Below are 59,882 nucleotides of genomic sequence, written 5' to 3'. Positions count from 1 at the left end.
CCACAATCCTGCCCCTAACCCTAGCCCCATCCATGGTAAACCCCTAACCTTAACCTCAATAAAATAATCTAAGGGAATTAAAACTAAAGGCCACACAAGGGAAATATATAAACAAAAAGGAAAAACAAAAATGAAGGCCATATATGTAATTAGGAAAGGAGGGTGCATAAGCCAAGGGAAAGGAAGCAGGAATTAGGAGAAAAAAGGAAACACAAGGCAAAGGACGGGTAGGAGAGGAGAAATGGAAAGGAAAAGGATAGTGGTAAGCAAAAGAAAGCAGTGAGAGAAAAGGAAAAAGAAAGTCACGTATATTCGGTACTTTGGATGCTATGCAGTGGGGAGGAGCCAAAAGCTATGAAAGGAGGGGGCAGAGAGGAGTCTCCTTTATTTGAATTTGGCCACTGATGCATGAGCACAGCCTGAAGAAGGCACAACACCGCCGAAAGCTAGCGCAAGCCATGCATCACTAACAAAAATGTTTTGTTTGTTGTTTTAGTTTGTTATTTTAGTTTGTTATTTTTGGGGGAGGTTTATTTAAATTTTATTCATTTTCATGTTTATTTATGGCCTAAAAACTAATTTAAAACCTAAGATTGGGAATTCATAAAAACAACACGGAGACAAAAATCATTGGGAAAATAGAAAATTTATTACAAACACAGTTAAAATACACAATTAAAAACAGTTAAGAACAATTGAAAACCTGAAAGGAAAATTAAAATTAGAATAATTTGGTTAAAAAACAATTAAAATATGGTACTTACCTGAGAAGCCTAATTAAGGACGGTACTTACCTGAATTTGGACCTGGAGAGTGACGGACACGGAAGACGGAGTGGCGATAACGTGGTGGGCCGCGGGAAGGGTCACGGTATGGCCCGTGCACCACTCCTGCCCTCCTCGTGCAGGGAGGAGTTTCATTCCCCTTACCTAACCCTAACCCATTTTATTTCATCAACTATTGCCTATTACCCCCTAACCCTAACCACCTAACCCTAACCTAACCTGACCCACTAACCGTGCTATCTGTGCTGAAGGCCTGATGGAAAACATTTGCCTGAGGAAACGACTTTGAAACAGCGAAGTTAAACCTGCTCAGGCTGCAGGTAGGACTACACCTTCCACTTCAATTATTAATCCAACAGTCTGGAAACAATTAATGTTTGATCAGCTGGATCCAAACTCCTCCCTCTGCAGCTCCTTTGTCTTCCTCGGGGATGAGAGCGGGCTACAGACACAAAAGGCCAGACCCGTCTATGAAACTAGCTTCTGTTTCATTGGTATGTGAAAAAAAACCTGAAGAGGAGGCACAAAACTAATGAAAGCACCAGCAGGGCTTCTGTTTTCTGTGCTGTGACTCATCCCCTCTCCGTTATCCGTCGGGCTCTTCGTCTCAGAGGGAGAGGGCGAGGAGGAGAAAGGCAGGAATGAAGTCCAGCCGGATGGAAACACCACACAGAGAGAAAGATGGGCGGACCGACTGGACTCTTGCCATTGGTCTCAGTGTCAACAGGTTCCCTCAGAGCCGCTGAAGCTAGCAGCGAGAGCGCCACAGAGCAGCAGGGGACTCATCTCTGCAGCTGCTTTCACACCTGATTCTGCCGACCAACCCACATCAGCTCACTTCACAGTAAACGCGGTTAATTTCATCGTCCACCGCTGCCTTTCCTCCATGACTGCAGACTCCGGGGCTCGTGCTCCAGTTTAAGACTCAGGTTAAATGCCCGGATGATGCATTAGACTCTCAGTGTCCCAGTAAACGGCGCTGAGCTGTGGGGCCTGTGGATGCTCCTCCCGGGCTCGGCGGGTCTCGCGCTGCCGACAATCACCTCCGCGTGCCCTGACGGAGAGGAGACGCTAAAGTGAACGCCTTTTGTCCGCATGCAGTCTGTTTGTGCCGCATATGCTCAGAGCTCGAGCCGCTGCTGCTGAATCATCCACATACGCACGTGCACGCGGATAGCGCTTGCACGAGGCACAGCTGACTCTGACGTCACACGGACGCTGTGAACAAAACCCTTTCGCGACCGGTGTTCCAGATCAACTGGCAGTTGATCTGGATCAGTTTAGATAAACTGGCGTTGGTCGCACAGATGTGTGGCAGTCTTGCGTTTCAGGAGCTGCTACCAACAAACCAGCAAAAAACTGCCAAGTGTGTCACCTGTGACACTTGTGAGGTTATCTCAAACACACTCCATCAGTCTTGATGCTGTTGAACAACAAAATGTTTAAAAATGTCGCGAGTTTACCTGGTGATGTCCTCATGCGCGACGCGATCGCAAAAACAGCAAACAATTAACGCCACGCCGATGTTGTTCACGGGACAGCAAGAGTAAAGCGAGCAGTTTACTTTGTGTGGACTAACATGGACTCGAGTCAACCAGCGCCACCTCTGGCCAAGTGCCACGGCCTACAGCCAGATCAACCTGTGACACACATCTGCACCACGTTTGAATTAGTTTCATGCACAACACATTTGTACCTTTCAATTGTGTCTGTCTGTGCGTCATGCAAATAAACCTTTGAAATGAATGAAATGATATCATGAATTTTTTATTGGCCTACATTTGTACAAAATTCCAAATTATATACACAAAGTCATAGGAATCACCTGTTCATCATGATTTTAGTATTCTCTTTTTCCATAACAATGAAATACGCCTTGGACAAATATGACACAACCATATTTCATTAGTGTTGTCACATTACATGTTATTAGCGTAGTCTGCCTGTGTCTTTTATATATCTATCTCTATATCTCTATACAGTCTGTATAAGTGTGGTTCATCCAATAAACATTTGTAAGGAGATGGCAGTTACTGTGAATGTACAGCAGTTACACAGTGATTAGTAACAAACAGTCAGACAATGACCCCGACAATCTCATTCAGTCTTGCAGATTGAATGCACCTTCTGTGGAAAGTGGTACCACACAGTGTGTGTGGACTTCCCCTGTGCAGAAGGCAACTACAAATGTTGTGGGTGCTAAATAAACAGAAAAAAATGATCCCTGTTGTCTTTGCTTACTGATTGTTTTTAGTGTTGACAATCCACATTGCTGGCATTGCATCTTTCAACATGTTGGTGGGTAGATGTGGATGTACCAGGGGTAAGTGCAGCCACTCAGCCTCTACTGAATGTGATCATAGCAGCAGGTGCAGATGTGTCACAAGTTAATCTTGTGGTAGGCTATGGTACTTGGCCACAGGTGGCAGCAATGGACTGACCTCCAATGGAGACTGCTCCAACTGCTATGTGATGGTGGATCTGCTACAAATTGAAGATCATAAGCAAGTTTTGGAAATTAACCCTTGTATTATGTTGAAAAACAAAAAAGTGACATTGATTTTGTTGCTGGTCATTTAGATCCGTACTGTGTAAATCCACTCAGAATTGTCAAGAAACTGCAATAAAACAATAGCAACTGTGTTGATGTGTAGGTGTTCATGTAATGATAAGGTTTACCAGCAGGCGGCGCTGTATTTAAGAAAGCTCATGAATGCCTCCAGGGGAGCACATGAAAGAAGACTGGTCTGTGGTGTGACAGGATGAATGGTGTCAATAAAATGTTTGGAGCAGTACCTCGCAAGGTATAAGTGGATGCTGTGTTATTTTTAACAAGCGCTACAAAGACAACACAGCAACTTTATTTTCCATCAGATAAACATGTAGAACACAGACATGCAACAGTTCCATAACTATTTTTAGGAACAATTTGGAAAAGGTTTTTCGTTCTTACAAACACATTTCTGTTGAACTTGCCTGATGTTCTCAGTTTTTCAATGTTCAACATTTTCAGTTTTGTCCACATGATGGACAGAATGTAACTGTGTGCTTTCTGCAGATGTACTTCTTGCATTTCTCACAATAAGTGCTTGTTTTAAAACACGAATCTTCCTAACTTAGATTTAAAATGAAAGATTTCTACGTCTCCTCCAGAGTCAACAACAGATGACAAACCAAAACCACTTTCTTAAATCCACTCACTCTCACTCGCTGTTTATTTTCGGAGATGCCTGTTACCCACCAGCTGACCGGGTGGTCACTCGGGTTAAACATAATATAAAAGGCTGAACTGACAAAAAATCACCGACTACACCACCAGGTATTATAGGAAAAACCAGAAAGCTTTTGAACTAAAACACACGCTGCTGTGACAGTGATGTACACTGTTGTTGGTATATATCAGGGGTTGGCAACCTGCGGTTCCGGAGCCGCGGCTCTTTAGTCCTTATACTGCGGCTCCACGTGGTTTGGGACAATAAATTAGAAGTATTTAGCTGGAGTGTATTTTATTTATGTTATTTCTTTTTTAACTTGTAGTTCTAATTTGGAAGATTATTGTGATATTTAAATATAACAATAAAATTATATTTTATTATTTTTTCATCACTCAAAATAAGCGTCACACTCGCGGAAGCCGGTATGCTCGTCGAAACGCCGTGCATTTATCGAGACTTTCAACCCCAGGTAGGCCAATTATGGAGCTTCGGATCCACATTATGTCAGCAGCTGTTCTCCACCATGAACTATGTTAAAAACAAACACCACTCACGCCTCACAGATGACAGCTTACAGTCCTGCTTAAAGATGAAAGTGACTTTGTACAGCCCCGATTTGCAGACGCTGTGCGCAGAGGTTCAGGAGCAGAAGTCCCATTGTAAACATATCATGGCAGACCTGACAATGTTTCCATCAACAGGCTTTTCAGCATCTCTTTATTGACCAGTCAGGTCAAGGCTCGGCTAACAACAGTTTTTGTTTGCTACATGGATCATTTTAGTTCAGCTTTCCTTTTGTTATATTTCTTTAAGAGTTCAAAATGTGTTAATTACATAAATAAATTGTAATTTTCTCTGTAGCACTTCATGGATTTCATAAGCAACACACCTTAGTTGTTCACACAAAGCATAAAGGTAAAAGGCTGTGGTAAACACTGAGGCTGTGGACAGCTACAGGTACCTTGGTGTTCATCTGAACAACTGACTGGACTGTGTTGTCGTCGTAGCGCTTGTTAAAAAGACCACAGCATCCACTTATGCCTTGCGAGCTAAGGACTGGACTGGACTCATAACTCAGACGCCCTCTACAGGACAGGGCAGAGCAGGCTGTACCTGCTGTGGAGACTCAGGTCGTTTGGAGTGGAGGGCCCACTCCTGAAGACCTTCTATGACTCTGTGGTGGTCTCAGCCATCTTTTATGGTGTGGTCTGCTGGGGTGGCAGCATCTCTGCTGGGGACAGGAAGAGACTGAACAGGCTGATCCGAAGGGCCAGCTCTGTTTTAGGATGCCCTCTGGACCCAGTGGAGGTGGTGAGTGACAGGAGAATGGCGGCTAAGCTGTCATCCCTGTTGGACAACATCTCCCACCCCATGCAGGAGAATCTGAGCAGCTCCTTCAGTGGGAGACTGCGGCACCCACGGTGTAGGACGGAGAGATTTCACAGGTCTTTCCTCCCCACTGCTGTCACAGGGCTCGCAAAATCGCTAGCCCGACGTCCCGGGGCTAGCGATTTTTCCAGTCGGGCTACCAAAATCTATTTCTGCCCTGCCCGTCGGGCTATCATAGGAAGGAAAAATGTATGTCAATGCTTTTGCATTCTTTTGGAAATGTAGCTGGGTAATTATGTCATTGGCATCGGTGAGCCACTGTCAGTATGTGACATATTGAAATCGCGTTTGAATTTGCGCTTGTTTTTTGCTTTCACTTTGCAATCGCTGAACTGTGTATAGAGAGCGACGACAGCACTGATTGGTGAGTGACGATAATTTGCGCACCAATTCCTCTGACATCGTCTTATCAATCGTTAGCTTACTATGCAAACATGACAAGTGAAATCTCCCGCAGCTTAAACATGTGAGAGGTTGATCGCAGAGAATCGCTGAGCGTTATGTGAGTGCGTGTGTAAAAGCAGCAGGATATATATTTTAGTTCTGCTGAGCCAAATAAGACAGGTCAGCGTGAAGAAGTGACAGCCAAAGATAAGCTTACCACAAAACGGAAAAGTTATGACAAATCAGACTATAAGGCAAAAAGAAAGTGCAGCTTTATGGTTTCATGGACAAAAGAATTTCTGTGGCTGCAATATGACGAGCTAAATAACCAGGGGTGCACATAAGTGGTCCGCAGGTGCGCATTCGCTGTCAAAATACAAAACGCGCACAAGATGAGAAGTTGCAACGCGTGTTTGCGTACATAACATTTTCTGGAGGAGGACAGACATTTGTTTAGAACTCTTAAAGATGTTGAAGAAGCAAACTCCTTTAAACAATTACTTTGGTGTTCCTCCACCTCCAAAGAAATGTCAGAAGGAGTCCGAACCACAAAAGAAGCGCGTATTCTCGGAAAAGTGGTTGCAGGAGGTGAGCTGGCTTCAAACAAATGATGAACGCACAGAGATGTGGTGCGGAATGTGCCGTGAAAATCCCACTCTAGCGGACCAAAACAGTGCCTTTTATATGGACGCAAACGCGCGTTGCAACTTCTTATCTAGTGCGCGTCTTTTATTTTGACAGCGAATGCGCACATACGGACCACTTATGTGCACCCGTGTAAATAACATAATGTTCTGCCGGGTGTGTTGTTGGTTTTCTCTCGATTTCTGAGTCGACAAGCGCCTTTGTTACTGGGACCAGTAATTTTAAGAAAGGCCCCCGTTAGAACCCATGAGAAATGCAAGAAATGCATTATTGCTCAGTCTGCAATATCTTTCCTAGAACAAACACCAATTGCAAATAACATACTAAAAATAAACCTGAAAAATCTGCTTAGAACAGCGTACTATGTTGCAAAGAGTGAACTACCACTGGCACAATGTAGCAGTCTTTGCAAACTTCAAAAACCCGTGACTTCAGTGGAAAATTCAAATTCAGGATCTGACACAGACTGATTCATGTTCTACAGTTCTTACAAGTTCATAGAAATTTCTGTTTAATTAGAACCAAGTATTTGAGTTGATGATTGTAATTTTTATACAATGTTGTAATTTGTGTTTCAACAATTTTTTGATTAACATCAATCAAAAAAATTGTTCTCTTTTTTATTCGGGCTACTTAAATTTATTTTGGGCTACCAAAGACTGAAGAGTCCCTGCCCGAAGGGCTACCAGGGATTTTGAAATTTTGCGAGCCCTGTGTCAGACTCCACAACAAAGACTTTAACTGATCAAACATCCACAAATGTGCAATAATCTTTTCTGGCATCGTTGTATTTTTACTCAGTTGTATATAGCATTTGTATTCTATTTTTTCTTATTGTATATTTTATTCTATTTTATTCTACTGTATATAGTATTTTATTTTATTCTGTATAGTTGTGTACTGTATTTATTCTTATTGTATTCTAATTTTTGCTTCATAACTTTTGCACTGTCCACTTCCTGCTGTGACAAAACAAATTTCCCACGTGTGGGACTAATAAAGGTTATCTTATCTTATTAATTAATCATTGTCAATTGTTGATTTGTCCTTTTCTCATTGTACAACGAATTATGATTGAGGGAGGGTTCGCCCAGGGCGCCAAACAGGCTAGGACCGCCACTGCCCAGGACTCCCAGAAACCTGTGAAAACTCTGACAGCATCACAGGAAACAGGAAGCCAGGCTGTGATGGTGACGTGTGTCCACCAGAGGGCAGAGTTTCACTGCCTTTGAGGCACCTGAGCTTTGAAGGAAAGAAAGACACCTGACAGCTTCAGTGACTTCACCAAACTCTTAAAAACTGAACACGATCATGTTTCGAGCTTCTGTTTTCTTCCTAATATCTGGATAATTAATTGATAACTAATCTATGTGTTGCTGGTGGACCATCAGAGGTGTTCACATCTCCTATATTTCATATCGTTTTCTTTTATGACAGAGGTTAAAGTTCAGCTTAGGTCTCATCGCAGACTCAGTGTCCCACGTTTTATTATTATGGTGCTCATTATTAACAACAACCCAAAAATGGCAATAAAGGAAGAAAAAACATTCTTATTTAAGCTTATTTAAATGGCTTTTATATGTAAATGAAAAACAAATAAAAGAATGAACAACACGAGTTTATAACGTATCCTTTTAATTATCGCGCCCACAAAAATATATAACTGAAAGGAAACCTGTAAGTTAATTTTTCTTTGTCTGGTACGATAAACTTTTTTTCTATAATCCGCTGATGATGTTTTATTTTAAAACTATAGTTTTTTTTTAAAGAACTCTTATAAACGCCGGAGGTCACCGAGAGCAGCTGGAAAAGCAGTTTTATTTATAAGGTTCTGTGAGGCGAAGACTGAAGCTGTGCAGGACCGAGAGCGACACACAGCGAGGAGGTCTGAACAAACTGTTTCACGACCTGCAGGCAGAAAAGCTCAGTTCAGACTCACCTTCATTAAACGTGCGGCTCCGTGAGCGCGCTCGCTCTGCAGCAGCGAGGATCTGCACCTCCTCCTCCTCACTCCGAGGAGCTCTTCTCTGAAAGCAGCTGCTGTGGATCCGCATCAGACACACCTGAACTTGAAGAAAAACGGGAAACCTTCAGATTTCTGTCAAAGAAACCAACACAGAACTTAATTACTGCTCCAGCTGATCCCCGGGCGGAGGTCGCGGGTCCATTAAAAGTAACGCAGACGGACACCTGAGAGACCCTGACAGGCACAGACAGGTGTGCGCAGCAGCAGCAGGGGTTCCGCGCCTGGCTAGAGTGTCTGTGGCTCTCTGCAGGTACCCTCCCACAGTGCGACACACACGTCGGGTCGGCTGGTGCTTCTGTCTACCTGTTAGCCCTGCGACGGGTGGAGACATGTCCAGATGGTGCCTGGGTCTGCTCCGGAGAACCGGATCACTCGTTAATGAAACTGCTGTTTCCAAAGTTTGTTAAACAGTGGGTGGAAGTGTTTGTTTCTCCCGTGACCCGTTAACACGAGAGCAGACATCTTTGGCACATTAAAAACATAAAGAAACTGAAGCAAACGAACTCCGCGTGTACTTTCCACGCTTCGGTTCAGATATTTCACATCAGCCTGGAGGTGATTTTGTTTCGGGGTTGTTGTTTTTTTTTTGTTGTTCTTTTACAGACCGAAACATTTGAAGTGTGCGTTTCACGTGCGCTATATATAAGTGTTGAAGAGCTCTGAGCTCGCGTGGATTGAGTATACCTGAGGGAGGGAGGGAGGGAGGGACAGTCCGAGTGTCCATGGAGACTTTCTACAACCACACGCGGAACCAGCGGCAGGACCAGAGCCAGCACCCAGTGGTCACGGCGGCAGCGGACAGCCCCGCGCACGGGAGTGACCTCAGCCTCCGCGCGCTCACCGGATGCGTCCTGTGCGTCCTGATCGTGTCCACGCTGCTGGGGAACGCGCTGGTGTGCGCCGCCGTCATCAAGTTCCGCCACCTTCGCTCCAAAGTCACCAACGCCTTCGTCATCTCTCTGGCCGTGTCCGACCTGTTCGTGGCCGTGCTAGTGATGCCGTGGAGGGCCGTGTCCGAGGTGGCCGGCGTCTGGCTGTTCGGCCGCTTCTGCGACACGTGGGTGGCGTTCGACATCATGTGCTCCACGGCCTCTATCCTCCACCTGTGCATCATCAGCATGGACCGCTACTGGGCCATCTCCAGCCCGTTCCGCTACGAGCGCAGGATGACGCGCAGGTTCGCGTGCGTGATGATCGGTGTGGCGTGGACGCTGTCTGTGCTCATCTCCTTCATCCCCGTGCAGCTCAACTGGCACCGCGCGGGCGCGCAGAACGCCACGGACCCGGGGGACTGCAACGCGAGCCTGAATCGCACCTACGCCATCTCCTCTTCCCTCATCAGCTTCTACATCCCCGTGCTCATCATGGTGGGCACGTACACGCGCATCTTCCGCATCGCGCGCACGCAGATCCGGCGGATCTCGTCGCTAGAGAGGGGCTGCCGCGCTGTGCACCGGCGGCCCCGCGCCTCCGCGCACGAGGAGAGCTCTCTGAAGACTTCCTTCCGCCGCGAGACCAAAGTACTGAAGACGCTGTCGGTCATCATGGGCGTGTTCGTGTTCTGCTGGCTGCCGTTCTTCGTGCTCAACTGCATGGTTCCCTTCTGCCGCCTGGAGCGCCGGCGCGCGCCGCCCTGCGTCAGCGACACCACGTTCAGCGTGTTCGTGTGGTTCGGCTGGGCCAACTCGTCCCTGAACCCGGTCATCTACGCCTTTAACGCCGACTTCCGGAAGGCCTTCTCCACCATCCTGGGCTGCAGCCGCTACTGCGCCACCTCGGCGGTGGAGGCGGTGGACTTCAGTAACGAGCTGGCGTCCTACCACCACGACACCACCCTGCAGAAGGAGGTGTGCGCTGCGCCGGCGGAGCTCGAGCGCGACTTCGATAAAGTTTCGGCCACTTCCGGTGATTCCCGGAACCGCCGGAACTTGCTGCTGCCCGCCATCCTGCGGCACGAGTGCGAGGCCGAGATCTCTCTGGACATGATGCCCTTTGGACACGATGCACCGGCAGACTGTTACGCGATACCCGGTCAAGTCCAGGACCTGTGAGCAGACCGGGATTGACCTTTGACCTTCTGCTTGTGACTTTAAACGAGAGGAGAGGATTTTTCCTGTTGTCAGGTCGTTTCAGTGTGGACGATTTTTCCATCAAACATTTGAGAGGATGTAAAAAATGGATACTCATCATTATCATCATCATCCCGACTTCAGATGGAAGGCAGGAGGTCGTCCTGTGTTTGCCACGCTGAGCTCTGTTCTGCTCATTCCAAATATTCCAACGTCTGGACAAAAAAACAGATGACAGAGTTTGTCCGAGTCACTGGAACGCCTTACCATTTCCTGTTAACGCTCTTTATACATTAAACTCTTTACTTGAGACTGTTAGGAAATCAGTTTTACCCCTGTTCTTTTATTCGTCGAAACTTCCAGAGACGGCACCGGAACTCAGTAGTTATTTTCACAAAACTTTTATTTATCTTTATTCATCTTCATTTAAGCATGCACTTCTAGAAGGGAAGACGAGGCCGGTGTGTCCCTCTGCAAAATCTTTACCCCTTTGTTAGTTACAGCCAGCTTTATAGAGGTGTCCCCATCATAAAACCCCCCTATGGTGTGCTGCAAACTCTGTGTCTATGTGAGTGCTCGTGTGTGACTGTGTACGCATACCTGTATGTATGTGTGTGCACGTAAGTGAGTGTGCGTGACAGTTAAAACACTGTGGGTGTAGGTGACTCCCTAGAGGTCATAAAAAAGCCATTTCCCTTCCAGACCACAGTTATCCAGGTCAAATATTGAGACCCCCACCCAAACATTCTCTGGGGAATTTCCTCTCAGGATTAACTCCTCTCTGTTTTACTTTCACAGTTCAACTGGGGAGGGTCTCCTATACTCTGCTCCTAAATTCAGGACACCATCAGGCCTTTATTACATTGAGGGCAGTGTCAATGTCTCTACAATAATTCTAGATTCTATGTTAACACATTTCTAAACTCTAAATCAGCTAAACATTTCTACAAATCCCCCTTTTTATCTGCCCTATGGCAGATAAAACTACACTAAATCTTTCACCATAATGTTTTCATACTGTGACTCCCCATTTCCCAAAAGTGGCATCATGATGAGTCTTACGAACAAGGCTCTGATACAAGGCACACAACAACACCCACATGTCACTGATACTGCAATAAAAACAGACAAAGAAACAATAATTGACATAATGAAACCTTTTCATTGCCCAAAGACAGAGGTCATCCACGCTTCCAGCGGGTTATCCAATCCCGAATGCTCATACATTGTGGTGGACAACGTCTTTAGGCCTTCCAGAACTCGGGTCACAGAGCAGTCGGGGACTGTGTTATTTGAAATAAAAGTACAATACATATCCCCAAACATCGCGCAGACGCCCCCTTTTTCTCCCAACAACATATCTAACGCCATCCAATTTTGTACTGCCATTAAAGATGTTGGACCCAACTGTTCAGCAAGCCCTTACATTTAATGACAGCGCAAAGATCAAATGTATACGAGATTGTGGACCCTTTAACGTAGTCCAACTCTATACCGCCATAATAATCAAAACACTCATCTGATTGACCTGTTTCACTACTTTGGTTCGCTTCACCGTGGCCTGTGATGGTGGTATCCCCGGAGTGGACTCAGATCTGTCTCTGGGCAATTCACTTTTAAAAAATCACAGTTACAATTACAACAGTCACACCTGACACTACCGTTTCTCTCCAATTCCCCCTCAACCAGCCTAGAGAAGTTGACATGAATTAAATGTAGATGAAAGGCTCATCTGTTTACATCTCTCCCTCGCAGAAGGCTTCTCTGCAGAGCATCAAATCTGCATGGCAAAGTGACACACTTTAGGTGATCTTCATCCTTGGGAAAAGTGGTGTCAACTATTTCCCAGTCTCCTAGTATTTGTGCTTCACACAGAAACACAATTCCATCACTGGATTTCCTCTGCGCTGTCACTTTTGGAGCTTGGCACGCTCTCTCCATCCCTCAAGTTCTCACGTCCAACGCTGCTGAAGATTTAAGGCAGAGCACGTCGTACACCTTAGTTGTCTTCCTCAATGTCAACGATGAATCTCTCATTTTATTTAAAATCCTGCTGTGGGAAGTCTCCTCTTGATCTCCTGGAAGCTCAGTAGCACAGCTCTCTGTGTGATGTCTGCTGTGCTGAAGATGATCTCTGATCCTCCTGAAGCCTCTCTCCTGGCCTCAGCTCCCATCTTGTGGACGATCCTCTCAGCCACTCCTTCTCGTCATGGCACCTCACGACATCTACAGATTAAAAAATAACACTCCTCTCCCCACATGGCTTCCACCATGTGTCAACTCCCCAATGAGACATGTACAAGAATGTTGCACATTCTCTCTAAAACAATCTCCAGGGTTTCCCACTTGGAGCAGCCATACTCCAACCTGTAACCCTGTGTAAAAACATTAATCAGCAGTTACATGTTCAGCTTATTTAATTCCCAGCTCCGCCTGGAGCCTGTATCCTGGAAGACAAATCTGTTAAATCAAACTTCACATTTGCAACCAACTGTAGATCATAAGAGTGACAAAGTATTCAGCATAAAAGACAAGTATCATGTGCAGGTTTTCTCCAATCATTAAATCACTATTATTACCATAATTTGTCCCAAATCATGAATCATCCCAATTTATTCCACAATTTAATCTGTGACTTCGCTTAAGCAATGTCACTCCACCCATTTTATCACTATGAGCTCAGTAGTGGCTAGCTAATGAGCTCATATTCAACTATTCCATACACACTGCATCTTATTTGTTTCCTCATGTCACTTGTCTGTTTTCTGCTGAACCCTCTACATCCACTCTTAGAAAAAACAAACATTAGGAGTACACATAGACAATCCTGGTGGTCAGGCGCAGGTCGATAGATTCCAGAGGTGCCGTAAAAGGCCATAAAATTAAGCCTGCTGTAAAAGGAATGACACTGGTTTCAACACAGGAAATTTCTCACGTTATTCACATCGTCAAAGTAACCTTCAACATTTTCCCAACAACACAGTGTAACAGCATCATCAATCCTGTAGTAGAGAAACAAACATCAACCACTTGTCCTGTTATAAATCACATCATCAAATCACATGAAGAACTGTAATGCTGTAGAAAAGAGAATGCAAATGTTAGCGCTGCGCAGGTGTGTACACACTTTCTCACAATAACTTCTGTGAGCAACACAAGCCCATAAATAACACACCCCTGGTAAATTCACAAACACAGAAAGTGGCATTTAAAAGTTAAATCGGTACAGCCAAAGCTCACGCAACCTCAGATGTTGCTGTCATCTTTCTGCTCCTGTAAAAGGAAACACATAAATTCATCCACCCTTTTGTCCTGTCTAGGTGGAGGTTAACTTTGAGTCGTGGTCAAGTCTTGTCAGCTTTTACCAGTCAGTCAGTTTGTTTTTATTTCCATTCATTCATTCATTCCTCCATTCTTTCTTTCTTTGCTGATAGTGGAAACTATCGCCGCATTTGATTTCCACGCTCAGCAAAATGACGTCATTTCAAAAAGAAAAAAAAAAAAGAACTTTAGGTCGGATTACCTCGCTGAATCCTTTTTAGGCAGGGACTCTCATTTTCTAATTGTCCCAAATAAGTGGCTTTCTCCAGAGCCCATTTTAATGTGGAGAAACTCACTTGCAACAATTTTCTCGACGACGTGTAGCGCTTTTAATTCCCGACGTGCAGATCTGCTTAAAGAAAAGAAATTCACAAACAAAAATCAGTGCACTGTTCTAAAATAAAAATAAAATGAAAAATAACAGACAAAACTGAAAAACAAAAGTAAATAAAAAATACAGAAGCCCGGTCTTAGGACTTGTCACAGAATATTCTTTCTCTTATAGGTGAGAAAACACCAAATCTAAAACTTGGTGCCATGGTAAAACTTTCCCCATACTTCAGAAACAAAAACAAAACAAAACAAAAACAAAAAATCTGCTAGTTTCACTCTTTTAAACTCTGGCTGCAGGATTCTGTTCACCCCTGCTATCATGTTCCCCAAAATAATACTAATTCAGTCGTCTATGTATCACTTCTCAACCCACTCAATAAACCAGACAGGATGATAGTAACAGTATTACCTACTTAAAGTTGTTTTTGATCCTAATGAGCTTCATTACGTGTGTGTGTGTGTGTGTTAGTCGGGTTAATACATTTTCTATTTCTATGTATCCTTTTATGTACCTTCCCCCTTTTTTCTGAAACAAAACTCTGTTCACTCCAAATTTTGTTTCAGAAACATCTAAATGAAAAACTCTGACATAGTCAGGCACAGCTAAACCCCAAATGCTTGCAGGTTACCATCGGCAACCACGCTGTGTGTTGTTAACCCCTTCTAAAAATACCCTCTTTGGATGTGTGCGACTTTGTGTGTGATTTTGTGTTATCTCTAGTGCATATCATGTGCATGTGTGGTGTCACTTTCCATTTTTCTAACAGTACATTTGCATACCTCAGTGCTTGTCTTCCTCCCCCTTTTGTGGTGGTCTGGACACTGTGTCAATCCTCCACTTCCAGGCAGTCGTTTGTCCCCCCTGGATTCCTTAACCCAATTTGATTCCCCAAACTAAAACAGCAGCCTCAGTCCTCTTCTGCTCCTTTCTCTCCGTTCTTCTCTCCCACTTTTCTGTCCAATGGCAGTCAGTTCTTTTCAGCTTTGTCCCGTGTATCTCTTTGTCCCACTGTCTCTTTCATTGCCATCTCGCTCCAAACATGGCAAACGTCAAACTCAGACAGTCTTCTCAAAAGTCCTTCACACACAGTGAGGTTGCAGCTTGCTGGAAACGCATCTCCATCCATCCAATCTAGATGGTGGATCTTCTCTTTCTGATGTCGTTTGCCCATAGTGCTGCTGGACCTCTCTGCTCATAACTCTGGTATTGTCTCTTGGACTTCTGTCCATTGTTGATGTTCATGCTCGTGCTTTCTGGAACTGCACTCGGTGTCTTCAGGGAGAGATTAGCTTCCTTGGAGCTTGCTTGTTCAGGATGAGGACGGGAAGCTGCAAAACAATTCAGCCAAAAATTCTGGCTGGGTGTTTCTATTTTATTTTATTTTTCTAATGATTTTAACCTATAATTTTCTTCCGACTGCTGCCCGTGGAGAATTGATCCAGGTCCATTCCCCACCTGTAATCGACAGACTGAGAGACTTTCATTATTCACTGTGACTGCATATGTTTTCATCACTCCTAAAGCAACACATGTCTACTTATTTTGTTTTAAACTCTGACTTTAAACCCCAAAAATGAAATTTTTATTTGGTCTTAACCGCAAACACAAAAATCTTCTTGATGTAGTTGTTAATTATTTTCATCCACAACACTCCAAATTATGTTTTCTTTTGTGTCCAGCAGGGGAAGAAGGTGACCTGTAGCATCACTGCTTCCCCCAGTTGGAGACAATTTCCCACTCACACTTCCACACTTTTTACTTTCTTTGTTTTCATCATTTTCTGTCTCTTTTTTTATTTTTTTTAATTTTTTTACCTCATTGTTTTACACCCACACATTAACCTGTTAACTCACTCCAACCTCATTTTCCTTTCACCCCAACAGCTCTCATACAGTCAGCAATCAAATTCTCCATTCATCCTTGAATACTTGGTTAGCTTTAAATGTCACTGTTAATTTTATCAATTTATTTATCATTACTTTAACGCTAATCCACTTTTAATTTGCTTTATTTACTTTAGTTCAGTTTCTCCTATTTGATCACTATAATTTGACTATTATTATTTCACAGAAAATCAACTAATCTACTTTGTCTCCCTATTTGTCATCAAGGAATTTACACACACTCACAGGCTGGTCACTCGCCCCCACCTTTCTTTCTCTCTCACACACACGCACATTTTACTCTTCGTTCGTTCCACCTTTGAACCCGCCCCTCGAGGCTGGCTCACACACTTCATTCAAACTTTCTGCGAGACACTTCTGCTGATTCAGGACAACGCCCTAATCAGAACAAAGAGCGGGTGCCGTCCACTCTTATACACCTCACCCTAACTAGGACAATTAGGCTCACGATCTTCAGATCGCGCCACATTTGCCTCACGAATTATTCAAACTGCGCCACGGACTGGATACCGCAGTTTCTCTTCCCCATAAAAAATAAAACCAAATTAAACCCCCCAATTGACTTCACAGTTTGCAACAATTCGCGACACGGCCTCCTGCCGCAATTTCTGCACACCACAAACACACACTTTTAGACACAAATTATTTTTGTTACTTTAATTGACTCCCGTACTTCAGACGAGACGCCGACTCTAACGGCGCTTTCACACACACTACACCGTCCTCCTTCTGCATCAGGCACTGTTCAACTCAGCTCGGAATCTAACCGGCGAAAACAACCGATCCTGCTTTTATGCATACTTCAGACTGTGACAGGGACCTCTCCCCGACTTAGTTATTTAAGGAGCCACGAATCCCCAGGTCACCACCCTGGATCTCCTGCCCTCACAGGTCCTAGCCCCGCGTCCGAGACTAGGTGGGGTAACCAAACCCGTGACACACGCAGCCCTCAGCTGGCGACGAGGCCTTAAACCCCGCTTTCTAACTAATAGTAACACACGTTTCCTGCTTTAACGCACGGAGGACGGATCACACACCGCCACTTTTTTTCCTAATAACTAAGACGGATGAAACACCGATTCTACTAATCCGTAACAAACGTCTCCTGCTTTAACGCACTGAGATGTTCTTACGGGGCGCTAAACATCAACTTGGAGTTCTTAGAAAAGTCTCTTGCTTTAGTCGCTCACAGTACGCTAAACATCAACTTGGAGTTCTTACAAAAGTCTCTTGCTTTAACGCACTGAGACGGACGCTAGCCGCCTTTTTTTTCTACTGAGTGAATTTACACTGCGATACGTTCAACTTAGCGAACAGATAATTTAGGCTTTAAACAATATGCACGGTTCGAAAATAAACAGGTCGTGCTTACCTTTTAATCATGTGAGCTAGCTCTCTGTTCGCCTCGTTTCACGATCTCAGCTCTGCCAATTCATCCTCTCTGGGCCTCGAGCGAATCCCAGGGTTTCGGCACCAAAACTGTTAGGAAATCAGTTTTACCCCTGTTCTTTTATTCGTCGAAACTTCCAGAGACGGCACCGGAACTCAGTAGTTATTTTCACAAAACTTTTATTTATCTTTATTCATCTTCATTTAAGCATGCACTTCTAGAAGGGAAGACGAGGCCGGTGTGTCCCTCTGCAAAATCTTTACCCCTTTGTTAGTTACAGCCAGCTTTATAGAGGTGTCCCCATCATAAAACCCCCCTATGGTGTGCTGCAAACTCTGTGTCTATGTGAGTGCTCGTGTGTGACTGTGTACGCATACCTGTATGTATGTGTGTGCACGTAAGTGAGTGTGCGTGACAGTTAAAACACTGTGGGTGTAGGTGACTCCCTAGAGGTCATAAAAAAGCCATTTCCCTTCCAGACCACAGTTATCCAGGTCCAATATTGAGACCCCCACCCAAACATTCTCTGGGGAATTTCCTCTCAGGATTAACTCCTCTCTGTTTTACTTTCACAGTTCAACTGGGGAGGGTCTCCTATACTCTGCTCCTAAATTCAGGACACCATCAGGCCTTTATTACATTGAGGGCAGTGTCAATGTCTCTACAATAATTCTAGATTCTATGTTAACACATTTCTAAACTCTAAATCAGCTAAACATTTCTACAAGACTCACTTGGACTCTCTTTCATTTGGACCAAACCTCCACAGTTTTGGTTCCTCTGGTACTTTCCCCACCACCACGTGAAGTTAGAGAAGATCCGACTAAAAGCACAAATCCAAAATGATCCATTGAGTCAAACAGGCAGTTGTGTGTTTGATGTTCTCACCGCACATTTGTTGGAATTCTGCTCAAATCTGAATTTTAAAAACAAACCTCATCCTGCTTGATTATCACTGAGTTTATTTTCTAAATCCTGATTTCAGTGTTAAACTTCATGATTGATCGCACAGACTAACAACCAATCAGTTGTTGCTACCACGACATGATGACATATACTTTTACTGATATATTTGGTGTTCAGTATTCGGACACTGCATGGACCCCCTCGTGGCTCTGATGACGTGTTTGTGTGTTACAGCCCACGCAGGGAGTTCAGGGTTTTCTTTTCTAATGAAATAAGTGAAACAGACACAATTTACATGTTCGTGACTTTTTTTCTCTCTTCTTGTCATAGCAAAAAACCAAACAGTGATAAACAAGCTTTAAAATAATTCATCCTGTGTGAGTTTACATCAGCACTGTAAAAACAAGATTTTCTGTCGCTGAGTTTTCAGTTTATAGTAAAATGTAAAATTGTGTTTACAGCACCGTTCACAGGCTTTTCCTCTCACTGTGAAACCGAGAACTCTTTAAAGGTACTTCTTTCCTTTTTTCTTTGCTCAAGAATCCTTTATCTTTGTTTGAATCTGCAGCTGCTGAACAACAATACTGTGCTCTTAATAACAGACACAAATAAGGTTAAATATCCCAGGAACGTCAGGAGTGTCTGTCAGAGACTTTAAATGGCACCAAGCTAACAGGCTGAATGTCGGGAATGAGGGGAAAATCCGTCCTGATTGTTCTCTGCTCTCATTAGTGACACTGTCTGGATGACACACATCATCACACATAAACTAATAAAGTTGTGATGTAATAAAAATGACCTTAAATGCACGGATATCGATGGTGGTTTGAATTTAAACCTAAGCCCTGACTTGTACTTGATGCCCACAGATTGAAAGCTGTTTGATGTGAGTGTTCAGACCCACTGACTGAACCTCCCTTTGATATGGTAAAGATGAAGGACAGATCATTAATAACAATTACATCATTAATTTTGGCATCTAATTGGCCCTTCAGGTAATTGCAGGCTGTTGGAGTTTGTACATGCAAATTGAATGTGAAGCTGAACAAAAGCCAGATGAGCGTTTCCACGATGGAGTTTGCTGGAAAGCTTTGGTCTGCTGGTTGTCGGTGAGCTGAGGCGAAGCTCTGCAGACTCACAGAGACGGAAAACCTTCTTTTCTAACAGCTCGTTTCAGACAGAGCAGGAACTGAGATAAAGAAGGATTATTACAAACCGTGAACATGCAAAGCTCCTCTAGCACAGTCCAAGAATGAAATTGAGCACAATAATTGCACTTTTAAGTTACTGTCATGTTGCTGTTTGAAGCTTTGGGTCAGTTCAGGATTAATGTCAGTATTTCATGTAAATCTCCCTCACTGTGTTAAGGTGAGGGAGAGCCAGACTGTTGTTTTACTGCACAGGAACCCGACAAGTCAGCGACTTTAATGTTAAATGTAGGACAAAGGTGAAGGCAGCAGCATCACCACGCTTCCAAAATACTGAGATTGGAGGGGTAACGCAAATTTTCATCAACAGTCAAAAGAAAGAAAGAAAGAAATTCAACAACCAAACTCAAGTCTGGCTTCAATGTCACCTCCAAAAATGTCCCTGGGTGGAGATGTGGAACATGTGGAGCGCTGTGATGTTGAGTGGATTCAGATGGAGAGGTCAGAGCTGATTAGCATTCAGAGTCAAGGATGAAGGTCACAGAGAGACCTGAGAAAGGAAGTTTGGGTGATCCGAGGCAGCTTGCAGGTGTCCTCTGGAGTCTCTCTCACTGATCCTGAAAACATGAACTCAGAGGAGAAGAAATCGCTGCAGAGATTTCACCACGTTTGTTGTTCTGACTGTTACTGACAGACAGAGCAGCCAATCCCGGCACACCAGGGTCCAGCATGGCGCTGAAAGGAGCTCCATCTCTCAGAAACATGTACAACAGGAAAAGCTGAAAATCAAAAATCATATTAACCACAAACTTTTCAGGTTATTAACAGCAAACACATAGAAATCTGTTTGTGCCATTATGGAAATGTTTCACTCTTTTGTAAAACTGCCGCTCTTTCTACCTGATGAACATCAGTCAGCCCAGCCTAAAATGTTACATGTGTGAGGCAGACACGTAATAAACACAAGCAGAGAAACCATGTTGCACAGTCACATGATCATGATTATTGCAGCCTGTGTAATGCTCAACCACTGCATCAACAACTTGACTTTCAGCCCAGTGCATGCCCGCAAATCTCCCTTCTTCCCTGCAGTAATCAGCCATTTACAGGCTGTGAAGTTGGAATTTGCTCCAATCAGAAACTTCTGGAAATAAAGCATATGATGCATAGTGGGTGGGTCCAGCACTGGCAGAAATCAGAGAGAAATATCTTAATAGTAATATGTACAATTAACAAGCACCCTGAATTGGATAATTGAAGAAGTAAAACTTCTTCCAGGCGATGAAGTGCCAGAAATCCAAACTCCATTTCAATATGCAACAGATCTTCGAGATGTTGCATATTGGTGGCTGTAGCTCAGGTGACAGAGCAGGTCAGCCACTAACCAAAAGGTCGGTGGTTCGATCCCAGGCTGCCTCCTGGCTGCATGCCAAATATCCTTGGGCAAGATACTAACCCCATGTTTGCCTACTGGTGGTGTTCAGAGGGCCTGGTGGCGCCAGTGTCCGGCAGCCTCGCCTCTGTCAGTGCGCCCCAGGGTGGCTGTGGCTACAATGTAGCTGCCATCACCAGTGTGTGAATGACTGAATGTAGTGTAAAGCACTTTAGGGTCCTTAGGGACTGAGTAAAGCGCTATACAAATGCGGGCCATTTACCATGTTTGTGTTGCCTTCGGATTGCTCTAAACAGTTGTTAGTCTGCACTTTTCCTGTGCTTACTGAAAAAACTCAGTGAGTGAAAACATAACTGCGCCACTGTTCCCAATATCAATATAGAGTCTCCATCAGGTTCATGACTATGTGAAACCTCTTGTGTTTATAGCAGCAGAATCAAGGCAACTGAGCAAATCACAAATTTATCCAAGTTCAAGTTTGTGCTCATAAATCAGCAGGATGATATGATGAAACGCTGTCGTCTGCATATAACTTTACATCTGTAATATATTTTATTCTAAGAGGTATGATAACCAGAATCTGTTATCTAAGCTGAGTTTTTAAGTACAGTCATCTTCTACTTCCCTCCCCTATGGTGTGCCACAAGGTTCTTGTATGGAGGCCCTTATTATATACATAATGCTGATTCAACGTTTCAGTTATGGACGTGCTTCTGTACACATTACATTCAGAGCTCTGTGCACTCAAACACACATCTCTATGCTTATGTTTAACATAATGAAGATGTGACTACGACACCCCAGTCTATCTTGCACACCTCATTGGTCAGCTTAGTGCCTTCTTTGATGACATTTTGTTAAATAAACAGAAAAAGTGCTCAGTATTGCACTAGCTTCCCCTGTTTGAAGCTTTTGTTCCACATATAGAAATGTTGCTGCAGCCACAGCAGCAGCAGAGGTGAAAGGTTGCACAGAGAAACAGACAACCACACTTAAGAGCTCTTTGTGACACACACTCTTTCATCTCCAGGAGAAAGCGGCCAGGATTTTGCTCGTGCCTCCTTTCATTCGCTCTCTGAAGTCACTCAGTGCCAATACTGGCGTTTCAATGACAGCCAGGCGGATCGCCAGAGAAGATTAACAGTGTTCATCTTCTCCGAGGTATTCGAGTGTTTGCATAAAACGCATACAGCCACATGAGGGAAAACATGAGAAGAAAACAAATTCAACGATAGGGAGAAACTCCCATTTCAAAATGTGTTCAAAATCGGAGCGCTTCGAATTAGAATAAAATAGAGTAGATTTGATTCATTTCTTCTGCCTTCATGATATAACAAAAATTATGTAAAATCAGTAATTTTTTAGTAAAAAGGATACTGTACTCAAATATACAGATTTGTGTCTAATTACATCTTCCATTAACCTGACCCATATAATTAATCTAGAATAAATATCAGCGGGTTGGCAGTTTGTGGAAGCCACTATGTTCCCCCACTATATCTGAATACAGTGGAGGGAAAGGACATCTGCCTTGCAACTAATGGTGTTTTACGCATGTGGTGCTAGAGAGCGGAGATGCAATGTGCAAACCGAAGGAGAAAGAAGTCACAGGTGTTTGCGTGAAGGTACATTTAGATTCACTTCTGCACAGTCATACCCTACATTTTATCCCCTTCACCAAAAACACAAGGAAAGAAAAAGCCACTGGCATCTTATTAAAATGTTGTCTTCATCTAAGTCAGAGCTCTAACACAAAAACACGCTCGCAGGCCAGACATGTGACCCTCATCTCTGGAAAGCTGACAAGAGCTAAATAACAGTAGCCAGTTATAAGCTAACATTAGGCTCCAATGTCCTAAAAGTCACTTTCCCGCTGATAAATCGTTCAACTGCGTCTCACCTGGCATTGAAAGCTGCGGTAAACAGCGGACTGACTGCCTTCTACAGTTGAAATTTAAGGTTTTGTCTCTGACAGATGAAAATAAGTTATCCTAGCCACTGTAGCCAGGCTTACGCAAATAAGTTTCCGGAGGTAATTCAATAGAATTCTGCAAGCTGCTGACATCTGTTAAACTTTTACACACTGTAGCTTTAATTGTCAGTCCATGGTTTGATTTTGGGATCTGGAGTCTTGGTTGAGTATTTTCAGTACATTTGAGTTATTCTCACCATTTTAAGTCTTGAGTTGTAGTTGCTATAGTGTTTCCTTTCACTTAATTATGCTTTTCATCATCATTCACCCAATGTGACAGAATCACGTGACCTACAAGACAACCTTTGTGTTCATGCATATCAGCCAGTTTAAAGTTGTAACCCATCACCTCTGACTGTGATGGTGTCAGGTTCAGCCAGTTAAGGCAGAGTCTGGCTATGCTGAATGTGTAAACGTCAAAGTGTCTGACATTGTCCACAAAAACCTAAAGCTGACCTAATGACTGGTTGCCCAGTAAAATACTGGAGAACAGATTTAGTTGTTATAGTGCATTTAATGACCACATGATGCATGGAGGTCCAGGCTCAGCTCATCAAGTTGACCTGCAAGAACAAACAGTCACTACACACGTTTCTCCAAATTTAAGCTAGTTGGTTCGTAAATGACAAGCACCATGATTAAGCCTCAAAAGGGTCAGCTACAGCAGGTCAGTACCAACAAGCTGCCAGCTGCTTACAGATCAACTCAGTGTCCATTAACTAGCTGGCAGCAAATGCATGGCTTATATTGGTGCTCAACATCCTGGCAGCTCTCGTTAAATTCATTCACTTCACCTGGTGCCCATCACTCCCCAGTCAAAATAAAGAAGAAGAAGCCTGAGCTCCTACTTGTAATACTACAGGGTGGGCCATTTATATGGGTACACCGTAATAACATGGGAATGGTTGGTGATATTAAAGTCCTGTTTGTGGCACATTAGTATATGTAAGGGGGCAAACTCCTCAAGATGGGTGGTGACCATGGTGGCCATTTAGAAGTCGGCCATCTTGGGAAGCGGAAGAGGGCCATGGGACACATCAAACTTATTGGCAATGTCACAAGAAAAACAATGGTGTGCTTGGTTTCAACGTAACTTTATTCTTTCATGAGTTATTTACAAGTTTCTCTTTGTTCACAGCCATTGACATGTCGAAGAGGTTAACACTTGAGGAGCGGATCGAAATTGTGTTGATATCTGATGAACGCAGTAACTGGGTCATTGCAGCAGATTTCAACGCAAGACACCCTACGAGACCACCCATCTCCCATGCTACAGTCAGCAAACTGCTTGCTAAGTTTCATGAAACTGGTTCAGTGTTGGATTTGCCAAAATGTGGACGCAAGAAAACTGTCTCTAATGAAGAAACATCAGTGGCTGTCCTAGCTTCATTCAGCAAGAGCCCACAGCGTAGCACTCGCCGCATGTCAACATGCTCTTTTAATCAAGAGCTTTTCTGCATTTTTTTCCAAAATATTTATTTATTTATTTATTGATCTATTGGCTATGATATATTTTGCCCGCAACAGGCAGATGATTGTGGTTTTTGAGTGAACTTTGCTCAGTGGGGAAAATCGCTAGGATTTAGGACATGGATTCAGCTTAACACTTGTAATACGCACTAATACATCTAAAACTTCTGTCCAAAATTTTGGGATTTCTGGACATTCACATAGGCAATGCATCAGTGTACCTTTATCCCCACATTTAACACATATGTCCGGAACATTAGGGTCAAATTTGTTTAATAATGTTGGGGTGATATATGTTCTGATTTTCCATTTATACTGGATTAGTTTAAATTGTGTGTTTATAGATTGTGTTTGGGCTTTCAAGTAGGCTTTTTGACATTCCTCTGTGGTTATTCTACACTTTAAGTCTTGACACCATTCAAATCTTTTTTTTTCTGAGGACGTTTGAGAGCTGTCACTGAGGTTGTTATAAAGACAGGATATTAAACCCTTCTTCAGCTGATGGTTTATTGCTGTGTCCTTTAATGAGTTTAGAGTGGGCAGTGTTAGGGATTGTTGAGTTTTTGAAATGAAGCTTCTGATCCGTAGAAATTTGAAGAAATATTTGGAATGCCAAATTTCCATGTCAAGTCATTAAAGCACATTAGGGTGTCCTAGTCAAATAGGTCTGCAACTTTGCACAAACCTCTTGCAGCCCACATTTTAAAACCAGAATCTTTCCAACCAGGGTCAAAGGCCTTATTGCCCCAAATAGGTGAGAATTAGGATAGTGCTTGTGTTTCATTTTTAAACTTAGGTGCATCAAACCAGACACAAATGGTATTTTTAACAAACGGATTTAATGTATCTTTCAGATCTATATCTATCTATCTATCTATCTATCTATATATATATATATATATATATATATATATATATATATATATATATATATATTTATATTATTGTGGAGTACAGGTAAGAACTGAGCAGTAAGGGGGTAGTGCTTGGCCTTTCTAAATTTACCCAGGATAAAGTTGTCGTTGAAAACCAGCATGAAGCTGTAGAGAGCAGATGACATTTTAATGCTGTCCAAATTAAAGAGCTCAGTTCCCCAGCTACTCAAAACAATTTACCCTACAACATCTCTGGGTAGAAAATTAATGAATCCAAATCGGCCATCCTCTAAACATTCTCAGAGAATTAAACCACCCATTCAAAACAACCAGTCTAGTTCTAGGTAGTGTGTGTGTGTGTGTGTGTGTGTGTGTGTGTGTGTGTGTGTGTGTGTGTGTGTGTGTGTGTGTGTGTGTATAATAAAAAAAATAAATAAAAAAAAATCCACTCCAAAAATAGATGATATGGCACGTGCAAACCATGCTCCAACAATCAACTCTGTTGTGGAATCAATCAATTGATGGACTATGCCGCCAATCTCTCTGATTGGACGCGTAAACATTCCTCTTAGTCCTCTAGATGACTTCTTCACAAAGGCAAAAAATAATACTCACCAAATTCATTTGGAATAACAGACGAGCCAGACTATGCCTATCATTACTATATCTTCCATATGATAGGGGAAGTCTCTGTATTCCAAGCCTCATGCTTTCCTGCATTTTTAATGCAAGAAAAACAAAAAAAAAGAAAGAAAACAAAAACAAAACACGACACTATACACACTTTGCACATCAGCTTAAGTTTGACCTAAGAGTTAGTATAATTTGTAGAGTTCAAGATGGTGGAATTGCCAAGGGTACACAAGATCAGAAACTGCACTTGTTTAAATTTATAAAAATGAATGAGATTCCCCATACCAGATCGGTAAAGGCCTGGGTTAACGATCAGTTCTATTTTTAATACCACCAAATCACAGCTGCCCCAAAGTGCTTAATATTGAAAGTTGAAAACCCTACAACTTCAAGTCAATGCAAGAGTCAGATGATCAAGCACTTTCCAGTAGAATTTTGATGCCTACTTTCAACACTGTATAATAAAGGAGCAAGAAATTCCATTAACTTTTCTTTGCAACTGGAGCCAGAATCTAGCACTGTTGGAGCACACCAAGCAGCTCAGGCTGTAGCCTTTGGGATCAGTTACTTGATAGAAGTGAAACAAATCATTTAAAAATTGAATTACAATCAAATGCACAGAACACTCAGCTTTATTAAAGTCTTTATTCCATATCCAAAAGGCTTCTTGAAAGCAGATATATGCTCTTCAGTTTCACCTGCAAGATTAAGAAGAAATAACAGTCAATTAAAAGGTCTTTTAGTCATTAATACTTCACTGCATGCAAGTTACCTCATTAGACTTTTATCCCTTGCAATCCACTCGCACTTCTTGGGTACTGTGGCAGTACAGGACTCAGAGGATGGTGGCCCAAGACATTAATAGAATATTTGGAGTGAGAAAGTACTTCTCTTCCTCACTGGTAGCCAGTTCCAGTCTGGACAAGATGGGACGAAGGCAATGAAGGTACCTGAGGGGGCAGCGCAACCATACCTAGTGGCACCTCATAAGTAGACCAGGCATTGAAGTCAGGGAAGGGACGTGGTGGCATCCAGTTCCATGGGTGGTTAAGGAAAGAAGAACTTACTGCAGGATAATTTTGATAAGGAATGCCACCAAGGAATGAATAACCATTAGACCATGTTGGGCGAACCTCTCCAATGGGGCCAACAGGAGCAAAGGACCAGCCTCCTGGAGAGCTGCTAGGGCCAACCCATCCTCCACTGGAGCTCCCAGGGCCAAAGGACCAGCCTCCTGGGCCAACTGCTACCCCAGTGGAGCTCCCAGGGATAAAAGACCAATGTCCTGCAGAGCTGCCAATCCCTCCTCCACTGGTGCTCCCAGGGCTGAAGGACCAACTTCCTGCAGAGCTGCTAATCCTTCCTCCACTGGTGCTCCCTACGGGGCCAGAGGACCAACCCCCTGGAGAACTGCCAGGGCCAACTGCTACCCCAGTGGAGCTCCCAGAGCTAAAAGACCAACTTCCTGCAGAACTGCTAATTCCTCCCCCAGTGGAGCTCCCAGGGCTGAAGGACCAACTTCCTGCAGAGCTGCCAGGGCCAATCCCTCCGGCAGTGGAGCCAGCAGATCCAGGACCAACACCACCTCCACTGGAGCTGCCAGAGCCAAAGGACCAGCAACAGCTAACTTCCCCTCAAGCAGAACCATTATGTTCAGGGCCAGAATCAAGTTCTGCATTTAGCTTGCAACTTGGAAGCGTTTTACCTATCTACTGAACAGTTAGGAGCAAATGAGTGTAACCCTCCGAGGGGAACAGGTTGTCAACCTAATCTTATATTGTTTATATGCTGCCTGCTTTTTCTTGTCTTTCTTTTTTCAGACAGTCAATATGTCAAAATTTTCAGGTTAGTATTGTGGAACTTTGACTTAAAATGAAATATTAAGCTGAAATATTGGGATAAATTGAAAATCTAAGATAAGATAAAAATGTACTTTTAAAAAACATTTCTGACTTATACTTTTGTTTCTCAGTGCAGGAAACAAGGTTCCATAGATATGACCTATGATTCTGAACATACAATTCTTATGTTTTAAACACTTAAACTTAATTTAGATTATGTTTCAAAAACCAACATTTTAAGTCCTTCCAGGCATTTCAGATGGCTGTGGAGTTGCAAGACTTGCTTTTTGAACATTTTGTTCAGAGGGTTACACCAACAAAGATGAAGCGACAGTCCAAACACTGGACTGTTGAATTAAAACATGAACACAGAGGTTAATTATGTAAAAAAATGAATATTCAATATAGCACTGAGTTTGCATTGAAAATATACCTCATATCGGTATATTTAAATCCTACAGCTATGCTAATGTTGTGCTAAAAATTCATAGGACACTTACAGTTGCACATCTGAAGCCTTACAGCATCAACAAAACCAGCTAATGTTAGCTCAGCTCAAACTTGAGTGTTGTGGTTGCAGATAGCGTGTTGGCAAGGTTTGTCAGCCAGCAAGATAGTTATGGGTTATTCAGGAAATTCATGTTCACCAAATCAGAAAAAATGGTGAACAAAACTAACTCGACTTTCTTCTTACTGTTCAATACACAGTTGTAAGAAACCTGATGTAGGAACATATGATGGGTTTACTCATGCTAGCAATTTTTTTGTGTTATTTGGGGAGCGGCTTAGACACAGGAATGCATTTTCAGCTCACTAGCAGTAAAATTTTGGCACCCAGTTATCCTGCTGCATTTATTTACAGGCCATAATACCCATTATTCAGTGAACATTATTGTATTTATAAGCTTTGGTTCACTGTCCATAGAGTTAGCAGCACACTGCAACATCTAAAACCAAGATGATTGACAGTCAATGTAATTTTTCTTTTGTTTAATGTTTGAAGACATCAATTCTTGCACAGCTGAGGGTCAGCATCACCTGCAGAAACAAAGAAAAGTTACCACACAGGTTTTAATTGTTCAAGTGCTAGATGCTTATAAGTAGCCCCTTACCTCAGATCCGCGGCTCTTGAAACTCAGTCTCAGGAAAACCCTGGATACTGTGTCAGAGGAAAAGGAACAACTATATCATCAGAGTATTTAGAGAAAGAAAGGGCTTCTCTTCCCCGCTGGTAGCCAGTCCCAGACTGGACGATGTAGGATGAAGGAAATATGGGAGGTGCTGCGACCATGCCCAGTGGCACGCTGTAGGTATACAAGCCACTGAAGTCAGGGAACGACTTGGATGGCAGCCATCTCTGAGAATCGAGAGAAAGGGCTCCTCCTACAGGAGCAGTAACCCAAGGAACTCCACCAAGAAATGAGGATCCATAAAAGCCTCCAGCACCATCCCCTCCACCTCCGAAGCTGCTAGTCCCTACCACTCCAGTATCAGAAGTCCGGTCATCACCAAATGGATCTGAAACTAGAAACAGATTTCAGACAGGGTTTTTTGTTTTTTGTTTTTTGTTTTTATGTAAAAAAAAGAAAAAAGAAAATCCAAGCTTTAAAGTCTAAGTCAGGAAATGAAATAAAGGCTTTATCAAGTAAAACTGTTTCAGAAGACCTTAAAATCGACATTCTTGCTGCAGCTACACACCAGTTATCATAGACACTTGCCTTGAATGCCTGTAGGGAAACAAGCTGCTCTGCTGAACAGCAGGAAGCAAACCCAAGAAACCCTGTTAAGATAAAGGTTCTCTATAAGTACAAGTACGCAAACTAAACCACTAAACAATAAAGCTCAAAACTAACCTGAGAAACAGGTCAAGCACCATTTTTAAATCTCAAACTGCACCACAGTTCAGCTACAACAGGTCAGAAGTAACAGTCTGATAGATGCTGTCAGCAGAAGCTCTGTGCTAAGTGCTTATATTTGTGCTCCGCCTCTTCAGAATGAACTTCACCTGGTCCCAGTCAGTCACTGATTAATGCTGCATTCAGTTCAGCTCAGATTTTGAACATTTCTGATCTCCTCTTTGAAAGACCGTTGGATTGAGTGGGAGACGTAACCGTGGACAGTGAGTGTGAAATTATCCAGTCAAGCTGAGCTCAGACCATAATATAATCTTCTACACGTATTCTCATGTTTTGTAAGGATTCTTCAAAACCCTCAAAGTAATAATAAAGAATAAATCTTAAAGCTGCACAGAGTTGTTCTTTTATTATTCTGCAGCGTGGCCTGAAGGGTGCAGATGGAGTCCAGAGCTCTTACATACATGCTAACAATATCAGCAGCAGCAGCAGATTCAATTCAGTCTTATTTATGCAGCGCCAAATCACAACAACAGTCGAGGCACTTAAGGTAGACCCTACAATAATACATACAGAGCACTTTGGCAACAATGGGAAGGAAAAACAGGAAGGAATCTCCGGCAGAACCAGGCTTAGGGAGGGGCGGGGCCATCTGCTGCGACCGGTTGAGGTGAGAGAAGGAAGACAGGATAGAAGATGAAGGTTTAAGGTTTATGAACCGTATCTTAGATGGCTCTTCTACCTTTTGTCTCAGATGCTGAAGGGAATGAGGTGAATCAAATAGCTCCTCCTACAATATTAGGCTCACAGCAAGTGTAAGAACACATATACTGCTTTGTGCTTCTGATAAAGTGACAAATGCAGACTGAAGGTTAAAAGTGAGCATGAGATTCCTTCTTATCGGAGCGTAACGCCAGCATCACACTTTTAAATTTCCAGATTAGCTCATTCAGAACTGAAGAAGAGCAAAGAAGAGGCTGAAGAGCTGGTGAAGGGGGACATATTCTGTTTATTTGAAGCTACTAGGGTAGCTTTGCATGAATGACAGTTCAAAAATAATCTTTCTCTGGGAGATAGTCTAGAGTCTGATGGTTATTTCATTAGGAACCTGAAACATGAGATGATTTAGGATGAGGCCACCCTGAAGTGTCCCTCAGTCACATGCAGGTATCACGTCTGGTTTCCAAGAAGCTAAGATGCTGATGACAAAGATAGTTGGAGGCTTTAAAAGTGAAACTTTACAAACCAATGCATGATATATGACAGTGATTACGCCTCGCCATCTTTAATATACAGTCTGTGGTTTGTGACCTATGATGTGACTTGAACGCATCATGGATGCAAAAGGTGAACATGGCACCAAACTAATAATTATTTTCCACCACTCCCACTCTCAACATTTTGTCTTTACCTTATACAGATGTAAAGACCCGAGTATGTTTGCCTCTGAGCTGTGCTGCTGTACTTCACGATTTTCTCCTCTCTGTGGATTCAAATCACAAAAACACTTTCTGATTGTTTGGGGGGATTTTGTGTGGCATCAGAGCCAGTCTGAGTACTTCCATCCATCTGTTTTCAAATGCAGTTTCATTTCACGCCATTCGAGCATCACAAAGAAACTTTCACAGCTCGTGTGTTCTTGTAGAAACGCAGCTGAAGTTTGGATGAAGTTCTGTCCCAGCACCACCTCGGGTCTCCAGGTGTCTGTAATGAACGTGATGAGTGCCGAGCTCCTACATTAGAGCAGCTTCAGTCAGCAGCCAGCCTTCACCTGACAGAGCTGTAGATGACCTGCTGTTCTGAGTCAAACATGGTGTTGGGACTCTCTTTGAGGTCAGCTGATCATCTGTTTTCATTGTCATGGATACTGTGAGTCACAGCTGAACCTCCGTTTAATCGTGTCTGACTGTCCTGCAGGGCTCCTTTGATCTGCCTGCTGATAGGCACTGGTTGTACTTTCCCTGCACCAGGTAGGGCTCAGTCTCTGAAGGCCTAATATTTCACTATTTTTGTGGTTATTCTGTTTCAAATGAAACTGATTCCTTTGGTTCTACTTCCAGTTTTTCTTTGCTAAATCAAACATGGACTTATTTCTAATGCACTTTACAACTTTAGTTAAAACTGAGTTGGATAACACCGATCGATGGGACACTGGTCAGTTACCATAGTAACAGACTCTTTGGTCCTAATCTGCTCCCTGGCAGGTGTTTCCTCCGACTCCCTCTGAGCAGGAAATGACTTAAGTTTTCAGACTTTTACATCATCAGTTTCTGAAAAAAATGCTGGATGTAGCAAATATTAAACAAATTACAGCTGCTAGTAGTAATAATAATAATAATAATAATAATATTTTTTTTCTGGACATGATCTCGTGGATCAGGCTTTAAAGTTCTGAATGCAGAATCATTAAATTCTGTCAGACAATATTTGGAAATGCACAACGCTCTAAAAAAGGAGTTGAGTTCAACCCTCGACATCTTTTCCACTCTAAAATAATCATTTATATTTCCTGGTCTAAGTCCTGTTACACCTCCAAAACCGTCTTTCAGGTTTGATGTGTATCGGATGCGTTTAATCACCCGTCTGTACCTGTAACGCTGCAGCTGATTTAGGTGAAATTTGTTGGATTTCAGCTTCAATATTAATTTTGGAAAAATGAAAGTGGGTAAACGAGTGGACAGATTTAAATTCCACTCTCCCCTCTCTGCTTTAACTGAGACTCACCGTCCACCGGGAAACACATCCGCCTTCCTCGGCTCACGGCTTTCCTCTTCATTTACTGGTTACCATGGTGATTCCTTTTGGCTTCCCTTTTCCACTCTGCTTATTGAACCAGTGCTCGGCCGTGTGCTGCTCTCTGGGACGGTCCTGGATGTGTCGCGGTGGTTAGGACAGGGGTGCAATAATTCTCAGTAGTCCTTAAAGTGATCATTTTAAACTGTGCTTAAACTGTTTAGTAATTTGAACTCTGTGTTTCTCAGATTACAGGTATCCCTACCCAGGTGGTGGACCGTCTTCTGGATTATCAAACCTTCAATCTGAAGCTTTTCACTCTCCCTTGGTGTCCCTGACGTATGAAGATGCCCCTGAACATGGTGGTTCTCATGCTGGAAGCCAGTCTCCAAGCAGTCCGGTAGCTTCCCTTCCAGCCCCGCGTTCTGTACCCATGTACGAGCCAAAAAAGTTTGTTGTGACTTACGATTCCAGCTCAGATGAGTCCAGTCCTCCTGAAGTTCAGTCTCCTGGCCCCTGGTTCAGCTCTTTGGGACCTGTGAGGAAACCTCCCAGCGTCTCTGTGAACCCTCGGTCAGCTTTGAGAACCAGTGGACGCCCACATGTGGTGTTTAGGTCCCGTCCGGTCTACGAAGCTTTATTGCCCCCTCGTGGAGTCAGATATGCTGCTGGTAGTGGTGGGAACTCTGCTTCCTACAGATCATCCCCATTCAATCCAGCATTTGCATGGGATGAACGGCTTGCAGCGGGGCCTTCTGCCCTGTTCTACCTGGGAGGGTGGACACCTCGTCACCTCCCGGATGCCAGCGTCTGGAACACTGATGAGGTGAGCACGACTGAGCTGCCGTACCTGCCGCCTGCATCCTACATTGTCCAATCAAGAAACAGCTACCAGCGAGCAGCAGAAGTCCTGTCCCACTCCAAATACTCTGACGATACCTTCAAGCACATTCACCCCAGCGAGTCTCCAGATCTGCCTGAATCGGAGAGTCCAAAGGTTCAATGAGGATTCATTAAAACTAACACTGAGAACACGTTCATGTCTTATCATTCAACCAGAATTCACATGACCTGTAAAATGCCTCAGACTCTTAGACCGATTGATGTGAACCTCTGAGATCACCCACAAAGTGACTGCAGGGTTTTTCACATTCATTCATAAGAAGGTTGTTGCTGGAAACACGAGTGCAGAGAGTGAAACAGTGAAACCCCTTTACCTTTTTCTTTACTTTTTTGAAAAAGGTAAAGAAAAAAGTCAAGACTTTTTCAAAAAGTCTAACCCTAACCCTTTTTTCATTTTCCTGGTGATTTCCTAAAACTACCTTGCGAGTTTTATTTTTAAAACTGACATTTTTAAAGCATTCTCATAGCTTCTTTTAGCTTTTATTTTGAAAATCTCATCGAAAGCATCTTCATGAGGAAAAAATAATTTTGCCGAAAACATCCCATGGTGTGATTTTTGCTTTGGAGCAATAATTTCCTGTGATTATTTTGCACTTCCTCTCAGGCTCCTCTGTCCCGCTCTCTAAAACGCTCCGTCTGGGATCATATTTCCGGATTCATTCGCAGAAACTGAGGAATCGTCAGAAGCAGCTCTGCTGTTTCAAACTCGGAGGCCTCGCCTGTGCCTCGCTGCTTCGATAAAGGAAAATCACAGAGGACTGCAGATTTAGATGCTTTAGTCACAAACTTTCTGACGCTGTGATCGTGGCGGTGTGGGAGGTGTTTGAGGATAAGTGGAGATCTGCATGAAGCTGCGAGTCACATTAGCCTGTTTTCACAGGACTTCAGTCTGAATGTTTCATTTCACCGCGATCTACCCCCAACCTGAAATTTCACAATTTCTACACATGAAGCTGCTGAGAGTAGTTTAAGAAATCGAAGCTTCTTGTAAAGACGAAATAACGAGCTTTTGTTTTTAAAGCAGAGTGATGATTTAAAGGATTTGCGTGGAACTTTAAAACATTGTACTCGTGACGTGTGCGTCCCTCACATGTATGAGACGTGAAAGATGGACGTCATCACGCTGCTCCAGGCTGCTGGTTGTTGTAGGGCACAAATAAACTAAGAGGTCTGTTTTTCTTACACTTACTATGTTTGAAATGAGACTCAGTACAAACCACAAACTCGATGTAAGAGTTTATAAAGGCCCAAATTCTGCAGATGGTGCCGCAGAGGGTAAAAGAAAGTCTTAAAGATGAATGTGATGACGTGTGCCAACCAGAACAGCAGAGATGATTGCTCACAGAGCCACACGGGCCAGATCCAGTTCAGATGACTCCAGCAGCCGTGACCACGAGACGCTGACTCGAGCTGACACGCGTTCAAATGATCGGCGCTGCCCTCGTCTCAACTGACAGGTCTGCCGCTCATAACGATGCCTTGCTCTGACATTCAGACGGAGGACGACTGTCAGGAACCAGCGAGCCAACAGAACAGTTTGGCTGTGACGTTTGGAGGGACAGACTGAAGGTCAGGAAGGAAAATGTCTGTATGTCAACGCTCAGCAGCGACGACCAAATCAAACGCTTATCCACGTCGGAGTTTCTGCACGCATTTCCCCTTTTTACAGCTGGAGAACTGATCATTTCTACACCCGTCAATCTGCCTGCTGGGTCAGTTTTGGATCTCCTCCCACCTAAAAGGAGTTGCAGGAGAAATCTTCATCAGCCCAAACTATCTCAGGAAGCTTCTTTCACACCAAGGACCTGGCCTCTCTAAAGTTACCCACTAACCCACGGACTGTCCCCAACCCAGAGGGTTCAGTCCACCAATCTGTGGACTTCAGACTCGGAGGTGTTACCTCTGATCCGAGCCTCTGCAAACACAAAGTCTCAGTGTCTGTTTTTCCCTCTTTTGGTTCCTTTCTATTAATAATGTACCAGATCACTAATCCTGCAGATAGCTATATGGCCACATCTGCAACTTTCTCTGTCTTACATTTAGTTTTGGTGGATTCGGGGTGAGTGTCGCTGCCTCGCCTCAGCCACAGGTCCACATCCTGTGGACGGGCGTCGGGTGTGTTGAGACATTTGACATCATTATCTAATCCAGGCTATCATCAGCCCGGATCTGTGTGAGACTCTGCAATAAAGAAAAGTAAAATGGTAAATGGCCTGTATTTATATAACGCTTTACTTAGTCCCTAAGGACCCCAAAGTGCTTTATACATCCTGTCATCCACACATTCTCACACACACTGGTGATGGCAGCTACATTGTAGCCACAGCCACCCTGGGGCGCACTGACAGAGGCGAGGCTGCCGGACACTGGCGCCACCGGGCCCTCTGACCACCACCAGTAGGCAACGGGTGAAGTGTTTTGTCCAAGGACACAACGACCGAGACTGTCCAAACCGGGGCTCGAACCGGCAACCTTCCAATTACAAGATGAACTGCTAACTCTTGAGCCACGATCTACATCAAGTAGAAAAACTCGATGTAAAATCAACATTACAGAATTAATTTATGTCAGTTTTCAAAATCAAAGTGTGTTATTCACACTCTGAACTTTTCATTTATTTATTCATGCGCACTTTTGTCATTTTCACTTTCTACAGATGTGACATTTGAACAACAAAGTTATTAAATAATAAACCTGTAAACTTCAGGCGGGGTTAGTACTCGGTCCATCACTGCAGTATTTTATTGTAATAACAGAAAAGAGCTGACATGATGACGCTAGTGTAGAGAGATTTAAATGAAACATGGAAAACCACAGACAGGGTCATTAAGGATTCACTGTCCAGCTGTCGTCCTCATTCAGCCAATCACAGAGCTGAAACAGAGGAAACCAGCCCAGAGAGCGGCGAGGACACAGCTGATCCGTTTCACACATCTTGACCAATCAAAGTCCAAATGATCGCACATCCACCTTTCCAACCAAGTGTGCTGGCTTTAGCTGAGAGCTCCACCCTCTCAGTGAAATCTTGGGAACTTTATCCAGTCGTGGACTTGGAAGTACAGGATTGGAGAAACAGGTAAAAACCATAAAGCACCAACAGCTTTAACTTCAGATAAATATGTTTTACAGTCGCTGCAAACACAGGAAACAGCCAGGGTGAGAAATGTGCTTCGAAAATGCCACAAAAACCTGATGAATCCTTTAATTAGCACCATTTTGGTCCAGAGTCAATGAGGCGTTCACTGTCAGCTGCTGGTTTCCTCCCAGTCTGCACCGAAACACCGAAACAGGCACAACGAGCAGCTTCCACATATCCAGTCAGACAGCACCACATGCATCATTCACACGACAGAGGAGAACAGTCGGAGCTCATTCACCCTGCAGGTTTTACAGTCTGAAAAAATCCAACTGTTCTTTGATTTCCAGGGTTGAAAGTTTCGATTCTGCAGGACTAAAAAGAAAACTTTTCAAGATGATTTAGGTTATAAATCTGAACTCATGGATGGAAAGTGACCCCGCCCCCCCACAGCTGAGGTTTGAGGAAACCAAATGAACATTAGAGGTGGGAATCACCATACATCCCACGATACGATATTATTGCAATTTTTTTAAATATGTTGCGATATTCAGATTCTGTACATAAAGGTAAACTTTATCAGTATTCATTTTATCTAATGTCAAAGTCTCACACTCAGTCTTTCTCTCATTTCAGTCAGTTTTATAAACTGAACGGTTTGTATTACAGTCTAGTCCAACTTAACTGAATCAACCATCTGGTACAATTATAGCTATTCTGAACTATGCAGTTTATGAAAACTATGCAGCCCCTTCAGCAACTGAAGAACTTGAAAGTAAATTAAAACAAAATATAATTTTACATTAAATAAAAAAGTTTTAAACTTAATTAAAATAAAACATGTCTTAAATTAAAATAAGTAAACTGTCATGTTTATTGCTGCCAAAAACAAGTTAAACACATTTGGACAGTGAAGGAATGTCAGGATTCTTGCTCAGAAAAAGGATCAACATGCTCTGAAGTCACAAAAACTTTTTTTGTAACAAAATATCGATTTCTGCTGTCCCTGTATCCATACATTATTAGCAAACAAAATATCACGATGCTACACAGTATCGATTTTTTCCCCACCCCTAATGAATATGATTTTGTAACTAACCACGCTCCAGACTTCACTTTCCAGCAGTCATTGTAAAAAAAAAAAAAAAACCTACATTACATGCTCAGTGATTTTAAACCAGCATCAGCTCTATGGGAGGCTTTTTCACCTCTTGCCCACAAAATTACCTTCTGTTTTGGTGCAAACCTCTGTTATTAAACCTGTCTGCTGAGCGTTCGCCTGCTCTACTATTTGAATGAGCTCAGTTTGAAACATAGCTCTGTGTTAAAAGGTGCAAAGCAAAAAACCCCAACAGGGAAACCTTTTTGGAAAGCTTGTTAATGTGAGTCCAGCTTTTAGCCCAGAAATCTTCTCATTCTCACTCATTTGGGTCATTAAGGAAAACTGAACTTTCTATCAGCACTTCCTGTTTGTAAGCTAACAGTGGGCGAGCAGTCAGCCACCACGAGGACGTTCTGAACAGGTTTAAAGCTTCATTATCTTTGTTCTGCTGCATGTGGATTACAGACCTGATCAGAACAGTGATTTGAACGCTCTTATGCTGCCTGCAGGAGGAGATTCCACATATTTATGATACATTTTTCGTTTCACAGAAAAGAGAGCCGATCAGTCTTTATCAAAATAAAATTCAGAGCTGATTGTTTTTGCAAACTTACACAGTTCCTGATGTGATCACTCTCTCCAGTTCACCTACATTACCTTAGTTAAGCTAACAGCCGTCGCTTCAATCCGAGTTCAGAAAAATGAAAACTTAATGAATCTGGAATCTAGAAAGGAAATAAATGAATAAGAATTAGTGACGTTGTGTGTTTTGTTGCTTTGTTCAGCTTCAAACAGAATTTCATGTTAGCTGACAGTTTAACTTTCCATCTGGGCAGCTGTTTGTTTGAAGGCATGCGACGCTAACCCTTAAACTCAAAACTCTTCAGTCCAACATCAGCTCAGTTTTTAAAACAAGAAATATTTTTAAATTATCACTTTTTGTTATTTTCTATCAAATATAGCTTTAAGTTATGTTTGATGTCTGGATTAAATATCAAAGAATCTGATGAACTTGCATTAAAGTGGTCCCTGTTTTTTGTTTTTTAAAATATATTAAAGTACAAACACTGCCCCTCGGAAGGCTTCCTTATTTTGGCCAGTCAGAAAAAATTGAGCTTTTCGAGAGGCGGGGCTTAGAGTCCGGAACTGAAGCAGTTTGTCTGACAGAGGTCAGCATCACATAAACATGAAGAGTGATTAACAAATTTATATCTGACGCCACAGAGGCCCTAAATTTAAACAAAATGACCAAAATCATTTTAGATTTTTCTGTAATGTTAATTCACCAGTAAGTGTAAAAACTTTAATTAACATTGATTTTTTTTATGCTAAAATGTAATTATTGTTGTTGTTGAATTTTCTAATTTACTGTTTTCACAAAAATGCTGAAAAAATGGTGAAGTTGTTGTTTCTAAAAAATGTGTGTTTCCTTGTTTTTATGACTGGTTGTCTAATAAATTTGTTAAGGGCTGTATTTTTTTAAAAACTGTGAATCATAAAAAGCTTTTCTGACCTGGGATAAAAACACTGAGCTGGAATATGAACTGAAAGAGATCTGCAGTCAGGCTACGACTGCTCAGGTACGTCTGCGGCAGGTAAATAATATTTGTTTGATGAATCAGATTCAGGTTTTCATGAACTGTGTGTGACTCTAGCCAATCAGAGACTGCGGCTCGTTCAGGCTGATTCAGAGAAAACCCGGTCTTTAAAAAGCAACACGATATTTTCATTTCATAAATATTAATAAACTGACATGCTTGTACAAAAAATAAATATACACGTAACATCTCCATGACACCAATCCAGTTCTTCATCTCGTCAGGTGGTTGCCAGGCAACATGAAGGGTTGTTTTGACTGTTCTGTCTGCAGCGAGCAACCGTTCACCGTTACGTCGCCGTTTTCAAAGACGGGGAGCAATGAACCCATTTATCTGCCAATTACAGCAACTTCCCATCACGTGGGTTCAGACATCAACAACATGTCGCGTGGGTCAAGTACATGGATTTGGTTTTTGAAAAATGACCTGAAATATGTGAACAACACGTTTTTAACGACAAGAGGGTGAAATCAACAGTTACATCACATCAGGACGGAAGTCAATAAAGTGCATAAAACCACAAAAAAAACAGTCATCTGATAAAAACCTACATGTTTTATACATGGTATAAATAAAGTTTTCTCTGTGCATGCAGTTAGTGAAGATTCTGGCGTTTCTTCATGTTTTCCTTCTCTGACTCGATCTTCTTCATCCGTCTGCGGAGGCTTCAGGTTTTATGATCTGGTAGGTGATCAGGTACTCGGGGTAGGCCTGTGGGCGGCAGAGAGGCGTTCACTGACACTCTGTAACAGACACTCAACCTTCCCCAGTTACACCGAACAAAAAACTGATTCTTTCATTTACATTTTCTCTACAATCACTTTGAGCTGGTGTATATGAAACGTGCTATTCATAAAAGGTTTCATGACAATTTTACACTCACAGAAACTCTGCAGCTGTTCATCATCAACTCCATTTATATTCACAGAAAGCTTTGAAACCTTTTCATGCACACAAGTGATGAAAACAGATTTCTCTTGAAACAACACCGAGTTAACCCCCCAAACTAGCTCTGAGCTCAGTTCGTTCTCACTCACTCAGTTTGTTGTGAGGAGCTGCTGGTCGGCCTGGAACTGAATTTAAACTCAAAACAAGGAGAGATGTTTCAAGGCGAGCCACAGGCACCTCTCTGCTTGTTTGCGTTTGCAGGAAGACGACAGTAAATGTGACACTCTGACATTTTAACGTCCCCACTTCCTTCTCGTCCTCTCAGGCTGCTGCTTTCAGCACTAAAGCAGACCTCTGCATGTAATGCGACACACTTGTAACGTGGCTGATTGCTCGAGTGGACATGTATTCATGCCGCTTTGTGAAGTGCCACTTCTGAGAAGATATTGGTTTTGGCACAAGACATTAGAAAACGTCCAATTGTCTGAGCACGAGCTGCTCTCTCCACTTATTCAACGACTATCTGTCATCTGGCTGTTTGTGTAGGAGACGCGTCCGCCCTTCAGAGGAAAGCTGAAGCCAACACGGCCGTGCTGCAGATTTAAACAAAGCTCCACAGAGTTCGGTATTTAGCACGCTCGGGTTTTTGTGTTAAACCTTTAATAAAATTTGTGATTATTTCTTCAAAACTCTTAATTAACCCAAAATATTTGATGTTTCTAAGACTCCAAACCACAGACTTTATCCAAAAATAAAGTTCTAAGGGTGACGAGGTGTTTCTGACCTGCTCTCCTCTGTAGATGACGTACTCGGCCAGAGCGAGGCCGTTAACGCTCGGCCTGCCGGTGACGGAGTGGTGACCTGGCGGTGAATGAGCCATCTTCATGGCGCTGAACTGCAGGAAGGATTTACCCAGAGTCACCCTGCAGAACAACAGGTGCCTGCGAGGAACACAAAGAAGCGTGAGAGTGGTGCTCCGCTGCAGTCTGAGCACAGGTGTGTTTGGGGGTGGAGGGTGAGGTCAGGTGGTGTACCTGTGGCAGACGTAGCAGGAGCGGTCTTTGTGGACCGGACAGCCCGTCCCTCCTCCGATGCCGTAGACGTACTGGTTACTCTTTGACGAGTTCTCTGCAAAGTAAATCCCGGCGCCGAACATCCCCCCGATGTACGCGTGGCGTTCGTCGAAGCCTTTATGGATGATGGCGTTGACGAACGGCGAGCCTGAGAGGGAATCGATACAGTACGATCAACGCCCACATTAACATTACTGTTTCATGTCATGATTCCTATGATTCACGCTTCTGTCCCAACAAGTCTCTACTTCACTATCTACCTGTGAGAGGTGACCAACAAAGCTCTGAGCACATCTGCACAGATCCCAGGACAGCTGCCATTTTTACATCTGTCCCTGAACGTCTCATGTCCTCTAAAGCCTCGAGGACACAAACAGCTGCAGGCCTGACGGCTGAGTTTTCAGTCCTGTCGTTCTTCTTTATAATCCGCTTCACAGCCATGTTGGGCGCATGTGTGGTTGGAGATGAGTCCACGTGGTCACATGAAGCAGCCAGGCATGCAGACGTGCACGGACCGTCACTCAGACCGTGGCAGACTCGTGAAAATAAACTCCAGGCCTCGCACTGCAAGATCGCCCCGATCACAGACAACTCTGTGACTTTGACCTGAACTGGTGTTTATTGGATCGTCGCCGGCGATGGGAGCTGGGAGTCCGTCTACAGTCCACCGTTCACAGGCAAACATCAGAGCAGAAGACATAGCAGATGTCATCTCCTGCTGGCTTTGAGTTTTTGAGCCACACCAACACATTCTTCACTTGTGACACTTCCTGAAAATCAAAATCGTGTTGAAGCATCAGTGTTTCGACACACCCGAGGAGCTTTAGAGGAGAAGGGGAAACAGCCGGACTTCCACGGAGGGATCTAAGAATGGCAGCTGTGCTGAAAACCAGCGATGTACGTGGCCAAGTTTAAATCATACAAGTCTTCCCCCACTGCTCTACATTGGTACACCTGATATTATAGAGGTTAGATCTGTTGACTGTCCTCCTGCTACCATCACAACACTTCTGCTGCTTGTTCCTATAACATGATCTTTGGTGTTCTGACCGTGAAACAGCATGCGCTCATTGGAGTGGTTGTGGTTTTCCTCAGACACTTCCTTCCTGCGGTGGCTGTACCTCTCCCACAGCTTCTTGTTGCAGACCTTCTGGATCTGAAACACAATCAGCTGAGAGTCAACACAGTGACCTCCTCTAACCTCTGACCCCACCACCGTCGTGCCCAACAGATGTTCATGTGAGAATAACAACGTCCCGTGGAGCTGGGTCACAACGTCCTGCATCTTAGCACCAAGTCTGTGATGGCGACCGTGTGTAAGACCTGCATTCTCATCTAAACCAAACAAAACAGAACTCGTACAATGAAAATGATCTCCTGTCATGTGCTACACGTGAGAGAGGGCGGCTTCAGATTCTTCATCTATGAAAGCAAATCAGCCCACAGCTCAGAAAATGACCCAGCAGCAGCAAAGACACAGCCCTCCAAGTCTTCGCAGCGAGTTACCTTGACCAGGTTGTATCTGTTGAAGACTCCTCCAGCGTGGCCGCCGTCCCGGTGCTCTCTGATGGTGCTCTGCATCTGACCAACAAAAACAAAACCACATTAGGACCACGGCCTGGTAGGCTGTTAGGCCTTTAATCTCAGCAAACGTCCTCTCTGTGTTCACTGCCACCTGCTTTAGCTTCTTCACACTTTCACTGTACGTGTACTTTATTCTGTGCACACGACACGTTTGTGTGTCCTGAAGTAAGCATCGCTCACAGCTGGCTCTTTCACAGCGATGAAATAAATCAAGAGTTTCAGAGTTAACCTGCAGGTCTCATCATCAGGTATGAGTCAGTACCTCCTCCTCCACCGACTGGAACTCCTTGTCGTCGGCCGAGAGGTCGATTAAGATCGTCCCACTGTTGGCTGTGTTCAGCGTCAGATACGGATTCAGACCTGTCACAAACACACAAATCAGGAGTCTCTCAGATACGATGGAAAAAAGCTTAAAGCAAGCCAACCCCGACCCAAACAGTCAAAGTCATCGTGGTTACATGGGGCGATCGTGGCTCAAGAGTTGGGAGTTCGCCTTGTAATCGGAAGGTTGCCGGTTCGAGCCCCGGCTTGGACAGTCTCGGTTGTTGTGTCCTTGGGCAAGACATTTCACCTGTTGCCTACTGGTGGTGGTCAGAGGGCCCGGTGGCGCCAGTGTCCGGCAGCGCCAGTGTCCGGCAGCCTCGCCTCTGTCAGTGCGCCCCAGGGTGGCTGTGGCTACAATGTAGCTGCCATCACCAATGTGTGGATGACTGGTTGTGTAAAGCGCTTTGGGGTCCTTAGGGACTAGAAAAGCGCTTTACAAATACAGGCTATTTACCATTTACCATGCCTCGGTCCACCTGCTGGTATAACATGTGTTTTCTCTTCATTCATTAAAGCTCATGAAATGATTGGAATGTGTTTCAGTCATTAGGTGGAGGAGACCTAACCCCCTGGCTCTCGTGAACCTCATCAGTAAGAGGAGGGGGTCCTGTCAATCAAAACAAGGGGCCTTAAAGGGGGAGGAGCTAAGAAATTATGCTCAGATCAGAGAAATAAAGATTATTTAGTGTTGGGAATCATACAAAGCTGCTCTGATAGAGTCCAATGATACAAATCTAGAGCGCACAATGAGCAGAATAACTCCAGTTTAAATGTGTGTGTGTGTCCTCACTCTGCGGCCCACTGATGAGCCTCTCCACTCCTTTGATGATCTTGTGTCTGTGTCCGTAGGCGTTGATGCCGATCTCCTTCAGCTCGCGATGACCCATCTCCACCAGAACGTCTAGAGTGATCTACACACACACACACACACACACACACACACGTTTACTGCCAGAAGCTTAAAACTGAGTCAGAAACCATCTGCAGGCCTTTGCTTGATTCTTTTATTTGCACTGAAACTAAACGACTCTGAAACAGATTGTTTATGAAGCGCGACAGCTGTCACCCAAACTAACCAAGCAAAGGTCATTACAGCTTCTCACAGCTGCTGCAGAGTGGTTTTACTTTTCATTCATCTAGGAGTTTTATCAGCATTCATGTGAAAATTATGCGCAACTGCCAGGTGCTGCTAATCAGATGCTTTTGATAAACTGATGATCAACACGTGAATATAAAAGATAAAAGTTTAGGCAGACTCTACAGGTCTCAGTTAGCATGTTAAAGGCCAGAGTTCATTGGCTGTTTGGGGGGGCTGCAGCAGAAAGCCTCCTCTCTCTGAAACAACATGGCCGCACAGCTTTGGTTTGCACAGCTGCACCTGAACAAACCCAAAGACTCCTGGGACAACGTCCTTTGGACAGGCGAGACTGAAGTGGACGTGTTCGTCCATTAAGCACAGCAGCACATTGTGACTGTGTGAGAGGTGGTGATTTCAATGTTACCTGTGCTGGTCAGTGATTTTAGTCCCATCTGCAGAGGATGGTAGTCAGTTTTCACCATCTCCACTCCTGGAGTGAGCTCCCATTTGTCAGGAAAATGAGCTGTAATTTAACTCACTTCCACTTTCATGTCCCAGTTTTTAAAGTAAATCTTTTAAAGTGAAAATCAGCCCTGTGTGCTGAAATGGGAACATGTTAATGCCAATAAGTAGTTTATGAGCCAAGAAGACAAAGAAAACAAAGCTCTGATTTTTTTAAAGGTGTTAACAGCAGCCGAATCATGTCTTAGCACTTCCTGTTGATATCACTGGATATCTGTGATCTTCAAGTCTCTCCACAGTAACAGCAGGAATAATTGTTGTTCATCAGTCCTTTCAATGGATGGAAAGTTTCCTCATATTTAAATAAAGAAATTCTTCAATGAAAGTCGGTGCAGCTAATGTTCTTGTACCTGCCATCACTGTTTCCTTACACACGGGAAACCTGCCAGTAGTTTGCCGGTGTCGAAGTTCTCACCTGCTCCCTGTCGAAGATCTCCAGAAGATGCTCCAACCCCAGGTTCTCCAAGAACTGACAGATGCTGAGCTCAGTCCCTGAACAACAAACACAATCAGTTCAGAAACCAAAACAAGACGGCATTCATCCAGAGGCTCTCGGCACGCGATCCACAGGGATACAACTGACCGCAGTGGGAAAAGGAAAAAAGCAATTAAGTAGAACATCGCTCAGCCTGTTACCAAACTGGACGGTTCACACCGTCTGTGACAGAAACCCAATTGTCCCTGCAGCTAACACTCGGGCAGGATACGTCCTGGTTGTCACAGCTTGATCGGATTGGTGGCGTCTTCTTTGGTGATGCGTTTGGCTCGCCGTAGCTCAAACCTCATGGAAGATATTTAACTGATACTACAGTGATCCTGGGATTGATGTAGAACTGAGCATTTTTGCCCTTAGCACCTCAGCTTTCTGAAAGCATATGTCATGCTCCCTGTAGTGGCTGAAAAGTTACCCTAAACTCTGACTCTAACAGGACCAAAACTTCCAAAATGAAGATCATGTTTTATTCAGTCATAATAAAATAATAAAGTAGTAAAAAGAAAGCAAGAGGAAGCTTTTTATCTCCTGGACTTCAGGAGTCGCCCCCTGCTGGCCAGTTTAAGGCTCTTCAGCTCGGACCTCACTTGTCAGACCTTCAGCGAAAGGTTAGCTGTTGATTTCACATCAGGTTTTTTTTAATCACTGACCTTCATCTTTTTTCTCTGTGCCCGGGGATCCCTCCACAGCCAACAGCAGGGCCGACATCTCAGGAAATGGTGAGGACGATGATGGCGGCGGCGAAGACGAGAGGCTTGCAGCAGCGGCTGTGTTACTGGTCGCTGCTGCAGATGTGGAGGAGGAAGAGGTGGAAGGGGAAGAAGACAGGAGGAGAGAAGGTGTGGGGCAGGCGGATGACGAGGAAGGGTTGGAGGAGAGGAGTGGTGGGATAGGGGTTACAGGTGGAGCACCGGAGGCAGACACCGCTACGCTGATGACCTGAGGTTTGTAACAGCCAGGGAGAGCGGAGGGAGGCATTGCCGCTGTTAGCAAGGCCCGGACATCATCAGCCTGCAGGAGGAAGAGGAGGAGGAGCTTATCAATATGTTTTATAACCACATGCTGTTTTATGGTGGACTGTCCCTTTAACTCAGTGTGAGACTGACTGTGACCAGGTCCAGAGGCGACTGTCCTTCCTGGTTCCGCAGGGTCGGGTCAGCGCCGTGAGCCAATAGGAGAGCACAAAGCTGCGTGCGTCCCTTCTGAGCGGCCTCGTGCAGTGGCGTGAACGCCCACTTATCAGTGGCGTTAACACAGGCGTCGTACTTGATAAGGAGAGCCGCCACATCCACGTGCTAGAAGAGATGGCACAATGTTCACACTCAGCAGGCTTTTATTGTGAAAGGAAATAAAAACTGATTTATGTCCTCTGATAATCGTGTTTGTGAGATGTGAAGACACACACACACACACACACACACACACACACACGCTAACTGTGTCATTTCCCTCCTGCTCACTGAAGTGTGTTTGTTCACACTCCGTCTCCAGCTCACCAGTCTGTGTGTTTTGGTGCACTTAAACCAAAAGGGGGCGCCACAGGGGAAAAAACAAAAGCTCAGTTAAAGCCTTTATTACTGCCACACACAATAGAGCACAATAAGGCCACATTAGACACAATGGCACCACTGTGTGGTCAGTTTAAAAACTACAATTGAAAAGTTGTGGAGGACTTTTGTTCCTCATCACAGGGCAAAGCTTCAGCTGGAGTTCATAATAATAATAATAATAATAATAATAATAATGGATTGGATTTATATAGAGCTTTTCAAGGCACCCAAAGCGCTTTACAATTCATTCACTCTCACATTCACACACTGGTGGAGGCAGCTACAGTTGTAGTCACAGCTGGGGCAGCTGTGACTACAACAGCTGCCCCAGCTGTTGTAGTCGATATGGGGCGATATGGCGAGGCTGCCATATCGCGCCATCGGCCCCTCTGGCCGAGTTCAGATGTGGTTTTAGGAGTCAGTTTTAGGTTCAGAGCTAACGATGTGTGTGAATGTTATCCCCGACTCACCCCGTACGAGGCAGCGTTGTGCAGAGGGATCAGTCCACCTTTGTCCTGAGAGTTGACCTCAGCTCCGTGCTGCAAAAGGTACTCTGCCACCTCCAAGTTATTATAGCCCGCTATACACACAAAGAAAAACATGCGTATACATATATATGACGGTATGTTGGAGAAATTAATAATGCAAGAGAATAATTTAACATTTAATAGAATAATTTAACTTTAGCAGGATGTAAAATACAAATTAAATGTGGAATCAAATATGTGAAACTAGATATCACAAAAACAAGTCCTCTTTGCCATCGAGCATTCAGGCGTCACTTTGTCATGACTGTAAACTGTTTATATATATAAACAGGATCTTAAAGTGAAACCACTTAAACCTGCATTCTTTGGCCAGCAGGGGGCGACTCTACTGCGTGCAAACTTCTAATATATATGTGCAGCTGATAAGCTGCTAAAATGTTTTGGATCCTTTAATTTGTTACTAACTTGTTACAAATGTAACAAAACTATCCCCATAAACAGCTCCACACCAGGGGGCGCTGCACAGTGGAGGTAACACGGACTGTCCTTTAAGACTACACCTGCATGAATAATGTAGGCGCTGGTGTTTCAGGTGTGTGTATTTATGTACCGGCTAAGTGCAGCGGCGTGGAGTGCCTCCCGTGTTGGTCTCGACAGTTGACGTTGTCTTGAGTACAGAGTTTCTTCACTCGAGCCAGGCAGCCTTTCTTGGCGGCGTCCAGCAGGGCGGCGTCACCCCGCAGGAGGTCCTGGATGTCCGTGTCGGCGTCCTTCACCAGATCCAGAGGGGTGTTACCGTCCCGGTTTTTCTGGGTTGGGTCGGCGCCATGCTGGAGCCAGGAAATAACCAGAAACTGGCAGTTCGACTCTGATGTTCAGTGAGCTGTGTGGTGCTGCTGCTTCTATCCTTAAAGTGTTTATTCATTTAAAACACGTGTGTGTGTCTGTGTGTACCTGCAGCAGGAGTTTGCAGATATCGTATTTGCCTTTGGCGGCAGCTTCGTGCAGCGGTGTGAACTTCCAGAGGTCAGCCACGTTGACCACAGCGCCGTGAAGAACGAGCAGTTCTGCGACTTCATAATGACCGTAGGAACAGGCGTTATGGAGAGGAACCAAACCGCTGCAGCAGAGACAGAACCACGACTTCAGCGCACATTTTTCCACCACACAGAGATGAAGTCTGACACATTTCTTTCATGGCTGCTCAAGTCTGAAGACACGCAGTCCTCCTCCTCACCCTTTATCCTTGGCGTGGACGTCAGCTCCGTGCTGCAGCAGGAACTGGACGACTGCCAGACGGTTGTAGCCGGCAGCGAAATGCAGCGGCGTGGACTGCCGACCCTCCACATCCCTGCAGTTCACGTTCTGTGCTGTGCAGAGCCTCTGCAGATGCCGATGAACATGGTGTGCAGAGACAAAGAAAGCAGAGAAAAAGGGAAAGAGTTAATTTGTTCAGTAACTTTAAGTTCAACAATGAAGCAACATCTGGACCAACAGAACCTGCAGTTCCTCTAATGTCCAGCAGGGGCTCCAGCATTGAGTAATGCAGCTGTAGCTCCTAGCTTTTGCTAGTGAACTGGAGTCACTGAACATTTTGATGACGTGAATGTGTTCCTGGCTTTAGAAATCAGACTGGTCCTCTAACATGGCTAACCTTGACGACATCCACATCTCCTGATTTGGACGCTTCTAGCAGCTGTCGGTCGACTTCAGAGTTCCCGATCAGAAATCCTTCTGCAGAGACAAACAAATGAAACACAGATGAGCAACAAAGGTTTAAAACTAGTTTAGGTTTAAAACTAGCCGCCTGCTCACTTATTTTGCAACAAGTGAGCAGGTGGCTCATTTTCTCATGACTTGGTTTTAGAACAAGAGACGTCGCCCTCTGCTGGTAATTAGAATGAAGGCAGGTTTAAGGCACTTAAGCCACACCCACCTTTCATTTCAGTTTATGGATTTTAAAAAGAGGACGCAGCAAAGACACCATGTGTCTAATAATCATTATTCTACTGATTTTGTCGTCTTGATAAATCAGTTGATCACAGACGGTTTCTCCCAAATTTACGAGTTCTTAAATTAAATTAAGTTAAAGGTTAAATAAATGGAAAAACATGACTGTATTCCAAACATCCACATGTGTTTGGTGCAGCAGTGTTTCCAATACCTGCTTTCCTTCTTCGAGTTAAAAAACTGACTATTAAAAGCAGACGTGATGATTTCCGTCACCTTGCAGTATCTCCTGCACGCTCTCGTTGCCCAGCTGTGACGGTGACAATCCCTGCAGCGACGTGAGCAGCGGGTCGCAGCCGGCGGTCAGCAGCAGCCTGCAGGTCTGCAGGTGGCCACAGCGAGCGGCTCGATGCAGCGCCGTTTGGCCGAGATGATCCACCGCGTTCACCTGGACGGAAACGACAGGCGGGATTCGTCTCAGGTGTTTCTGATGCTGCAGCGACACTTTCTAATGAACGTGCTTGGGATTAACCACACATTTCAGCTGCCGTTCACTCACCTTCGCTTCATGTTTCACCAGAACCTCAATGACATCGTTGTGGGCTTTCTCTGACGCCATGTGGAGCGGGGTCTGCAGGCTGAGGGAAACAGTGACATCACAAAAAGATCAGGAACTGTGTGACATCACAAACATCACTGAAACAGGAAGTAAAACGCTCTGACACCTCGGGACTCACTCTTTAGTCTTCTCGTTGACGTTGGCGCCCTTCCTCAGCAGAACTTCACATACTTGCTTCCTCTTTGGGTACGGAGAGGCAGACGCACAATGCTGAGAGCGCACACACACACACACACACACACACGCTTGTTTTTAACACTGAAAATTGTCAATCCATTAAAATCTGTGTGAGTAACTCGGGGCGACTGCACAGGACTGAACACGGCGCCTCACCAGCGCCGTCTCCTGAGTGCGCGGGTGTTTGAAGCTGATGGTCTCCACGCTCAGATGCTTCTTCACTTGAACCATGTCGGCGTCTCTCGCTGCCTGCAGCAGGCTGTGACCTCTGAACTCATCTGAGAAAACAGAAAATCCTCGATGTGCACGCTAATCTGCTAATGACTGTTTGACTTATTTTCTTACAAAGAGGGAAACAGGACGTACAGGCAAGCTGCTCCTTCAGCTGTGCGGTTGGAGCGAGGTCAACGGAGCTTTTATCGTGACAGTTCAGGAAGGTGGGGTCGGCGCCGTAACTCAGCAGCAGAGAGCACACCTGTGCAAACACACGAGGGCCACCTGAGTAAGAACGGGGGAGGAGGGACTATTTCTACAGCAGAAAGTAGTTCCGGTGCCCATGATGCTGTGCTCTGTGCCAAACATAAGGCCTGAGGGCCAGAATCAGCCCGGCAAAGACTCCAATCTGGCCTACTGGACATTTTTGGAAAAGCTAAAAGACGACACAGATTATGGACTTTAACTTGATTTTCACAGATTTCACAGCTTGTCCTGCTGATAAAGACAGAGCCATAGTATAAAGTAAACGCAGAGTTATAAAGTAATAGACAATTAAATCTGCAGTAGAAATATATGTTTCTATTCTGTGTTGACTTTTACACATTTATTTTTTTAGATTAAGGCCAAAGAGTGGAGCTGGCAGATCTCCTCAGCAGCACTTCTTTTTCTTACATTGAGATTTCTCAGGGATTAAATGTGCAGTTAAACTTTTTCACCAGCACTTAAGATCAAAGCGGCCTGTGCGTGGCCCGCAATAATCTGCTTCATATTTATTGGTTATTTGGATGAAGCAGAAGGAGAAAGAGCGTACACGGTGTCATTTCAGAAGCTTAACTGGCATCACAGTGAGATTTCGTCGGGAACAACAAGGAGAAAACATGTTTAATGAAGGCGCAAATATCCGACACAATGAAGCGCCATCTAGTGACCAAATAAAAAAAAAACCGCAACCTCGAGGATGCTCTGAGTGTAAGAGCTGCATTAAGGAAAAAATTTTGCATTTTAATTAAAATGCAAATCTTCAGTTTTTCCATCCTGAAAATTCTGTTGATGAATGGTGTCCTGCAGGTGTTGAGCTCCAGGGTGCGCTGTGATTGGCTGTAGTGAGTTTTGTGTGTGTTTTACCTCAACGCGGTTCTTGGAAGCAGCTTCATGCAGAGGCGTGAACTGCCACAGGTCCATGGCGTTCACGCAGGCCCCGTGCTGTACATGGAGACGGGACGGATTAGTATGGGTATGATCCCCCCCCCCACCATGTGCACAGTGCCCGCTCTGCTTGAGCCTGATAAAGTGACAGATACCTTCACCAGCAGCTCGGTGACCTCGTAGTGGCCGTACGAACAGGCGTTATGAAGAGGAACCAGGTCCCTGAAACAAACACAACAGCGGTCAAAACTGCTGCTGCGTTTAACACGTCACAGCCGAGGTGGAGCACTGCGTGTTAAAGAAAACCATCCACAGACTGCAGGCCTCTGTTGAGCCTTACAGACAAAGGAAAGGGCAAAGAAGCTCCACACAAGCACTTACCCCTTATCCTTGGCGTGTACGTCAGCACCGTGCTGCAGTAACAGCTGCACCGTCTTCACGCGGTTGTAACCAGCGGCGAGGTGTAGCGGCGTGGACTGAAACAACAACAGCACCCGGTGGTGTGTTACAACACAGGGACACAGGGACACAAGCCTCCACCCTGCTGTCAGAGTTATGACCAGCACGGAGAGTTTCTCTACATGAGTCTATTCATGTGAGCCACACTCACCAATGACCCACCACTAATCCATTAACCCTGGAGAACCCATGGGTTCTCCAGGGTTAAACACAAGGAGCTGGATCCAGTCACGATTTTTAGGTTCTGTCTCCATTTATTTTTTAGACATTTTACTGTTATTTTAACAATTTCATTCATTTCTGCATTATTTGTGCTGGTTAACAATATTTAAACTATGTATCTGTTATTTCTATTTAACTCAATAACTTTCAGTTTACTTTAACCAGTTATCAGGGGCGGAGCTAAATGGGGGGCACCTGTGGTTCCCATGTGCCCCAAAATGTGATTAAACTGATTAGGCATCACACACTTCTTAGAAAAAAGTGTTCAGCTCAGTCTGATATAAATTCAGACCCTCCTCATTACCTTTCGCCCATCACTGGCGTGACAGTTGACGTTGAGCGGCGTCAGCAGAGCCATCAGCTTCTGTTCGTTCCCACTCCTGTGGAGACATCGGCATCACGTTCAACCAACCACAGCTGGAGTTTAATTAATTATATTGAAGACGTCTATTACAGAAAAATCTGCTGATGTGTTTTCTCATGAATGTCAGAATCTACTGAAACGAGAGCAAGCGCTGACAGACTCTCACTTCCTATGTTTCTGAGAAATGAATCAAAAATCCTGATGAAAAGCAAAACTTCACATTTAAGCAGCTAGAAAAGAGAAATTTGGGGATTTTTAATTTTAAAAATGACACTTGCTCGGTTCAGCTGTAACATCTAAACATTTACGCTTCAACCAAACAAGGTGATACAGAATTACAGAGTACTGTACCTGGCACTTTCCAGAAGCTCATCTTTTCTGTATTCACCTGCAAACAAAAGAAAACAGAAAAAAAAACCACAGGAAGAAGCTGATAAAATGCTTCTCTAAACTTGACCTTTGACCTCTTTTTCTTTCAGTCTTAATATGAACCACAACCAAAGTAAAGGCTAATGCGAAAAAAAAAGTAAAACAAAGCTCAATGAAATTAACAATTTGCTAACATGCTAATGTGTAGCAGCTACGTTTACCTTTTTCTGAGTGTATTTGCCATAAATACCAAACGAAACTATTCTGCTCATTGTCTGTGTTTCTGTGCTGAGTCTCGACTAGAGAAGCTTTGCCTGATTTATCTTATTTATCGTAAAGTGAGTTTGATGTCAGCTCATCGTAATCGTAGCAAAGATCTGCAGAAACTGAGTAAACGGAGCAGTGTGAGGGTTTCTCCCTCAGGGATTACAGTCAGCGCATCACTGTGGGCTAAGTGATGGACGGAGATGTTTCATTTGATCATCCAACACAGTGAGATCATATGTCAGACAAATAACCAAACTTTAAACAAAGATTAAAAAGTGTCAAAGGCAAAAATCTATCAACACCAAAAACAAAATTTTTAGGAATATGACAAAAACCAGGAAACAAAACCACATAACTGCGAAAAACCATATAAAAACCATAAAAGTCAGATTTACTGTTTCATGTGTGTTTACAGAAGAGTGAGACAGACTAAAATCAGAGGAAAGGACATGATGTGCTGGAAGTGTGATTATTGATACACGTTCATGGTCACAACTGAATAATAATTTATCGAGACGGGGCCGTGACCGCCTCGTCCAAACTTTGTCACAAACAGGTGAGCTCTAACACCTGCAAATGTCCCCGTGAGGTCCAGCTCACCTGTCAGGACCGCTTTGGCGGACGCATCAGCCAGATCCAGAGCGGTTCGACCGTCGGTGTTCCTGATGGTCGGCTCAGCACCGTGCTGCAACAACACTATACACACACACACACACACACACACACACACACACACACACTTTCATTAATTAATGCGTCCAGAATACAAATTAAAGTGAGTTTAACAGGACGCAGTGACTCAGGTGCTCTTCAGTGAGGCAGGTGACTCAAATCTTACGTAGAGCAATAAACAACAAAAAGAGCTCCTCAGTTTTTATTTTAATAAATTAGAATTTTTTAAAGATTTTAGAAGGCTCTGATTGGGCAACATGATCTACTGACACTGCAGGAACTGTGTGATGTGTGTGTCCTGACCAGGAAGCTGTCACTGAGCTCAGTGACAGCTTCCTGGTGACTTCATGGTCTCGGCCTGTAGTACAGTAAAGCTGGTGCAGGGTGCAGCTGCCTCATTATATTCAATATGTTTGGTTTCAAAAACTCAGAAGTCAAAGCTAATTTACTGTGGCTATGTCCATCTTTTATATACAGTATATGGCCACAAATAGTTTTCCAGGACAGGAGCAGCAGGAGCCAAACGCAGACACAGAAGACGACAGAAATGAACAAAATGCAAAATTTTATTAGGGATCAGGAAGCAAACAGAAATACAAAAGTAAGAACAAAACGTCACGGAGAGCAAAATCAGGACAGCAAACAAACCAGGAGGGGAACAGGACACAGGTGAGAGCACCTGACAGCAGGAGGAGACAAAGAGGGCGGAGCAAACGATGACGATGACGCAAAGGAAGGTGAACCAAAGCAGGAAGTAACCAAAAACACCACGACAAGACGACTCACAGCAAACATAACATCAGACACGGGAACACAAGAGGAACTGACATGTACACAAGACCAGGAGGAAGACAAACACAGAAACAACACAAGCAACTCACAACACACGCGAACAAACCAAACTGCATCACAGGTTAACTTCAGTTACCGAGTCACATAAGAAGTATCAAAGCTGCTGATAATTCATTCAACATATTTCCTGAATTATCTCTAACACAAAACATCATTTCAGCAACGTTGTGTTTGCCTGAAGTCAAATTTGGTTTGAATTCAAATGAAACCTTTTGTGTGTGTGTGTGTGTGTGTGTGTGTGTGTCAGTGTGTGTGTGTGCAGTAACTCTGTGTCCTGCAGGTGTTTGAACATCTGGGTGCTTTTGTACCTATGCACACATCGATCTTGCCCTTGATGGCTGCCTCGTGGAGCGGGGTGTAGTTCCAGTTGTCTCTGGCGTTGGCGTCCGCCCCGTGGTGAAGCAGCAGACTCACAACCTACGCACACAAAAAAAACACACAAGGCTGCAGAGTTTCTGAAGTTTCAGGGGAAAGGTCTCCACTTTCCAGCTCTGGATACAGAACACGTGGATGTACCTCGGCGTGGCCGAAGGAGCAGGCGTTGTGGAGCGATATCAGACCGCCATCATCCCTGGCATGGACGTTGGCGCCGTTCTGGAGGAGGAAGTCCACCACGTCTTTACGGCCAAAGCCTGGAGACGCAGAGAGCGACACGAATGAACGAGGCTCATTATTCCTCCGCTGCCTGAGCCCTTGAACACCTCTGTGACTCCTCTCATTCTACACCCATAAATTATTCAGAGCGAGGCGGCAGCGAGCTAACGGGGCTGTACAGGGAGGAGGCAGCTTCATCATCATCATCACAGGGGAAAAGAGACGCACGGAGAGTTTTGTGAGCTGAAACATCACTGCAGTCAGTTTGACAAAGAAAAACACAACCGCTCCAAGTTTTAAATGAACGCTGATGAAACTCTGCAGAGCTGCAGAGCGAGGTCATGATAACCATCCACACAGATCCGGCTTCCATCCACTCAGGTCTGGGGAAAATAACAACAGCATAAAACTTGCACTTCTTTTTATTGCAGTACAAACTTCTTAAAGTACATTTCAAAAGAACAAAGAAAACAACTTGAATATGCAGAAATGATGAAGATCACAAAGAGACTGAGCTGCCTGGGTTTGTGCTCCCTGTGTGCTAACAGCTGTTTATATTGTTTTAAACCAATTATACATACAATAACATTACATATGCTTTAAACCATTCATGCTACTTATGAATGTGAAGCCGTGTTAGCGTCTGGCAGAAACACGAGGACATCATCAGTATATAATGAGATAATTATTATTAATATTATGTTTTTTAAAATTTTGAAAAGACCATAAAAACTGTAAAAAGAAGACGGCAGACATGCTGTTATCTGACAGGTTAATCAAGCCTGAGCGTCTCACCTGCAGCGAAGTGCAGCGGCGTGGATTTCCGGCCCGCCGTGTCTCTGCTGTTCACGTTCACGGCTGTCACCAGTTTCCGGACCCGCTCCAGGTCTCCGCTCCGACAGGCCTCGAACAGCTCCCTGCGGCCCTCACCGGTACCCGGCTCTGCCACCTCCACCACCACGGGCCCCGGAGACACGGCTCCGCCCCCGAGACCCGACACTCCTGAACATCTCCGGCCAGACGACATGGGCGGAGGAGAGTGGCCTCTTCCCAGTTTCAAGCTGCCAGTTCCTGAGAGTTTGGATTGCGAGCAGCAAACGGACGAACCCCAGAACCTCGCAGCCACCGAGGCCATGCAGCACGAGTCCTGGTACCTGAAAGGCCCCAAACCCAGGAAACCATGAAGAACTGCTTCAGCGTCTGTGCAGCAGATGGAGTTAGAAGTAATAAACACAACCAAGAAGCTGAGAAATCTTTTTCTGTTACGACTTCACCGGTTTTACTTTAAAGTCACAGATGACAGATCCTGTAAAACCAAACTTCCTCTGGACTTGTTTTGCTTCCATAGGTCAGGTGAAGAGTTGCACACTGACTCAGACTTTCTGCACAAACATTCGCCTGGAATCAGTCTGAACACCTGAATGTGCAAAAACACACTTTTCTAAACTATGACTGAAAAAAGGGAAAAGCTGGAAGATCATTTATGGCACATTAATATTAAACAGGCTTTTAGGCGCATCCACAATGCACTGATGTTTTTCACTACCCACTGATGATCACGTGGGGCGGATAGTGCATTAAACATTTTTCATGTCAAACATCTTCTGAGAAGTCCTCACCTGCTCACTGACGCTACGACAGCAGGAGAACAATGACACGGGGGCTGCGTAATATCAGCCGCTGAAAGCATCAAAGGCGCGTGGAGGGATTTCTGCGTGTACAATCGGACCTGAAGAACAAAGTGGGTCACGTGACCCGAAAGGTTGGAATAATCCTGATTTTTAAGAAAGGAAAGAAACACGAGCGTTGGTGAGACCGAGAGATGCTCGGAGGCGGAGACAGAACCGAGCGGGACCGACCCTCCACATCCATCCACGCGGGGATTTTCATAAAGACGCTTTGACAAATACATTTTAAAAAGATCTCCGTGCACTCACCCTGCGCGCTCACAGTGATGTTCCGGGATGTGAGAGCTGCTCACAGCAGGATGAAGCTCCCCTCAGCGGCTGACAGGAAGGCTCCTCCATCCTCCTCCGCCTCCGGGAGCGCGGTGTGTGGATGCAGAGAGAAGCAGAGCCGCTACAAACGCCGTGAACCCCGCAGCTCAAGCACCGACAGCAGACCCCCCCCCCCCCAAAGCAGAACAAAGGAGAGCTTAAATTTTCTACCAGGCTCCGCCGAGCGAGCGGAGCTACTGTCTCAATGCACTAATAATAATAATAATAATAATAATAATAATAATAACAATGATCTTTTCCAGCACTTAAAGGATCAGAACATGATATATGTATGTAATACTGAACATGTTATGTGTTTGTTTAAGGTGGAATGAAGGTTATATTGATTGAGTGCTTTTCATAGACAGGCAGTCACAAAGCGCTGTACACAAAGGTTACAATAAACAAGAAGTTAGGAACCAAAACAGACAATATGGACGATACAAAAAGGTTAAATAAATGGTAGGTAAATAGGTAAGTAAGTAAGTAAATAAAAGTTTAAGATTAAAACAAAACCTCAACAGAAGGTTTGTTTAAACAGAAACGTATCTCATGGAGTTCCATGTCTGTCCTACCTGCTAGCATCTTGCTGTTATGTGCTGATTGTCTCAGGGGCATCTTTACACAGCCTGCACACCTGCCACACCAGGTGAGACCCCAGCCTCTATGGATCTTGTGCTTAGATTAGTCATGATTGTCTTTCAGTCCAGCTCTGGTAGGATTTCTGTAAGTCAGTCACTTCCTCTACCTGCTGGTGGCACGTACCGTGCAGGGCCCTTCCACGATGGTCGATCATCTCCTTGCTGCTCTTCTTTTTCAGGGTTTCTGCTTCCTGAGGTATTTACTAAGGGCTGATGTACTCAGAACAAGGTCTTGATGTATGTTGCAGTCCTGTGCTCCATGCAGCGTTAGCTTTGACTTCCTGATAAAAATGACTAGAGGTGGACAACTCGACCCAAATGATACCAGCACTGGGACTGGTGTCAGACTGGAGTACTTTCTATCCTCTAAGTCCAGCTTCAAATATCCACTCTGGAAAATACCTGAGCCTTTCTTGTGTTCACTGTCACTTGATTTGATTTCTAGCCTGTAGCACATTTAAAACAACAGAAAACTGTGGAAAGTAAAAAAAAAAATGATGATGACTGAGCTCAAGTTGTTGGAATGGGCAATACTGGCTTTCTTTGGTATCAGGTAAACATTTGCAGCAACGCACAGCACTACAAACTAACTTCAGTTCATCTCAGGTCCTTGATTTCCTGTTTGGTTCTAGCCCCACCCACAGACAATCTGTCCCACCAATCAGGACATCAGAGTAATTTGAGTTTTACAGTTTGGGCTTTCAAAGAGTTTTTTTTTATTTTTAAAAAAAACCTCTTACAGTTTCATTGTCTCACTGTATGATTTTATCCTCAGAGAGGGCAAAATCGAGTAATCGATAGGCTAAGAAACTTTGTCCTGCAGGTTTACCACACATTTGTTCTGCAGGAGAAAATCAGATCAGTTTTAAAGCTGCTCCAGTTCTCGAATCTAATTTAAATCAAAGTTTTCCTGAAATAAACTGTCCTCTGGGGGGGAGGGGGGGGGGGGGGGGGGGGAACCCTGCTCACTCGTGCAACGCAGGGGTTTAAATCGAGCATCCCCAGCCTCTGCACACGGAGTTCGTGTTGTGCGGCAGTCTGCACGCGCGCGTGTGAGCTGATTATCTGCAACCTGAGGAACTTGAATGCAACACACCACAGAGGCCTCATGCTGCATTCAGGTGCTTCAGTTTTCTGTTTTATTTGGACAGGCTTCTGTTTTGTTGGGACAATAACATAAAAGTGATTCATTTCCAGCTTTAAACATGTAAAAATATTAAATTGTTACACAAAGGTCACCTGCCAAATATGTGAGTGTTCACAAGCAATGTTTTTAATTCCCATCCATCATCATCATCATCATCACAGGATCCTGAGGGAACTCTTCAGGAGCAGCTTTGTGTTTGTGTGGAACCAGCTTCCAGTTTGGATTCAGGAGACAGACACTATCTCTACTTTCAAGATTAGGCTTCAAACTTTCCTTTTTGCTAAAGCATATAGTTAGGGCTGGACCAGGTGACCCTGAATCCTCCCTTAGTTATGCTGCAATAGACGTAGGCTGCCGGGGGATTCCCATGATGCACTGGGTGTTTATACAGTTCTCTGAATCATTAGTTATTATTAATCCCTGGCTCTCTTCCACAGCATATCTTTTGTCCCGTCTTCCTCGCTTCACCACCAACCAATCACTGCAGATGGCTGTGTCTCTGTGACCCTGGTTTCTTCCTGTTAAAAGGGAGTTTTTCCTTCCCACTGTTACCAAGGTTCTTGCTCATAGGTTGATTGTTGGGTTTTGCTCTGGTTGCTCTGTATTATTGTAGGGTCTACCTGACAATATAAAGTGCTTTGAGGTTGACATCTACGGCTATAACATGTTAAGAAAAGTGAAATTTACAAAACAATAGAGGAAAACCATCAGAAGCTTTAAAGCTTTAGACCATCCTACAGAGAAAGTGTGAAGAAACTGTCAACATGTCAGAGAGTACAGTCTCCTTCACCATAAAAAGGCCGTCAGAAACTGGAGAACTTTGGCAAGGAGCGGTCTGGCAGAACCGCAACACGAGCCACAAGAGAATCCGGAGATACGTTTCTGAGAGAGCAGCTCACAGGACCACAGCTTCAAGCACAGTTTAATAGTGATCATTGTAAGTCTCAGTTTCAAGTGTAAAGAGAAGACTTAGAGTTGAAGGTTTGATGGGATGAGATGCAGCAAGAAAGCCACTGATAACAAGACTGCTAACAAATCTGAAAAAGAAAGAAAAGGCCTGCCTGGGTCTTGAAACCAAAGGACTACTGAAGACTGGAAGATGCTGTCATGGACTGATGAATCAAAATCTGAATCTTTGGTTCATCACACAGGATTTTTGTACATAGCTCAGTGTGTGGCACCAACTGTGAAACATGTAGGAGGAAGCATGATGGACTGAAGCTGT

The 59,882-nt window shown here is 44.1% G+C and overlaps 3 protein-coding genes and 1 pseudogene across 4 annotated transcripts; 2 read left to right on the top strand and 2 right to left on the bottom strand.

The window, feature by feature from the left end:
* Positions 1 to 9,166: 9,166 nt before the first annotated feature.
* Positions 9,167 to 10,496, top strand: LOC102799524 (D(1)-like dopamine receptor). Its single transcript, XM_006793385.3, has one exon. The coding sequence runs from the start codon at positions 9,167 to 9,169 to the stop codon at positions 10,493 to 10,495; it is 1,329 nt and encodes a 442-aa protein (XP_006793448.3). The 3' UTR covers position 10,496.
* A 16,139-nt stretch (positions 10,497 to 26,635) lies between these two features.
* Positions 26,636 to 28,138, bottom strand: LOC148101870 (uncharacterized; annotated as a pseudogene).
* Positions 28,139 to 31,339: 3,201 nt separating this feature from the next.
* Positions 31,340 to 33,292, top strand: LOC148101869 (uncharacterized). The gene is made up of 3 exons (XM_087845163.1): positions 31,340 to 31,386; positions 31,471 to 31,523; positions 32,535 to 33,292. The coding sequence occupies exons 1-3, from the start codon at positions 31,340 to 31,342 to the stop codon at positions 33,290 to 33,292; spliced, it is 858 nt and encodes a 285-aa protein (XP_087701289.1).
* Positions 33,293 to 37,009: 3,717 nt separating this feature from the next.
* LOC102799035 (poly [ADP-ribose] polymerase tankyrase-2-like) lies at positions 37,010 to 56,972 on the bottom strand. Of its 2 annotated transcripts, none has more exons than XM_087845053.1 (30): positions 56,810 to 56,972; positions 55,668 to 56,026; positions 54,795 to 54,910; positions 54,587 to 54,695; positions 53,355 to 53,450; positions 52,470 to 52,506; positions 52,059 to 52,134; positions 51,455 to 51,549; positions 51,229 to 51,295; positions 51,053 to 51,130; positions 50,078 to 50,186; positions 49,868 to 49,989; positions 49,653 to 49,744; positions 49,475 to 49,553; positions 49,192 to 49,363; positions 48,620 to 48,699; positions 48,203 to 48,348; positions 47,920 to 48,085; positions 47,576 to 47,795; positions 46,948 to 47,057; positions 46,034 to 46,222; positions 45,578 to 45,938; positions 44,850 to 44,926; positions 43,625 to 43,745; positions 42,773 to 42,870; positions 42,433 to 42,507; positions 41,977 to 42,082; positions 40,888 to 41,074; positions 40,638 to 40,794; positions 37,010 to 39,676 (listed from the first exon to the last, which is right to left on the bottom strand). In XM_087845053.1, the coding sequence occupies exons 2-30, from the start codon at positions 56,005 to 56,007 to the stop codon at positions 39,614 to 39,616; spliced, it is 3,744 nt and encodes a 1,247-aa protein (XP_087701179.1). In that variant the 5' UTR covers positions 56,008 to 56,026; positions 56,810 to 56,972; the 3' UTR covers positions 37,010 to 39,613. The 2 variants fall into 2 exon arrangements, with proteins under 2 accessions (XP_087701179.1, XP_087701180.1); XM_087845054.1 differs by lacking the exon at positions 56,810 to 56,972 and adding an exon at positions 56,492 to 56,595.
* Positions 56,973 to 59,882: the final 2,910 nt, after the last annotated feature.

This window comes from Neolamprologus brichardi, chromosome 8 (genome assembly GCF_056152115.1).
Source record: "Neolamprologus brichardi isolate AB-2024 chromosome 8, ASM5615211v1, whole genome shotgun sequence".
Lineage (NCBI taxonomy): Eukaryota > Metazoa > Chordata > Actinopteri > Cichliformes > Cichlidae > Neolamprologus > Neolamprologus brichardi.
This window is presented reverse-complemented; position numbering and strand designations above follow the sequence as displayed.

What these genes read in the sequence shown, in the direction of transcription:
- LOC102799524 (XM_006793385.3), top strand. Translation starts at nt 9,167, where the DNA reads ATGGAGACTTTCTACAACCACACGCGGAACCAGCGGCAGGACCAGAGC.
- LOC148101869 (XM_087845163.1), top strand. Translation starts at nt 31,340, where the DNA reads ATGACCTGCTGTTCTGAGTCAAACATGGTGTTGGGACTCTCTTTGAG. An exon ending in GTGTTGGGACTCTCTTTGAG is followed by an intron (nt 31,387 to 31,470) that starts GTCAGCTGATCA and finishes ACTGTCCTGCAG; the next exon opens with GGCTCCTTTGATCTGCCTGC. An exon ending in TTGTACTTTCCCTGCACCAG is followed by an intron (nt 31,524 to 32,534) that starts GTAGGGCTCAGT and finishes TGTGTTTCTCAG; the next exon opens with ATTACAGGTATCCCTACCCA.
- LOC102799035 (XM_087845054.1), bottom strand. Translation starts at nt 56,562, where the DNA reads ATGCTTTCAGCGGCTGATATTACGCAGCCCCCGTGTCATTGTTCTCCT. An exon ending in CGTGCAGGAGATACTGCAAG is followed by an intron (nt 48,700 to 49,191) that starts GTGACGGAAATC and finishes TTGTCTCTGCAG; the next exon opens with AAGGATTTCTGATCGGGAAC. An exon ending in CACGCCGCTGCACTTAGCCG is followed by an intron (nt 47,058 to 47,575) that starts GTACATAAATAC and finishes TTGTGTGTATAG; the next exon opens with CGGGCTATAATAACTTGGAG.